The sequence below is a fragment of the Argiope bruennichi genome, chromosome 7 (genome assembly GCF_947563725.1).
Source record: "Argiope bruennichi chromosome 7, qqArgBrue1.1, whole genome shotgun sequence".
Classification (NCBI taxonomy): domain Eukaryota; kingdom Metazoa; phylum Arthropoda; class Arachnida; order Araneae; family Araneidae; genus Argiope; species Argiope bruennichi.
The window spans coordinates 116,522,670-116,594,758 of NC_079157.1; the positions used below are offsets into that span (position 1 = coordinate 116,522,670).

At 29.0% G+C, this 72,089-nt stretch overlaps 2 protein-coding genes across 6 annotated transcripts; both read left to right on the top strand.

The window, feature by feature from the left end:
- Nucleotides 1-5,453: 5,453 nt before the first annotated feature.
- On the top strand, nucleotides 5,454-44,998 carry LOC129976521 (fatty-acid amide hydrolase 2-like). 5 transcript variants are annotated; one of them, XM_056090127.1, is made up of 8 exons: nucleotides 5,454-5,742; nucleotides 32,328-32,533; nucleotides 34,877-35,096; nucleotides 37,743-37,952; nucleotides 40,879-40,998; nucleotides 41,644-41,801; nucleotides 43,447-43,545; nucleotides 44,024-44,998. In XM_056090127.1, the coding sequence occupies exons 2-8, from the start codon at nucleotides 32,363-32,365 to the stop codon at nucleotides 44,606-44,608; spliced, it is 1,563 nt and encodes a 520-aa protein (XP_055946102.1). In that variant the 5' UTR covers nucleotides 5,454-5,742; nucleotides 32,328-32,362; the 3' UTR covers nucleotides 44,609-44,998. The 5 variants fall into 5 exon arrangements, with proteins under 5 accessions (XP_055946102.1, XP_055946103.1, XP_055946105.1 ...); XM_056090128.1 differs by having other exon boundaries at nucleotides 5,454-5,738; XM_056090130.1 differs by lacking the exon at nucleotides 5,454-5,742 and adding an exon at nucleotides 25,137-25,223.
- Nucleotides 44,999-50,423: 5,425 nt separating this feature from the next.
- LOC129975548 (60S ribosomal protein L26-like) lies at nucleotides 50,424-50,861 on the top strand. Its single transcript, XM_056088609.1, has one exon. It carries the CDS (start codon nucleotides 50,424-50,426, stop codon nucleotides 50,859-50,861), a length of 438 nt encoding a protein of 145 aa, XP_055944584.1.
- Nucleotides 50,862-72,089: the final 21,228 nt, after the last annotated feature.

Genomic DNA, 72,089 nt, shown 5'->3' on the forward strand with positions numbered 1-72,089 from the left:
TATTTATGTCCTTGTGTTTTTGAGTTATTTGTGTTTATATATTTCTGAAGGTACCGTTCGACAGACTGTTAATCCCTTTGTCCGATTTTGCTCAAAATGTGACAAAAATCTACTCATTTGTTGAAAAAACCGTATACCAAATTTCAGCAGTCTTTTTCAAAATATTTTTGAGTTATATTTGTCACAGATGGACATATAGACGAACAGAGTTATTGACAGACATTTTTCAAAAACGCGTTTTAACGAACTCAGGGAGTCTGAAATGCAAAGATTCGTCAAAATCTAGAGTCCGAATTTTTTTGACGATTACAATACTTTGTTCTTCGTATATATGAAAGTAAAAAAAAAAATTGACATTTCTTTGAAAGGTAAGTCATAGATTGACTACTCCGACCCGCTGGAGGATACACGGGAAAACGGGACCGCCGCGACAGCAACAATGTCAGGAACTGTGGTTTATTCCTAAGAGCCATCACCGGCCACGGTACAACCCTTTCCTAAAGCCCCGTTCCAACGACCTATGCGCGCCTGGGGACAGGCACACTTTCCCCTCTCTTGTGGTTTTCCGGGGTTCTTTGATGTCTGTTCAGTTTACCGACCATTTGCGGGTAACTCCGGACAGACGTCCACAGGCGGAGATGGTCATATAATGAGTCAGCTGCCAGATTTATTACCATATCCATAAGGCCACAGGTCGTCGCAAAGCGGCTTAAGGACGTACGACCCGTCATCGATGGGAAGTAGCGATCCCTACCTTTTCGTCTTTTCACAAGGATGGCGAGAACCAACCACCATTCTTCTTTGAAAAATAAGTTAAAATCAAAAATTAATTTTTACTGAAATACGCTGAAGACTTGAGTAGGAACTTTCGAACATCGTCAGTTCTATTCGTCTTGTATACATAAAATAACCATTAATTTATATAATTTTGCGCAAGATATCTATATTCGTCAGAATCTAATAGTATCCGTTTCAGAGCTCTAAGTCTCCAGGTGAAATGCAGGTGAAAATGGCAATAAATGCATTTGTGGAGGAATCGTTACTGTTTACCACTATTTAAAGGAATGTATTGAAATCTCGGAGTTAAGAAAAAATCTGAAAATTATAAATAATGACTTAAGTACAGTACTGATGGTACCAGGTAATCTTAAAACTCTGAAGGACATGATGTCAAAAATTGTCAGCTTTTTACCAACTATTTGAGAGTTTGTAGATAAGGAAGAAGGACAGTAATTGACCACTTTGTGGCCAATTACCTCGAGGAGAATGTCAGTTTGACAAATCGGTCAATGCAAGGACGGACAATGCTCAAGATAGCAGTCGGCCACAACAAATCCTGTCGATACTGCTACGTTCAGTGGTGGCGGGGTGGTCGGCTGTACGCAAGAACAAGAAGGTGAAAATGGCATGTCGCTTACGTAGAGGGGGTCTTCTTAAAAAAAAATACCTACTTTTAAAATGAGTGACTATTCTTGCTGTTGCACGCAAGCAGTAAGAATGCGCATTTATTCCACAGCACAGTTTGAAATAAATATGGAACACAACTTGTGTAGTGAAACACGTGATGTTCAAAAAATCTTCCTTTTCCGAAATATTAATAATGGGGATTTAAATGTTGCGAAATTTTTTATTCGTTATCCTGAAATTTGAGTATGAATAAAAAATATGTATGATTAATGATACTTAAAAATTAGAAATATTGTAAGAAAAACGTGCTTTTTTTAATAATTATAAAAGTAAAATCCTTATATGTGTATTTGTTTTGCCCTTTTGCACTTGAATGTCAGAACCGTGCATCATTTTGACATTTTATTTATCTATTTTTAAATAATAATCGTTAATAATACCTATAGAATGGTAAAAAGATTAATATTTCGGGGGAAATCCAACTTAAAACAATATATATTTATTGTTTTAAGTCAATTATATATATTTATTTTTCGAAGCAATAAATAAATCCGGTGAAGAAATTAGATGAACAATTATGCATCGAATTACTTTTCCGAGTGCAAATCCCCCCAGGGGGCACCTCGAAATGAGGATGAGATGCTTCCGACATGGTGAATGGATCTCGCCACTCTGGAGGGTACACTAATAGGTGGGGGATCTGACTTCTCCCATCGATGACGGGACGTACTTCCTTCGGGGAGGGTTGTACCGTGGCCGGTGACGGCCCTTTGTACTCAACCACAGTTCCCGCCAATGTTGCTGTTGCGGCGGTCCGATCATTCAATTTTTATGGTTTAAATCCGTGTGCCTTCAAGGCGGGTCGGAGAGTTAGATGGCTGACTTTTCCGAGTGTAAAGGGTTACTATTATGCCTTCATATTTCTTTTTATTTAATCGCAACTGAGAAAATCTTTATAAATATAAGAATAAAAAAAGCAAAAAACAAAAAAAAGGAAGCAAAAAAGAAAGAAAGAAACTGAAAGCATTTATTTCTATCTTAATTTTTTTTAAAATTAAATATCTTTAAAAATTCATTATTGTTCAATTGAAAGCTCCTTTACTTTAAAGCTTATCGACTCTGCATAACTAACTACAACAATTAACTCATTTCATAACGGTAATAGTCATTAGTAAAAAATCTAATTATTATTTTTTAATTGACTAATAATTAAATTATTCGAAATTAATTAACCACTTTTAGCGATCGTATTGTTCGCATGGTTTATTGATTTTTAGGCGGTTTAAATCAATGTAGAATGCATGTTTGAAAGAAAAAAAAAAAAGAAGTCACCCTGTTATTTAAGATCGAAAAACATAAATTTAACTGAATAAATCAAAACAAATTATGACTCGTGCAAATTAAAAAGTGTATATACTACGAAATAAAAGCAGAAGTGAAAATCCTACATCGAAATTAATACACAAAGAATTTCTTTTTAAATCTTAATTTTAACATTGTCAAAAGCTCGAGACTGAATATTTTATTAGATGAGTTCGAAGTTCATCATAATATTAAAATTTAATTGTTACAAAATGTTTATTACACTTTAAAAATTTATTAAAAAATAAATTAAGATATGAAGTTGATAACATTGAAAAGGTACTTTTTATCAATAAAGCAAAAACCATTTTTGACAGATAATAGTTTTAAAAGATGTGGTTATCAATTTTCCAAGATAAGTCATGTGACAATGATTAAGCCTAATTTTGCTTTCGATTAATCTTCGTTTGATGCATATTTTTTTAAAAAAAATTTTCCACTTATTTTCTTTTAAGGAATAGTTTTTGCTGGGGTTTAACCAGAGCATTTCTAATAATATTTTTCAACTTTATTAATTAGCGAGTTGTTGAATTAAGTGCAGTTGTAAAATGTTCAGTAGAGCAGTCTCAATCGTTCGCATAGAGATTTGTATACATTCGACAATAAGTAATAAGAAAGATTTCTGTGCTATGTACATTAGCATTTTATGTATAATGATTTTTAAAAAGACAAATTTACGTTACGTCATCACTGCCCAAAGCATTATAGTTTACAATAATGGCTACAATGCATAATATAGAACTTAATAAAAAAAAAATTCTCATTAGAATTTGAATAAGTTTGGCTAAAAGAATTCAAATAAAGAAATTAAATTCTAATTCCATTAATAATTGAATGGAAATATAATTCTAATTCCATTATCTTATTTAAATGTAATAAATAAGATAATGGAATTAATATAAAATCAGAATTAAATGCTCCGGCAACTACTTAAACGAAAGAATTTGGATATCGTTCTTATATTGTATAAAAATAAAAAAAGTTTTAAGGTTTGCATTGATTGATGGTAATAATAAAATTAAAATGTGCCAATATTTAAATTAAAAGAAGTATCTGCTGTTTTTTCGTTAATCAGTTTAAAATTCTGGTAATGTGCAATACTAAAAAATAATGTTTTATTCAGAAAATTACTTTATTTTAAATTTCTTGCATATTCTTTGATGACAGTGTTATCCCAGTTTAGTTTAGTTACATTAACATTCGGTTTTAAAGCCACTAGAGCTATTTTGGGACGACCTCGTCATTTTGAACCGCGGTCAAATGCCGAGGAAGGCATCTGAGCTGGCACACCCCTCTCAAAGTTTCCGCACCACAACAGCTGGAGGTGTTATCCCAGAGAATGCCTTTCATGGCATTGGCGTATTGGAGATACGAAATATTAACCTTTCGCTAGAATTTTGCATTTTCATGAATCTATGATTCAATCCTCGACTTTACTTCTTTTTTTTCTTGTGTACGAAGTATAGAAAAATTCTAGTAATCACCAAAAAATTAGAATTCGAGATTTTAACGAATCTCCAAGTTTTAGACCGCACTGAGATCAAAAAACACATTTTTGGAAAATGTCCATCTGACTGCCTGTTACAAAGATAACTCAAAAACTCACTGTGCTAGATCGATGAAATTTTGTAAACAGGTTTTAAACCAAAATTGTAGATTTCTGTCAAACTTTGAGTAAAATCCGTTCAAAGGAAATTTGTCCGGGTGTTAGAATATAAGTTACAAAACGAAGAGAGCTAGATAGATAAAATTCGGAACATAGATTTAACGTCTTTAGTCTAGACGCCTACGAAATTTTGTGCGAAATCCATTTAGGGGTTGACTGTCCGTCTGTCTATATTTTCAGAAACATATATCTAAAAAAAGCAATGACTTAAATATATCAAATTTGATTCGTGATTTTGTGACTTAAAGCGTAGTTTTATATCAAAACTTTGTTTCAATCGGGTGGCAAGAAATTGATATTCGATTTCTGGATACTTTTGACCGCATTCCAGGGATTAATCGCCAAATAATTCGCCAAGGATGACACCGCAGATTCAGTAACAATGCTAAATTCACGCCAAAGGTAAATATTTCGTAACTACTGTACGTCAATGCATGCAAAGCGCCTCTGGGATAACACCTTTATTAGAGGGTATGTCAGAAAGTTTTAGGGATGGCTACTACCGCTGGCTATTATTATTATTATTATTTTGCTGTTTTTAGGAGAGATCTATTGTTAACCAATGGAGCAGAGAGTGTTTAGTTTGTTTCAATTGTGAATTGTCTAGAGTCGGCACTGTAGACTATTTATACAATATATTTGATTCAAATATTCTTTGATTTGCGTTGCTAATGCGGTTTTTCTCAACATGAGTCAAAGATGACGTAACAGACTCAGGTTCTCTGCAATTACCCAATATCCTTCCCTATCCTAGGCCACGGAAATTTTGTCTTCTCGATGGACCTTACCGAAAATTATCCATTAATTAATCATTCTTAATAGTTAACATTAATATTGTTTGTCATATTTTGCTTAAAACTTCATTTGATAGTAGAAACCATTAAAAATTTTGCGACAAAACTCACTGATAAAAATAATGCCAAATATGTCATTAAAAAAGCCAATATGGCAGACCTGTTGCTTATCGAAAACGCTGCAACAGCGACTTCTCGTGTGTTCCGATTGTTCATCACGGCTTTCCTTTTTCAAATGCAACTAGCTGATCGGAGGTCATCCGAAACGCGACCTTCACTTGGTTGGCTGCTAATTCAGAAACCTGGCGGCTACTTTAGAAAGTGGTTTTGGTTTCGTCACAAACACTCTGCTTCTTTTTCCTTCGCATTTCACTTTGTTCTGTTATTTACTACAGTAATAACCTGTTCAGAGGAACTGCTGAATAGTGTCATCGGGCAGAAAGCGGTCAACACTTCGCTGAACACAGCAGGATAGCTGACAAAGGATCACTGCAATTGCCCTCTTTTATGTAGGTAAATAGACTTTTTTTGTTTGTGAGAAAAAAGAATGGAGGGATATATATATATATATATATAAATACAATGACGTGTCTGCCTCTAGCATCGAATTATTATTATTTTTTTATTTTTAATTTGCAATTATGTGAAAATAATAATGAAATTTAAAATGCAAAATCACTTAAAAATGCATCATTGTCCCAAATGTCCTTATATTATTATAGGAATTAAATTAATAATAATTGTCCCAAATAGGACATGTCATCTAAGTAGGAAGTTAAGTAAATCCGTATGCCAAGTGGTGAATTTATATGAAATAGATTAAAAAGTTATTAATTGAACTTGAATATAAACGATGAGGGATATAGCGACAAAGGCTGTTATTTCCATAGGAGCAAAGCTATTAATTGAATGAAATGATTTTTAATAAATAAAGAAGTTATTGTTATTAATACGAGATGGTCTTGCGTTTCCATAAATTAAATTTTAGATAAAAGTTCAAATGTTCAGCGTTTTACCTTAAGTAACCAGATATTCTGAACGAGGCCGGGAATTTATATATATTGGGGGAAATGTTTTACCAGGACAAATTTATTTTTAAAAAAACTATTTCTACAATTATGCGTCTTCTCATTTTATAAGAGTGGTTCTTTCGTATGTTTTGCTGAGATTTTTATTTATTTTATTTTTGAGAACCACCACTACCAACCATTCCTTCATCCGCATATATTTTTTTATTAATAATATTTTAGGTTAACGAATCAAATGACTCGGATGAACTTAAAAATATTTGTAGATAATATTTTTGATTTTACGTCCAAATTATCATCATCATTATTATTATTATAATGATAATTCTGCATCCTAAGAAATGGAAGCAGCGTTGTAATAATTTCGCGTCAACTTACGAAGAAAACTAACAATTATTAATCCTGATAATCAACCATTCAAATTGAAGACAGTTTCAATACAATCTTTGAATTTGTCTTCATAAAACTGAGTTTTGTGGTCATATGTTCGGTCTGCACTTTCAGAAGTATTCAAACGTGATAAACATGCAAGCACTCAAATTAAAGCCAATCAAATCGTTATTTAAGTATTCAAATTTGGTATACGATTTTGTGACTACAAGTGTAATTCTGTGTCAAATGTTGATCGCAATCGGTTCGCAAAAAACTCATCTAAATCATTGGATCCAATAAGTTTGAGTAAAATAAGCTTTAATAAGGCGAAGATTTTTTTTTTTCTAAGCCAGAACTCTGGGAATTCCATCTAGATGCTGTAGATTGTGAGAAACTTTGAAATGCTGTCACCTGATGTTGATTTACAGCAGGAGTTTGAAAAAAAAATGTATAACATTATAAATTTTGTTCAGATATTTAAAATAATTTTGTTCCGATATTATAATTTTTTTAAATTTAATTCTAACTGGTTTTCTCCTTTTTATACTAATAAATTTGATCGTAAGTTTGAAGTGGGAGATGATCATTTATGCCTAAGTTCAATTCTATTGCACGTGCTATAAATGATATCAAGACAGATAAAATCCAATACACAGAATTAACCTTTATAGTGTAGATACCTTGAAAATTATGAGCCAAATGCAACAAGGGATTGACTGTCTGTAGGTCTATACTTTCAGAAACATATAAACACGATAATTCAAAGACGCAATGACTTAAATAGTATATCAAACGTGGTATGGAATTTTGTGACTACAATTGTAGGTCTGTGTCAAATTTTTTGTTTCAGTGGGTTGGGGAAAAATGCGTCTAAGACACAATTTCTATTTTCGGATACTATTAACCGCATGTCAGGGATTAATCGCCAAATAACTCGCCAAGGTTTACACGAACGATTCAGTAAAAATATCCAGTTTCAAGCCAAAAGTTAATATTTCGTATCTATTGTACGCAATGCCCTGCAAGGCATGCTCTGGAATAACATCTTTATTAGAAACTATGCAAAAAAAATGTTGTGGGGGACCATTCCCGCTGGTTTAAGAAGTCTTCTTCAATGAAAAACATGCCATTTGTGCAAGATATCTACCTGTGCTTTCAAATGCATGTAAACTCTATAACTTAAAAATATAATGATTTAAATATATCAAATTTGGGCTGTGATTTTGTGGCTGCAATTATAATTCTATGTTAAATTTATTTTCAATCGGCTAGGAAAGAACTCATTCTAAAACACAAATTTACATTTATGAGAGAGTATGCGAGACCGTTTTTTGTTGCATGTTTACTCCCGCATGTTTACTATGTAACAAGGTCACTGACATCGGCAAAAATACCTTGTACTCCATTTCATGCTCCGCACGTGTCATTCAGCAAACGCTAAATGACACGTGTGGAATTGGAAAGGTCGAATTACAAAAGACCGTTGTAATTATTTTTTAACAAAGTTTACAATATGTAGCTTCTGAGTCGATCGGTGCTATTTCTAATTGTTGTGAGTCACTGCTTTTAACGAGAAGCTTCGTAAAGGTTCGTAACGTTTGAAGATTTCTTATGGATGATATGACAATGCCATGATGTTGACTATGTTACGCCAAACAAAAGATAAAATGATATCTATGTAGCAATAACACTGTTGGTAAAAAAAAGGGAAATATAAAAAAGTATTCTGAAATATTAGTAAAATTTGAAGGCGTGGATAAAGCCTAATAGGTTTTTATTTTGTAAAAAGACGAACACGAGGTATTTTATCAAGTACAAAAGATAATGCAATGATAGGCTTTTGAAAAATTGCGAATGCCGGTCATTTGTGCATTTGAACAACACATGTCTCACAGGCATTTGAATATCACTTTGCGACCATAATGTTGGTTGTTCTTCTAGGAACGAGTGACCATGAATGAATTTGTTAAAACAAGTGCTTGAACGGGTTAAAACTATATTTGTTCTTCTGCTTTCTAATGAAAACCACGATTGCACAAGAAGTTTGACAACATGAAATTTGTAGTTTACAAGCCAATGTAGTAATGTAATTTCGACTAGGTGTTGAAGATGCATTGTATCTTCGTTATATGTGGTTATCAGATTTATTATGGAATATAAGAGTAATGAGTTAGTTTTGTAAGTTTTTAGCCATTAAGAAAATAATGGACTCTTCGATTTTTCAAAAACCGGATTTTATGAATAATTGTGGGCTAGAAGGAATGGTAAATCGAACGGAAGTTCCATTTTTAAGAGAAGATAAGTCTAAGAGATTATTTCGATTTTATGTTTCATTGTAACTATACTTGCCGTACTGGTTGCGCAGGATTCCAACTCTTCCTCTTTTTTCGGAGTTTAATTTCTATGGCTTTACCCATCATTAAGTTGCAATATCACGTGAAAATCACAAACCTAAAATAAAAGCTTGCTTAACTAGATTTCGATGAAAATTTCCTTTTGAAGGTATATAAGCTCTGGATGCTTTCTCATGCTCTCCGTTTCTGATTTTTGACTTGCTGAGGTGAAAGCATTACTGCCAGAACATAAATTTGACAAAACATTTTAATTGCTATTAATTTTTTTCCTTAATTGGGACAAAGAACGAATATTTTAAACCTGTTCCTTCTTTTTGAATATCTTTGTACTATAAAATTCAAATATCTCTGTACCCTGCACTACACTAGTAAATGTAATATACTAATAAAATAATTTTCGTTTATTATTTTTTTTTCATTGTACGTAGAGTACATATAGAGAAAATATTACATGCGTCAAAAACTTTGAACTCGAGATTTTGACAAATGCCTACATACCAGACAGACCATGCCTACATACCCCTTCCCCCGAGTCTGATAAAACTTTTTTTGAGAATTATATTTATATGCGAGCACGATATCGCGAAAGTGTATTGTGTGAAATGGGTTCAATTTTTATGTTTCTTGCATAGATACTTAGATTTCTTTTAATTTTTGAATGAGATCCATTCACAGAAAGTATGTCAAAGTATGTCTGTCTGAAGGCAAGCGAATCTGATAATTACAAAATTTAAAGAGATAAATAAAATTCAGAATACATTTTTAGCATCTCAAGTGTAGAATCGTATGAAAGTTTGAACTAAATTCGTGAACTGATTGTCAGCCTTTCTGTATATTTGCATACAAGTAAACATGATCATTCGAAAACGCAGCGAATTTATCATGGAAAATGAAATTTGATATGTGATCTTGTTGCTAATATTGAAGTTCAGAGTCAAATTTTGATCAACAAAAATCTGCCCAAAATGCATACTAAATTTCCATTAATTGTACTACAAAGCAAAAAAAAAAAAAAAAAAAAAAACACGCTCATATGCGAGACTGAAAAAAAAACCCTATACTCTCAGAACATCCACGGATTTGATCAAGGCGACAATTTTCATGCTGCGGTAGAAAGATAAGTTTTTTGAAAGAGTATTGAGGGCAGTGTAGGGCAGATCACCCCCTCTAGTTAGAATTTAATACATTTCATAATTCCTTATAATAATTGTCATGAAATCTTATGATGATTTTTTTTTCTCTAATTTGCCATGATATAGGGTTTGTCGTGTTGAGTTAAAGACAAAAAAAAATATTGAGCGATTTATTGATTATATGATTCCAAAATTATCAAAATAATATATCGTCATCAAAAACATGGAAGTTTACAAAATTTCAAAATTCCAGCTGTTTAGGAGGTGATTGAAAAACCGAGTGTCTGTTTTATAAAAGTGGACTAAATCATATTGAATTAAAAGTGTGATAAAATTGCACTTTTAAACAAGAATAAATTAAATTAAACCGGTGATAAAATTACATCTTTAAACATGAATAAATGAAATTAAAGGTGTGATGAAATTACGCTTTTAAACATGAATAAATCAAATGAAATGAAAGGTGTGATGAAATTGCACTTTTAAACAAAAATAAACCAAATTAAATTAAATTTATGATAAAATTACATCTTTAAACACGAATCAATCAAATGAAATTACAATTATGATAAAGTTACTCCTTTAAACAAAAATAAATCCATTGAAATTAAAGTTTGTGTTAACATTACTGCTTTAAATATTAATACATCAAATAAAATTTCAGTTATGATAAAATGACAATTTTAAACAAGAATAAATCAAATTTTAATTAAAGGTGTGATAAAATTACTCCTTTAAACAAGAATAAGTCAAATAAAATTAAAGGTGTGTTAAAATTTACTCTTAAGCAAGAATAAATCAAATGAAATTAAAGATGTGATGAAATTACAAACAAGAATAAATCAAATGAAATTGAAGGTGCGATAAAATTGCACCTTTAAATATGAATAAATCAAATGAAATTAAAGGTGTGATAAAATTATACCCTTAAGAAAGAATAAAATTAAATTAAAGGTATGATAAAATTACACCTTAAAATATCAATAAATCAATTTAATTAAAGATATGATAAAATTGAATAAATCATATCAAATCAAATTAAAAGTGTGATAAAATTGCACCTATAATAATGAATAAACCAAATAACATTAAATGTCTAAAATTTCTAAATTCTTTGAGTGAGTGACGAAATTAAGGCGAACAGTTTCAAATTCCAAAACGCTGAAGAGAGTAATGCCCTTTCGATAATGAAAACTGTAGCTACATTTTCAGACGATTTACAAAACTTCACGACATCGATTTGTATTTAAGCTGTTTGATACTTCAGAAAAAGAAGGTATTCATGTCAAATAATGGCCTTATCGCGTGACTGAAGAGCAGTATCGTTTTTAACATCTTCGTCGTAAATAATTTGAGAGAGAATCGATCCATAAAGTGCACGCAAGCTTTGGAATTCTAGAGTTTTGAACCACACAAGTGCGTGGGCGCTTTGTCACTGTAACGTTTGTCTATTGTCTTCTGTTTTTTGTTAATTCCGAGATATTTCTGAATTCATTTCTGTTTTGACCTTACAAATTTGTTTGAAGGATTATTTTTCCACAGATTTTCTTTTCAGTAGCTCGCATATGAAGCATTCAAAGAGAAAACACTTTAATCCTGGAAAAAAATCGACCTCGATTATGATAATGATAAATTTTCACCAGTCTAAAAAGCTCGTTTTTTAGAATTAAGTCTGTCGACCTGTAAACACAATAGCTACAATAATTCAAAAATGCAAATACATAAAAAGAAAAAAAAAGAATGGAATTCGGCACGTGTCTTTAACACCATTATTGTAGATTTCTTTTAAATTTTGAAAGAAATCTGTTTACGAGAAATCTTCTTTTTGCCAGCATGCATATAAATGCAACAATTCAAAAACAGAACGAACATAAATTTATCAACAGAATTGTAAACGGGTTGAAAAAAATAATAACCTTTACTTTGCTAATAGAGTGATGATGCAATAATAATAATTGAATGAATGTTGTTGTTGGATCTGCAAAATGAATTTAAAAACATATAAAATCATTTTTTCTATGTTTTTAAAATCTTTTCTATGTTTTTAAATTCTATAATATTTTAAAAATTAAATTAAATTAAATCGAATATAAGACTTAGAAATCAAATAACATAATTCAGAAGGGGGAAAAAATGGAAAAACCGGTGGAAGTGGTCATTCCAAAACTTCCTCGTATGTTTTCTAATAAAGATGTTAATAAAAATGGTGAACTTAGGGTAAGGCAGAGAACGTCTTGCACACTACTGTCATACAATAGTTACGAAATATAAACCTTTGATATGAATTCAGTATTTTTTTTTTACTGAATCCATCGTGTGATTTTTTGGGAATTTTTAACCAATTAATTCCTGACAAAGAATCCGAAAATCGAATTTATGTTTTAGATTTGTTTTTCCTTTGCCGATTGAAACAAAAATTTCACACAGAACTACAGATACAATCACAAAACCATATACCAAATTTGAGGTCATTGCATTTTTGAGTTCTTGTATTTACACGTTTCTGAAAGAACAGATCGACAGACGTTTCATCCTTTGTTGGATTTTGCTCAAAATTTAATTGATGTTAAATCTGCATACCAAATTTTTCTCTTCTGGTTCATTTTGTTTTGTAGTAATAGGGTTAACTTTTAATCGATCAGTCGGATAGACAGACTTCCTCTGAACAAATTTCCTCAAATTGTGAAAGAAATTTACAAATTTGGTAAAATTTTACAATTTTACAATTTTGGTAAAACCCAACCAAAAATTTACAATTTTGGTAAATACCATATATCAAATTTCATCCATCTAGCTCAAAGCGTTTTTAGTTATCTTTGTCTCTAATAAACAGTCAAACATTTTTCGAAAATGTGTTTTTTGAACCCAATTAAATCTTAAATGTGGAGATTCGTCAAAATCTCGAGTTAGCATTTTTTTACTTTTACAATACTTTCACTATACCTCTAATACGAGAAAGCAAAAAATTTGACCCCCATAAAGTTGTAGGCTCCTAGGTGGATGCCTATTTATACTATTTCATAATCGTGCCTACATCTACTCCCTGATAGTGTCACTATTTTTTACGACTTTGTTACCAGTATCCTCGTTTTCGTGTAGTCCATGATTAAAACATGCATTTACTTAAATGTAGTAATTAAATTTTTATCCTTCAAATATGTATACATCTCATTTATAATATAAAACAGAAAATCCGTACGTCTTTCTGTTTGTTTGTCTACCATAAGGACTCCTCCGAAATAATGATCTCTATCGATATGAAATCGATTCTGATATAGATTCTGGAGCCCATTTCTAGATGAAATGTGTCATTTTCAACTCGAAAATTCTTTATACATTTAATTTAATTGCAAAAACAAGGCAAATATTATTAGTATTTTTACTCAGTTACTCAATATTAACTTTTAAAATAATTATGACACGAAAATTATCTATGCACCATCTTAAAGAACAAGCAATTATCTTTTTAGTGATTCCAATTCAATTGTTTTTTTCCTTCTTAAAATTAAAAAAAAAATCATAAAAATTTAATTTAAATTATTTATGACAATACTTTTTGTTGTTGTAATTAAATTCAAACCAATTTGATTGCTTCATCAGATACTTTATACACATATTTTTGTCACTGCTAAAGTTACGATAAAAACTTATACTTATTTCTTTGGATATTAATCGAAATCAGAATTTTTACTATCCCTTTTACTTCATGACATGCACACTTTTTAATATCCAACCACAGCGTATTAAAACGTTAGTTTAATTACTAGCTGATAAGTTGATGTCAGCTTAGTTACCGTCCGATTTTTTGTTTAATTTTCACAGCTTCTAAAATGTTTGTTTTAAATTGTATCGTTTAATGATCCTAGTCTGTATTTAAAATCATTCAGGACTATTGAGTCTCATTCCTATTAAAAGAATAATTCTGCGGAGGAAATGGAGGGACACTATATACTGTTTTCCCAGTTAGACACAGGGGTCGCGGTGGCCTGGTGGTAAGGTCTCGGCTTCGGAACCGGAGGGTTTCAGGTTCGTAACCCGATTTCACCGAAGAACCGTCGTGTAAGAGGGTCATTTGCACGTTAAATCCATCATGACCAAACGTCCTCCCGCTGGTGTGGTGTGGCGTGGCGTGGAGAGGGGGGTGCCAGATCAGGTGTCGTCCTCGTCATCTGACCGCGGTTCAAATGAAATCCGTCCCAAAATAGCCCTAGTGTTGCTTTAAACGGGACGTTAATATAACCAAACCAAAACCAAACCCAGTTAGACACATAAATATTAATAAGAAGAGAATTGTACTTACAGGCATTACAATAAAATATATAATATGAAGGAACTTTTATAGTTAGGATAACAATGATAAAGAAGAAGAAATGAAATACGAATGTTTTCTAAAGTCGTACGAGATAGTTCAAAGTACGAGGATAAATATAAGAGAGCTCCTAGCTGATGGGTCAGACGACATGGAAGAGGGTGAATGACAGCCAGAAAAGAAATGCAGCTAAAATTGTTTAATTAAGTTAAAATTATAATGAGAATTCTTATTTAAGATATGTTTAAACAACTTATTACATTATGAATATCACGATAATATAAATAAATACTTGTAAAATGAAATGATTCTTATTGATTTTATTGATATCAAAGAATATTAAGTCGTTTTCTCAAAATAACTTTCTATTACGCACTTTTTATGACATAAAATGGTTTCCTTCTCAATCCTTTTGCTTTCGAGGATGAATTTATTCCTTCCTCTTTTTATTATGACGAAAAAAGGTGAAGGACAAAATATATGTATATAAGGTGAATAAATATTGATGGGAAAAAATGAGTACGAAATCACGATTCCATGAAAAAAGCATCTACACTGATTTACTACTGAATTTGGAATCTACGAGTATAAAGCCGATGATTCGTAATTCATTTCAATTTCAGATTTTTACTTTCTTCCGTGCTGTTCTTTGACATATATAACTAAGGCTCGTGGAAGAAACACCAGAAAGGTTTTAATGAGTTATAAGCACTACAGAATGAAGAAAATGAGATTTTATGTGTTTATTCATGAAATGGATGCTTGGACTGTAAAATCTCTTCATTACGTTTTTCGGGAAATTGCTTCAAGACCATGTACCAACGGAAGTGTTGTACTATCGAATCTTGGTTCAAAATGCGACCAACTGTTTACCATAACTATAAAATGAATCGGTATGGCTCTATTTATAGTAACATTTCCCACTTATTTTAACATATTTTGATACTTATAATTTTAGATTATATAAATAAAATATAGAATACTTAAACGATTCAGACCTTTTTAACTTTCACCCAACACGGGAATATGTTCCGTTTTATTGGAAATCGCTTTACACGAAATGAACATCGTCCGGATAAATTTATACAAATTCAAACATATTTCTGATTTGTAACAAATTAATGTTAGTTAATAACCAACTTTATTTTTCATTTATAAAGAAATGTAAATTTGCTGTTAAAAAAAATTATTAAATTTTCTTTCCACTGATATTCTGTGAGAACTCATCACAATCGTTTCGTCACGAAATATACAAATATACATACATATACAAATCACAAAATGTACAAAAAAAATACATATACAAATCACGAAATCTACAAATACAAGTCACGAAACATATAAGTACAAATCACTAAATATACATACATATACAAGTCACGAAACATAGATATACAAATCATGAAATATACATACATATACAAATCATGAAATTTACATATATATACAAATCATGAAATATACATACATATACAAATTATGGAATATACATACATATACAAATCACGATATATACAAATACAAATCACGAAATATTCATACATATACTAATCATAAAATATACAAATACACGTTGCACAAATACATACATAAATTACGAAATATACAAATATTCATACATATACTAATCATAAAATATACAAATACATACATAAATTACGAAATATACAAATATGCATACATATACAAATCACGAAATATACAAATAGACCACGATGTGCGAAAGTGTTTTTGCAATTGAAACTATACTTGGTCATAAATACTGAATGTTATTATTCTTGAGAATATTTACGCAGACGTTTCTTTCCTTTTGCATTTTTTTCCCTTGGGACCTGTAATAAAATGTAATTCTCACTATCTTAATATAAATTTTAAAAAATCTGTATAACTCTGTATGTGCATATGTATGTATGATCCACGTGTATGCACAGTTATTCTTCGGGACTAGAGAAAGGATACTGTCAACTTTTCAAAGTACAAAAGTTAATGAAATATTCAATGAATTAGAAATTAAATGAAATTTGGCCATTTTTTTGTAGTAACTTAGGAGAAAATTACTATACAAAAAATATTTTAGTGTCATCTTATAAATCAAAGTATTACATTTTCAATGGTACTAAATTACAAAGTTTTCTTTGTAATTTAAGTAATCTAAATAAATTACAAAGTTATCTTTAATCTTAAAATTTTAACACCACTGATTCCGAAATACATTAACAGTAAGACTCAGATTTACTCTACCTCTATTTTTAAAAATTTTTTGTTTCGTATATTTTAGATTTATTCTTGAAGTAATTATTTATTGCTGACTAAAAGAACTGAAAGAAAGATTTGACATACCTTTCAATTTCAAACCATTATAAGAGACCAAAGCCCAAAAGTAATCAATCAAGTAGTATTATGTATAGTAAAAGAATAATAAAAGTATTATGAAAAGAATTATGTGTATAATAATAATTTATATAAAATTAGTTTCTACATTAAAAATAATATACATCAAAGTATTTAAATTTCGTATAACGGCGGAGTCATCACCTGGTCATTTCGTAGTTTCTAAATGTTCACTTATTATATATAAATTTTGTATCATATCTTATTGATATTATTTGAAGTTACAAGATATGACGATTATAAAAGTCTCTACTGTATCTATCTGATTTGTTCTGTATATATCGGCTTTCGCGTGACTGTTTGTAATCTATCAGCATATCCGGTTTGGATTGGCCAGGTTTCTCTATCTTGGACTTGGGATATCAGCTAGTAGTAATATATTATCTTATGTTATTTTAGATCATTTTATTAGTATAGATTGAAATTAAAATCATTACTTTTACTGTAATAGTTCTTGAGTTATTATTATTATTATTAGAATAGTTTGCAAAGGAATGTTGACATATTAAGTTTTAAAAAAAACGGAATCACGTGGTTCTCTTGTCTGGCTGAGTTTTTATTTAACCATTGTGTTATTGAACATATGTCCTTGAAAAAAGTTCATATTTGTATGTGATGCACTTTCAATGTCTGTGATTTCTTTAACTTTTCGATGTGTGAAAATAAATCAGGATTTAGGGGCAGCGTCTTAGCGAAGAGCGATAATTAAAAGAGATGACGATAAAACGTTTTAAAGAAGCAGTTAACAGAAAGAAAAAAAGCAAGAACAAAAGAGGTTTCTCCGATACTTTCTCGTACATTCTTTAATAAAGTACTTCTTTCAAAAAAAAAAATCTTAGACAAGGTCTTAATGCTCAGAAATTTATTTTCAGAATTTCGCACATGGGTCGAATGCTTCATAATATAATAAAGAAAATCGATAATTGTGTATTATTAACTACATTACATTGAAGGGAAATAGTTACGAAATATCATATTGGCGATTAATGGCTGCGATGCGGTTAATACACAAATATCAGAAAATCGAAATTATATTTTGGACTTCTTTTGTCGATCGATTGAAATTCAAATTTGTCACAAAACTGTAATTGTAGTTATATGATCACATACAAAATGTCATTTACTTAAGATTTTACATTTTTGAATTGTCGCGTTTATATGTAAATGAAAACTACAAACCGATAGACGATAAATTCCTTGATTTATTTAAATCCAAATATCACACACATCTAAATTTTAGATGCCTGTATTAATTGTTATTTAACTTTTTTCGTTTTGTAGTTATCGTGTTAGGACCGATGATTCGTTAGTATCGTGTTTGTATCGGGCAGCCATATAGACAGACGTTAGTTGAATGCATTTCGTTCAAAATTTGACAGAAATCTACAAATTTGGTATAACGACCGTATACCAAATTCCATCCGTATATTTCAAAGCGTTATCAGGTTCACAGACAAACATAATTCCCAATATGTGTTTTTTGGATTGAAGAAATTCTCTAACGTGGAGATGTGTTGGAACTGCGATTTCGAATTTTTTTTTTTTTTTTTTTTTGAAGATTGCAGTACTTCCTTTTTGCATACTTCATATAGAAAAAAAGTATATAAATATAAAAAAAGACAGCGAAGTGCTCTTTCCATGATATTCTCATATATTTAAGGAATAATAAATCTGTATACCAAATTTCAACCATGTAGTTCCTTTCGGTTCTGAGGTATTGTGTTTATATGCAGACGGTCAGATAATCTTCTACTGGTTTTGCCCAAATTTTGATAAAAAAACACCAAGTTTAGATTTCGGACTACGTACTGAATTTCATAGCTCTGACTGATTCATTTTTGCGTTATTGCGTTCAAGCAGAAAAACAAACAAACAAGCAGATATAATTCCAAAAATGTTTTTTTTTGGGGGGGGGCGTGTTAAAGTTTGAAATGTGAAAATTCGTTGATGCCAAATGTTTTTGCCAATTACAATACTTTTCCCATTTTTATTATTTTTATATAAAATGGTAAAAAAGAAAAAAAAATTGACAACATAAATGCATATATAAGATTTTAAAGTGTTCATTTTTACTGTAAAGCACAAAAATTATTTTTTTATATATTAAATATCCAAAAAATGTGTCCAAATTACCGCAAAGAATATTGATAGTAGCAGTATTAAATCTAAAGTATTGAAATCATCTCTTGCATTGAATCCATCTGAATGTACCCTTCCTCAAAGAGTCTCGAATTACTTACAGATGGCGTATCCACGGCGAAAGCTTTTTATTTTATTTTGGTTAAAATTTCAACTGATTCATTTAAGAACCATTGGCTATCGTCCAGATTGATAGAAAGTAATAAAGAAAATTACATTTTATCCACTTTAAATTGGCCGCTGTGTTCCAGTTCCATTTGATTATTCTAGATTTACATCATGCAGCGATGTCTCGCCCCAAGTGAGGAAAATGATGGCTCAGTTTACGCCCATTTTCGATTTCCTCTTTTCAAATATGTTTTCGTATTTTACACGCAATTTCTATCTTTTAAGTGCGAAGAATAGAATTTTCTAATTTCTAAACAATATTGGTTACAATTTCCTTTATTTATTTTTTTTATCCTCAGTATTTGTTAGTTACGTACTCGTATACAAATAGAGACAAAGTATTCTAATAGTCGAAAAAGAAAGGGGGAAAAAAATCGAACACAAAGCCTTCTCCACGTTTTAGAACTCCCTGAGTTTGAAAAACACATTTTTGGTATTATACCTGTCTGTGACAAAGATAACTCAAAAACGCTTTGAGCTTGATGGATGAAATTTAGTATATGGTTTTGCGCCAAATTTGTAGATTTATATCAAATTTTGAACAAAATCCATCAGAACGTCTATCTATCCGCCCGATGGAAGTCCGTCAAATATAAGTTAACACAATAAATACAAAACATAAAAGCTAAATGGATAAAATTTGGTAAACAGATTTAACATCTTTATATTTAACTTATTATCTTAACATCTTTATATTATCTTATTTAACATCTTACCAAATTTTGAACCAAATCCAACGAGGGATTGAGCGTCCATCGGTTTGTATTTTCAGCAGCATGTAATACGATAATTCAAACACACAATGACATAAATATATCAAATTTGGCATGTCATTTTGTGACTACAAGAAAAGTTTTGTGTGAAATTTTTGCTCCAATCGGTTGAGAAAAACGCGTCAGAAACACAAATTTGATTTTCGAATATTATTAACAGCTTGCCAGAAATTAATCGGCCAAAGGATGCGCGAAGAATTACGTGATAGATTCAGTAAAAATTCTAAATTCACTCCAAAAGTTAATATTTCGTAATTATTGTTCGCCAATGCCTTGTAAAGCCTTCTCTGCCTTACCCAAGGTCCACAGTTTTTTGCCGAAAGTGAGGGTGTAACACTTTTATTAAAGATTATATGAGAAAGTCTCAGGGAAACTTTTCCCCTCCGGTTATCTTCAGTATTTGCTAGTTTTTGGTAATAACATTCATAAATATGTGAAAAATTAACTTTATTTCAATTTTATTTCTATAGAGATATTATTTGATTTTTGAAATATATCTGCTTTGGAGTATTTGGGGGGCGGGGATGATGCCTTGAGACCGGAATGTTATAATATAACTTCTCATTTTATTTTTTATTAATATTTGAATCCTCGAGACCATGAATACAAAAACTCAAAAACATGGTGTAAAGACCATTTACCAAATTTTATCCGTCAGGCTCAAAGCATTTTTGAATTATCTTTGTCATAGACATAGACAGGTGACATAATTCCAAAATTGTGTTTTTCTAACTCAGTGAGATCTGAAATGTGGGATTCGTCTATATCTGAATTTCGAATTTTTTGAAGACTACAATGTTTTCTCTGTACGTCCTATGCGAGAAAATAAAAACCCAGCGACTTAGAAAAAAATATTTTGGCATATTACATTGTAACCAGAATTGTGAATATCAAATAATATTTCCAAATATATAATAATATTCCCAAATTATATAATAATTCCCAAATTATCAAATAATATTAATTATTATATATAGACTACTTATCTTTATTCTTTAACTAGCTGACCCGGCAAACGTTGTTCTGCCTTATAAATTATTTCTATTGAATATTTTGGCTGTTAACGAATGCACTGTAAGAGTGTGGGGTTGGGATCTATGACAGAAAGAGGAATGGAGCGCTGTAGACGATGATCGCCGATAAAAAACAAAACACCAATCACCTGGCAACAACCGCTGTATTTAGAAGTTTAAATCGTCGACGTCCACATTTTTTGCTGCCAAAATGGCTCTTTCTGCCATCCACGCATAATTTATGTATTAAGTGCGTATATCAGGAAATATGCGGTCAATGAGAGCATTTTGCGAATCAACGATAGTGCAGAAGTTAGTGGGCAATTTTATGCATACAGTATTTTCATAGACAGCAACTCTTCCATCGCCGATATCTAACAATTGGTCCGAGAATGTGTCAGCAGATGGATCTTGTAGCATTTGGACACGCGTGTTTCTTTTTAGCTGGTCTTTTTCAACATTGCGTCACAGTGGCGATGATTTCAAGCAAGCGTTGATCTCCTCAGTGTACGGTGAACGTGGATAGGAACACCCGAATTACCAGCGTTATGAAATATACTTTACCTACAAATACCTTACCTCTCATACCTACAAAATACGCATAAAAAATTTCATGAAAATCGGTCGAGCCGTTTCGGAGGAGTTCGAACACAAACACCGTGACATGAGATTTTTATATTTTAGATTAATTTTTGATCCTGAAGCCTTAAGTACCTCATAACCATCAAAATATATATAACATACAGTGCGATTTGATGTATAGCAAATATATAATGATTTTATATATATCATTAACCATCGCGAGTCTTTACGTAGAGAGAAGGGAATACTTACTTGTATTGTCTTCCTTCTACAGTATACTCCCGATTATCCGCGGAATTGGGTGGCGCGGCCGCCGCGGATAATCCGAAAAAATCTAAAAACGGGTATAGCAAAAGAGAAAACAGTCATTCCAACTTTGAAAAATCGTTTTATGTACAATGAAACGTAAAATAAACAGCAGGAAATGTTTAACTAGCTCTTAATATTTTAGTATATCACTCAAAACTAACCTAAAATGCATTTTGTTCATGAAAACAGAAAAGTGCTATCTACTTACGAGAGGCCTCAAGGATACACAGAAAAATTAATACATATGTACTGTTTTAATACTGTAATGTATCATGTAATTACAAAAGCATAACTGTAAAACTACATCTTTTTGAAGAAATCAGTCATTTGTGTTTGCTTCTTGCTTTGGAAGCATTTTTCCTTTGCTTGGAAGCAAAAAAAAAAAAAAAAAAAAAAAAACTTAGTGCGGCAGGCGCGGATAATCCGCACCGCGGATAACCCGCCCGCGGATAATCGGGAGTCCACTGTATCAGCCTCAGTCATCGATTCCGAGTAAAAATAAAAACATGAGTACTTACAACGTTACTCACTAAGATACCTCACTCAAGATTCCCACTTTTATTTCATTGGAACTGTGTATAGAAAATTCTAAGAGAAACCATTCCCGTTACTTATTGTGCTGGTATGTTAAATCAAATTAAATATAGTCAGCATCTAGATTGTTTAAAATCAGGCTAAACTGTTACACTGAATAATAAAGTAAACAATATTTTAAAAAGTTACGGAATAAATTTTGTTCTTTGCTGGTCTGCCTTGACAGAATACAGGCGGGTGCTTGTGCACTGAAACTTGTGCCTGACGAAGATTTTATTTTTAATTTATCATTTTCATTTAATATCGATTGAATATTTATCAGGTGGAAAAAAAATTAAATTATCGCCGCAAAGATATGATTGAAAATTGTCATTTGTTTCTAGATACCGAAGTCATCCTATTTCATTTTGCGCTGCAATGTGTTAACAACTTAACTGATCTGATTGCATAAAATTTATGTTGTTTAATTTTTTAATTTAAAGTAAGTTATTTGTCGATTTTAAAAGTCTGCACAAATCACGTGTATCCCGTCTTAGGAAAGAATTTCTGGATCACGTATTAAAGTTCTTCAAAGTAAAGAATTCTTATAGCCTCTTAAAAATTCAAAGTCATGAAAGTATTCAAGAGAATCACAAAAATATTAATTTGATTATAGGATCCAAAACGTTAGTACGTAAGATTTTAGGAATATTAGTGAGTGTGTTGCAATTTTCTAATGAATTGCCCGGTTTTAAATACACTAGTTTTAATTTCCACAAACATAGCTACACTACAAAATGTACAAACACACATAGACAATTAGGTTAAAGTAAACAGTATGGTGGAGGGATTCCACCGTTTCCAGCCGAAAACATTCGGCGTTAGCGCAAGGGTTGCGCATAGGAAAAAGTCGACCTCAGGATGCAGGTCTCCCATTCAACTGCTTGTCTGTCTGTAAACACCACAAGAGGCTTCTGTAAAACGCCACAAGGGGGCGCTCTCTGCTCAAGGGGAAAAAGAGATGCTACAGTAGGGGATAACTTTTTTTGTAAATAACTTTAATAATTTTGCAAATTTTCTTTTGTAAGTCCAGTGTTTTCTCAAGCGTTAATCTAAAACTGCCTTTGATGTCTGAAAATAAAATTATTTAATTGGGTTGACAATTTTTATTTTCTCGTATACGTAGTGAAACTATTTTAATTGTCAAAAACTCTTAACTCGCAATTTCGACGAATATCCATGTTTCAAACCTCCCTCATTTCGACAAACATATTTTTGGAAAATGCCCATGTGCTCTCTTTGTCTGTGGCGAAGATCATTCAAAAATGCTTGAATTAGACGGGTGAAATTTGGTATGTAATCTTTACTCCAAATTTGTATATTTCTACCAAATTTTGAGTAAAATCTATCCAGCTGTTTCCAATATAAGTTAATGTGATGATTACAAAAAAATTATAGTAAAAAATACTTATTTCTCTTGGATTTCAAATAATAATATTTTACAGTATCAAATTTATTGTATTGATTCAATTAAAGAAAATACAAGAGGCCAAATGGAAATGAATTTTTATGAAATGTGTACTTAAATTTGTGACTGTTAAATTTGGAACTACAACCTTAAACTTGGCCAGTTAAGTTAGAAAATAAAAATGGGGAAATTGTACTTACTTATTACATTCTGTAATAATTATTTTCATATTTCTAAAAGTATTAAACTTTAAGGAATATTTCGTGTTTGTATTTTAGATGCTTAATAAAAAATATTAGAAGTGCATACTTAACTTTGGAATGTGACGTGACCTGGATATTTCACGTCACAGTATTGACATTCATATTGATAATGTGACGTATATGACCTGGATTTGTATGATGACCATTGTACAAATCCATATACAGCCTGGATATGTATATGGTGGATTTGTATAATGACCTGGATATTTCCAAAAGCGATATTCTTTCAGCAAATTGCTTAAGAATCTTCTTCGAACTTCACGTCATATTATTGACATTCATATGGATAATGTGACGTATATGGCATAGATTTGTATGATGACCATTACATAAATGCATACACTACCTGGATTTGTATAATGACCTGGACATTTCCAAAAGCAATATTCTTTCAGCAAATTGCTTAAGAATCTTTCTTCAGACTTCACGTCATATTATTGAATTCATATTCATCCAAAATCTCAGGATCAAATTTTTGACTAGTAGAATTTCAGTTGTTGAGATTAGTTAAAGAAACAAAATCAAAATGAATAATTGCCTTTTTAAAGGATCTTTTTAACCAGCAAAAAAGTTAAATTTAATTATAATGTATTAATTTACATGTCGTATATCATGCATTTATATTAAAATACCACTGCTTGAATATATCTACCAATTTCTTTTTGTAGTTTTTAGTCGTTGGAAAGATATTGTTAGTGCATTTTTTCCTCTACTCTAAGAAATTCGGATTGTTTATTTCATATACAGAAAAATAAATAAATAAAAATCTGATAAGAGCTATTTTTCAGCAGTTCCTTTTCCATTTTTTTAACCCCGATTTATACAACTCAACTCAATTGAATTCTGCAGTTTCTAGAACTAAAATCGCGCAATCTAATCATATTATCAATGCTTCCATTCTTAAATCCGAAATTCAAGAGCAAGAATAGCAAGGCGGCCGGTGGTTGATAAAATTCAGAGAGAACAAAGGTTAGGCAACACTGTTTGCATAGCCAAAGCCGAGGTCTATCGAAATCTATGTAGGCTCACGTGCGAGATACAATTTGTTGTCATAAAAGACAACCTTTGGACTGATTATCCGTGCCGGGTGACATCCCGGCAGTCAGTAACGGAATGACAGTTCGCAAATTCTTTGGACTGCATCGGTGCTTGTCTCTGTACAGTAAAAGAGAAGTGCAGGTAGGCAAATTGTATCATGTTTGTTTCTTATCCCTACAACGTTTGAGAATGAATACAAAACATTTCATAGCCCATCAGTTTTACGGATATTTAAAAAATATGTTCTTACTTTATTAAACAATTTTATTATTTGCTAATTCATAATAATAATAGCTTATAATTGGTAACACTTATTTTACCTATAACCGTTTATTAAAAGATCATTGCCAACTTGTTCTTCTGGCAACACTGTTTTTTTATTAAAGCACATTCTGAATGAATGTATGAATTTTAATCGTTTTAATAATATGCATCCTTATTTGATAGATTTCTTAGGAGACATTCCGGAAGCAAAAGTATTCTTGTTTCTTCATGGTATTGGTTTTAATCTTTGCATATGAAAAAAGAAATACTTTGATTAGATTTTTGTTAACAATTTTCTTTTGACTTTTATATGAAATATTATTTTAAAAATAATTAAATTCTAAAGTACCATAGGCTTCCCACAGAATGGCCACACCTCGCTTTTGCGCCATGAAAATCCAATCCAATCCTACTAAATACCTATTATATTGCGTTTGCTCTGAGTTTTAATTTCTTCATAGACATTCATTTATTTTATTCATACATGACATTATTTAATTTATTCATAGAATACACATCTAATTTACAAAAATATTGGCTAATTTTCTACATTGAATATAAATTTATTTTATATCTTTGTTTTGAATTTAAGATTTTACAGTTATCCTATTTCATACACTATAATAAGACATTTGAAACGAAAATACGATGAGTTTGAAGGAGAATATGTATATATGAACTTTCAAATGATGTACAAACCTTTACAATAAATATTCAAACAAGCAGCGACTGTATAGCGCAAGGTTGTAGCGAATTATGCTAATCCAGTCTTTGTTGTACAAGGTAATTTTCGTCTTCCCTATTCCTCGTGTGTGTGTGTGTGTGTGTGTGTGTGTGTGTGTGTGTGTGTGTGTGTGTGTGTGTGTGTGTGTGTGTGTGTGTGTGTGTGTGTGTGTGTGTGTGTGTGTGTGTGTGTGTGTGCTCGCGCGCGCGCGCTCGCGTGTGACACCTCATTTATTTACAATGCTCCTCAAATAATTGCGTGCTTGCATTAAATGCTTATTTTTTGCAAAATCTTTTTTACTTTTAAATTTTTAAGTGAAAGAAATTTTCGTTCACCTATATAAGCTAATAGTTTTTATAAATTTCTTTAAAAAATAATCTGAAATATCTCGGGCCGCGGTGGCTTGGTGGTAAGCCCTCGGCTACGAAAACGGAGTGTTTCAGGTTAGAGACCTAATTACGCCGAAGAACCATTATGTAAGGGATCAAGTGCATGTTAAATCCGTCGGGGCCAAACTTCCTCCCACTGATGTGGCGTGGAAGCTTGGAGACGGGGATGCCAGCTCAGGTGTCGTCCTTCTCATCTGACATTGGTTCAAAATTACTAGGTCCTTCCCAAAATAGCCCTAGTGCTGCTTTAAAATGGGACGTCATTATAACGGAAAAAAACCCCTGAAATATGTCAAAATGACGGTTTAGGAGTTTCTAGCGTTAAATCAAAATTTCGTATATCCTCGTGTTCAGCACCAGTGATATCTGTGCTTAATCTTATTAACCTCTTCGCATACAATGACTAGTTTTATTGTAGGTCACGGTCTTTCTCGAGAATCGAATTACTGAATTTTTAAATTGAGTAATTTAAAATGCAAAAATAAATTTAAAACGTTTCAATTTCTCCAATGCCCTTTTATTATTATTAAAGAAATTGAAATGATAATAAATGTCTCAAATAGAATGTGTTATCTAATTCGGAAATTAAGTAAATTCGTAAATCAAGAGGTTAAGCCGGCAACATGAGACTGCTTTTATTCGCTGTTTTTAGTTCAAGGTTTGCTCATAAGTCCAAATATTTCTGCAACGAGGCGAATTCCTGTTTACATGAAACGCTATTATATCATGCACAGATATATTATAATGTAATTAAGAAACTACCAACCAAAAAATAAAGCAGTTAAAGGAAAACAAAATAAATCCTAGTTATCGTTATTCACATAAAAATGTTTCTTTTGATACAATATTCTTTTAAATTTTACGAGAATCTTTTATTAAGATTAGAATGCAAGACGCAATGAAAGGTAAAATGTATATCGTGCAGCTACCACGTTTTTACAACATAAAAACAAGTTCATGAACTGATGACTCAGTTTTCTTACCAATTACTTTATGGAGCATGTTATATGTTCATGGGTATATAGCGTAGATCTTTGATAAAGAAATGCACATTTTGTCAAAGAAAAGTGATAATCTTTTAGATACTATGTTCAAAGCCCGAATACTTACTTTTTACTTCATCGTATACGAAAAATAGAGAAAGTATTATAATCGTCAAAAAATTCAAACTCCAGATTCTTTGATGATTTTTGACGAGCCTACTCGTTTCAGATCTCTGTGATTTCCAAAAACACATTTCTCGAAAATGTCTGTGACACAGATAATCTAAAAACGCTTTGAGCGAGATGAATGAAATTTGGTATATGGACTTCTCACCAAATTTCTAAATTTTTATCAAATTGTGAGCAAATTTTGTTCAGTCTGTCTGACTGTTCGAAGGCAAGTTAATACGATAGCTACAAAACGAAAAGAGCTAGATGGATACAATTCTGTAAGCAGATTTAATATCTATAGTGTAAACAGCTATCAATACACAAAATCACAATGAATTAAATAGTGTTTGAATCATAAGTTTTGTATCAATATTTTGTATGTTTGGTTCAAAAGGTTTGGAAAAACGCGTCTAAAATAAAAACACGATTTTTAGTTTAGATGCCCTGGATTAGTCGCCAAAAAACTCGCCAAAGATCTCAAGATAAATTCAGTAAGAATATTAAATTCACGCTAAGGATTAATATTTCGTAACTATTGTACGTCAAAGCATTTTCTGGAATAACAACCTTTATTAGACAATATGCGAGAAAGCTCTGAACAGGTCACTCCCGCTGTTTTTTTTTTTTTCCTCCTTTCTTTTCTTTTCTTTTTTTCTTTTTGAGGGGGGGGGGAAATGATTTTTCAAGGAAAATAACAATTTAGTTCAACATGACATCACTTTATCGATAATGCAATAATAACTTTCCAGAAGCTCCATCCTTTTTTTTAGGAAACTCTATTGTATAAAAAATCCTTTTTAATCACTTTTATTTAGCTTTCTTCGCGTTTTTACAGATTTAATATTGTAATTTAGTTTTAACACTTACATTTTCCTGTATTGGAGTTCTAATATTTTTCACACATATTCATTGCCGACGACATATTTTGAGATTTGTCATTAAATCGATTGATTTTAGTTAATTTTTGATTCTATATGAATCTAGTAGTTAATTTTAAAAGGAAATTTATTACTATGAAATATATTACAGAACAAAACAGTTAAAAATATAAAAAATATTTTTTAAAAAATAACCCTTTTTTTTAATATAGATACCCTCAGTTTATCTGTTGCTGGTAAATGGAGTGACCCTTTTCATTTCTTTCTTCCAACTTTTTTTTATGCACTCCACTTATATATATAAATTCATTACTTGTTTAATTTTTCATTCAATAAAACTAATAATGCCCTATACAGAAGAAAAATATTCACAAAACTGGAAATGATCTAATACATAACTAAAGCCATTATTATGCTATCCGTCAAGCGAACTTTTCTGTCCAAATGACTTCGTTTACGGCTTTCGCTATAGAAACGTTTTACCATATTTCATTTTGAGAGGTAGAAATTCATAAAAATTTCTTATATTGACACATTTAGCACCAAACTGGCTATATAAGTGATCATTGATTTTTAATTTTTGGAAACTATTTCAAAAAATAATTCATTGAGCTTAAAATTATTTGAATACTCAGAATCTTGAAAATATCTGATATTCCTGTCGTATGTGTATAAAGAATAACCCAAAACTGAGTAATTATTAGTATGTCTAATAATTGCAAAATGAAGAGTGAAAAAATCAATTTAAAAAAATCTAAAATAGAAGCAATTCATGGCAAAAAAATTAATCGTTTTCATTTTATTTATGTTAAATTTTTGTAAGTATTTAATATCGAATTCTCCGGAGCAAACATAGGCTACTTTATTTCATTTAATATAAAAACGATAGTATAATTAATAGTAATTATTTCATATTTTCAATAAAAGCTTATTTATATTCTAATATAAAGTAAAATATTTATTCTTAAATATGCTTAATTAATTATTAATACGCTTAATAATTTTTATTTATTTAATTATTCTGAAGTATATACTTCCCAATAACAAAATTAATAATTATCAACTTATAAACAATTTTTAGATTCCTTTTATCTTATTTTTATTTGTAAATTAATTTCAGTGTGTATAAACTTACTAAACTAAAATTAACTTCACAAAGTTAATATGCAAAAATATTCGGATTTTAAAAATAATTCAAGTGTGCATTCAGGTGCCTGTCAGAGACACTGGACTTCATGAAAAACTCATATAAGACCTTTAAAAAATATCTGAACATCACTTTACATTATGTGAAGGATATAAAAGTTTATTTCAGGTGGTATTCCAAATGACAGATTCATTTTCCCAGACTTCAAACCCAGTTATTTTAAAGAAAATATTTTCTCACGAACTATAAATTTGAATAGTGGTATGAAAAATGAGTTTTTCTTTTCAATGATATGTCTGTAGTCATTAGCAGTGTATCTACAGAGAACATTTGTTCCCCTGTATTCATTTGACCATTTCGCAGATAAAAATCCTTCATTACCAATGTTCCTTAGTTTCTCCTTTACATTTTCGTTCTAAGCTGTTCTGTATCGTTTGAGATTACTCATCAGCTTTGTAAAATCACCATTTTATCGCGACAGTCAGAGCATATAAATAGAAGAAATCTCATTAAATAATTAAATATTCTAAACTTCTAGATCACATTATTGTAGAAAAATTTTTAGTAAGAAAGAAAAGAAGTAAAGAAGAAGTAAAGCTATTCAAACCATTGGAAAACGAAGAAACAATCCGAACCATTTTTTTTTTTCAACTTTATTTCCTTTAAAAAAAAAAAAAAAAAAAAAAAAAAAAAAAAAAAATTACGTGCTTTGCATAAGGTAATGTTCTTCATATCATTATCGTATTGGATAATATTTGGCAATAAATATTTAATGAAATTACTTTTCTACAATTGTATAAGCTCATTAGATTCTAGAAAAGAAATAAAATAGCCCAAACTTTTGATATAGTGTAATGTTTCATTATTTTTATTTACTTTCAAAGTAATTTCTTTTTCTTTTAAATTCATGAGTTTAGTAAAAAAAATTTATTTTTAGTATAACAAGCAAAAGTTTAAATCAGTGTTCTTTTCTCATTTTTTTAAATCTTGGCAATGTTTGGAGATAACTGAATTATTAAATAATGAAATGCAATTAATTTTAATTAGAAAAAAGTTTAATAAAATTTAAAAGAACTAAACTAAAAGTATTTAAAGATACGTGAAACTGCTGTTAAAGCGAGAAGATGAATGATCAAGAGCATTTTTTTATCACCACAAATTGACGCCAAGAATAAATTAAACTCCAGACACCAGATGGATTTTTTTTATTCCAAATGGATTTTCTATATCAAAACTTGTTTCTATAGAGATCGTCGTAAGCCAAGACACTTGGAAGGGAAGAGCTCTCTTGACAGTACATCATAAATTAATCATAACAAGAACCAATAAATCACGGGTAAAAGCTGGTAGTTTGGATTAGCGAACGTATAACGCCGTTTGGTCTGACTTTGATAGAACTAACTAGTAAATACACAATGCGTTTCAAACTTTCAATATCTATAAATGTTCGATAACAGATGACCAGTTATACATAATAAAGTGTTATCTCATATGTTATAATTCATAGAGTTTATATTTGTTTAATGAAATTATTCTGCAACTTGGCTAATGATTTTTTAATTATTGCCCAATCGGAAATTCGCCATCACTTCTATGATGCTTCTAGTATAATTCTATCTCTTATCCCTCCTCTGACTTTGAACGAACAACATCAACCCAATAATGTTCTTTTTCACTATCCGTGGCCGTAACTGTGAAGCGTCGTCCGCTAATATTTAGTTCGTTTCGAAATGTCTTCTTGTACGGTTCGTATTTTTAAATAGAATAAGAAAGGAAGGAAAAAGGAACTCAGTAAAGAAGGTAATTATATAAAAAATAGTTGTTTACTTAATTTCTTTACATGTTCCCGTGCGAAATTAATTCTTTTGATGTTGCGATATTACATTAGTTAAATTTGGGTGCGCCTGCCGGCATGTGTTAATACGGAAGCAAAAATCTGAAAGTATACAGAAGCAGAAATCTTTTTTTATTCTTAAACATTTGTCCATCATCATTTCAGTTACTTTACTATATTCATTTGTGCATGTAAAGTACAATTTTAGTTCATTACTTGAAATAATAAATTTTCTTATCGCACGAAAACTTTCGTAACAAAAGAAATTATTCCTGTTAAATGCCAATTGTTTACATTACTTTGTAAATAGAAGAAATTGTTCTAGGAAATATTGGTACATTTTATGTGGTAACTTCATACCATTAGCGAACTTTTATTACGAAAATGCCTATTATCGGGCGATCTTTAACGATTAATCCCTTGCAGACGGTTAATACACGGTTTTTTAAAACTTTTTTGCAAACAAGTAATTATGATTAATGTCTAACTATGTAATTGTCACCATATAAACTATAAGGAAACCTATATTTTGTTCTTATATTGGAATTTTTGTTTATTTATTCCACTATTTAGTTTTTAAAGTTCTCATCCCATTAAGTGTCTATTGAATTGCAAATTCTTAAAAGAATATCTCATATGGAATTTTCATTTTTATTGTATTGATTGTTTGTAATGCATATATATAGTTTTGAATTTGCTAAATTGTTATAAGAAACATATTAACTAAATCTTTTGCATTGTAATACTATCCAAGAATTAAAAATTGAGTAAATAATTACTCAATTTTTAATTTTTGTAATTGAATTATTAGATTATTAAAAAATTTGGTTTCCTTATGAATAAATATATTTTCAGGTTTCAATGCTATGAAATTTATATAAACAAGAAAGATGAAATTATTCTGGAAAGCATTTAGTGTATTTCATCGACTTTTTGATATTGTTGTGCATTTTTTGTTCAAAATCACATATTTTGGAAAGAGGGATGAATTGCCTCCAATCAATAATCTACTGCTTCTTGAACCAGCTACTAATTTAGCCACAAAAATCAGAAGAAAGAAGGTAACTTTTTTTATGGAGAAATCTTTATTTTGTATTGCATAAAAAGAATTAGTAGAGATTTTATTGACCCTCTTAATAAATTCAGTTACAAAGAAAAATTGCATATTTCTCAGCAAACTTGTACATATTTTGACAACTACTGTTTTAACAAAACAATATATTTCACTTTAACAATTATATAGACAATAATTTCTATTAAAACAAAGAAAAATGCAGAAACTATTGATTATTATTAGATTAAATTATTATTAATTATTAGATGAAATCTGTTTTTTAATATATATATATATATATATTCAAAATTATATATATATTCAAAGAATTGTTACAGTTTAAATAATAATTGCAATAGTGTTAAATAATTTAAATTATAGATTTTAAAATGAAAATTTTTCTCTAATGTATATCTAGAATATGTTATATTGGTAATAATATGTATGATACTTGCATATTAATCACATGCTATTAGCAAACTTAGTAGTAACTGCATGCCATTGGAATGTGGTCAGTATATAAATATATTCATGCTGAAAGCAGATAGAAAAAATTAATTGATTGCATATTTAGTGAAGGATGCTGCAAGTCTTTTCATATATAGTTACTTGGGTTCAATTCGATTTTAACAGCAACTAAAAATTGCCGATAAAATTTTTTTTTGCCAAATAATAAAAATATACTCAAGTGCATTATTATTTATGATGACAAATTTTGTGAGTGCAATTCACATGCTGTATAGTTTGACAATTGAGACAATTGAAATCACCATATTAGTAAAAAAATTTCTTGATCGCTGTTACACCAACAGGTTTCATTACTTGCATTTGCATTGATTAATTGATAGATGTTATACAAACAAGTTTATTGACTATGTTTGTCGGTGACATGCAATTCCACCTGATGGAAAGTTACAAAATGAGTTTCATGAATTTAAACAACTTCTAAGTTAAATATAGATTCTTATTGTACATTATATTAATATTTAACATTATATGTTCATCAATTACTTTTTTAAACATTAGGATCTGTTTGATTCTTTAATTAGGTACAGTAATAATATGTGAAACAAAATATGATATATAAGAAAAAATTGTGATATATTATAAATTTGTTTTGTCACTGACCCATATTGTAAGTTTGAGTTCTCATTAATTATAAATGATAAGTTTGAGTTTTCACATCAATTTATAAAATATATTTGGAGTAAATTTTAAATAAATGTTAGCTCTTTTAACAGAGTCTTGCAATGCTTGTAAAATTTGTTTTTTATTGAACATTCTGATATGTCATTCCAGTAATGAATGTTTCTAAGTTTTTGAATATAATTTCATTCTAAGATTGATTATAAGTGTTTTCTTTTTTTAATAAAATATTTTGTTTCAATAGTAAATACAAGGGAATTTGAATGTGAAATTTCTTATTCTTTTACTTCTTGTATTTTATTGATTTGCATTCTCTGCTTATTTTTGAAAATAAGAGAAAATAAATAAAAGAAATATTTTTCTTTAATTTATGTAAATTCTTTTAATAGATGCAAAAGTTTTATCTTGGAGTATTGAGGAATTGTTTTAAAACCAAGGGAAGTTAATTAAAAAAAAAAAATTCCTTTGTCACATACATTTAAATATTGTGGCTGAAAGCTTTATTTCAAAAATAAAATCCAAATTGGAAACAGTGGAAAAGGCAATAGCATATCTGCAGGAAATAAACTGATGTTATTTTGTTAGACTCAATATCTTTACATAACAACATTTTCTTAAAGTATTACATTTGTTTGTTGATTTTAGCCATCAAAACTTCTTTATTGTATCATTTGTACAGAATGAAATGTATATTTTTTAATCAAGTTAATATGATGTAAAAAATTATAAGCAACCACTTTTTTGGGAATGACATAACTTTATTGAGTAGCAAAATTTCAAGTGTCTGCAATATTAAGGAGACACTGAGCTAAGGAGTCACAATTGATTGCATAAATATTTGGCGAGATCCTCTCATTGCCCTCAATCCACGTTTATATAAACCATAAATTATAGATGAAACTCTTTGTTATTTAAAAAAATCATTTTAAATCTAGATTTTTACTATACAGGATCTTGATTGCTTGTGATTGAAACTAAATCTTACTTGAATACATAACTTATTTTTCCAGCTCTTTAATAAGGTATGATGATGCATCACATAGATTTATTTACTCTATCTATGTGAGTAGTCAATGCCTGTAATAATATCCTTCTGGGGTTTTTCTTCTATTAATAAGGGTGACCAAAGTTATAATATCTTATTTATGTTTATTACCATGTCTACAAGATATTTATTAATTAATCATGCTTTTTCCCCTTATAGCTTAAGAGTGTTGATCTAGTCAATCTATACATTTCACGTATTCAAGAAGTCAATCCAAGCATCAATGCTGCTGTTAATTTCCGATTTGATAAAGCTTTAGAAGAAGCGGAGCTCATTGATGAATTCATTGCTAGTGATCAAAGGACAGAAGAAGAGCTGGAACGAGAAATGCCTTTTCTTGGAGTGCCATTGTCAGTGAAAGAACTTATTGCAGTAGAAGGTAAGAAGAATGGACTTTTTCTGCTTGTCAAGAAAGAGAAAGAAATTGATCCAGAATAATTTTATCATTATTCAATAAAAAAAGTTCTAATTTAATATTAATTCCTTACAATTGTTATTATTATAATTTATCTACTAATTGTACTTTATTTCAATTATAATTTTTATTTATTATAAATTTTACTAAATATAGTAAAAAATTTCAAAATTAATTTCTAAAACTAATTGATTCAGTAATTTATAGTTTTTACTGATTAGAGAAAGTTCGTTTTAATTTATTCAAAGGATGAAAAAAAAATTATCAAAATGCATGGATTATTGTATAAACACCCTGCATTAATACTTTAATTTTTGTCTCTTGATAATTAATAATAGCTCATATCTCAACATCCCACTGTTTTAAAAATCTGAAGTATTTAATCTTTTTCAACTGTATAAATGTTTTAAAATCATTTATTTTATTCGAATTTTATGGATAAACATAAAAAATACAATTAGGATTTTAAATTCCAACTAGATTTTGTTGGATAATTTAGAAAACACATAGAATGTATACCAAAAAAGAAATTTGTCATGTTTATTGACATTCATAACATATATTACACATTATTGTGAAGATATTTGAAAGATGTGTATAATAAGAATTTATATTAATATGACCACGGAATGCAGAGTATTAGGCCATTAAGCATTATTAAAAATAATTTGTTCATTGTAAAATAGTCTTTAACAAAGAAAATACCAATGCTTTAAAAGAGTGATTTATTTTAGTGGCCAGGTTGTGGTATGTTTAGTGTTCAGATGAATTCTTTGATTCACAATTATGTCACTGGTATGTTTATTGAATTTTTAGTATTCAGGTTTGTAACTTTATGAAAATATTAAGTGGTTTGAAATGCAAAAATCACTTGGAAACACTTCAAAATCTCAGGTGTTCTTTAGGTTGTTAGAGAGATTGAAATGGCAGAAATAGTTCCAAATAGAATATGCCATATAATTAAGAGATTACATAAATTTGTAATCCAATGAGTTAATAAACAGAGGACTCAATATAAATTCTTTTATTTTAAAAAAATAACCCTTCACATAGTGGTATACTCTGAATGGAACCTACTATTTTTGTATAAAATAATTTTTCTACACTACTTTTCGTATGCGCTTTATGAAGTTTTGGAAAATTGTTCAATGTATTTACATCCAAAACATTGACTGAATGACTTTTATTGTATGTAGAAAATTATATTTAATTGCTGTTTTCAAACTATTTAAGACATACATTAACATTTATATAACAAAAGGATAGATTGTAGAATGGTATAAAGACAGTATAAAATAGTTGCTGCTTTTGTTTCATTATAATGGAATTTGCTGAATAATGGAGTTTTCCACCTTCTAATGTGCTATTTACAAATGTATCAAAATAATAATTGGTCCATTCTTATTGTTTTTGAATTTTGTTCACTTCACTTCAATTATTTTTAAAACATAAAAATATTATCGTTTTGCTTTAAGATGGATTTCTTTTCAAAATTGTGCTTTTTAATATAAGGGAATTGTACAAACGTTTCATGCAGCAGTTGATTTGAACATATTTTTTTTATCTTAATTGATCATATTTAAGGTTATAATTGTTTTTCTTTTAAATAAAATGCATTCTCATTGGCAGAATATGGTTGTTCAATTTCAGCTGACTGTATTATTTATCACTTTACACTCATGAGTCCTGATCAAAATATTTTTAAATATTGAATTGTAACAGACAATAAATCTGTATTATAATAGTCTTATACCTTTTCTGTTTATTATGTCCTTGAAATCAAGTTCCATGCATATCATATTACTATTAAAAACCATCTTCTAATTGCATGTTGTTTTTCATGTAGTTCCAATTTTTTTTTATGTAACCTACATTGATAATAAGAACATTTCCTTTTTTGTCTTTCAACAGTGAAAGAAAGTACTTTATGAAATAAAATGGACTAATTTAATTGTAACAATAAAAAATGTTGTTAAAAGTTATGAAAAAAAAAATTGAAATTTAAGGGGGAAAAAAATGTATGACAATTAACTAAATGCAGTTCTAAAAGACAGTTTTTAAAATTCTGTAATAGTATGAAAATAATTTTTGTATAACATTTTTAGACACTATTATGAAAAAATATGTAAATCTTTCTTGATTTTTAATCATTCAAATTCTAACTAAAATATCAAGGAATCATTTATCATGAACATTTCAAATTGCATTTGCGCTGAATTTGCTTATTTTGGGCAATAGAGCATCAGACATTTCTGTGTTATCAGTAGAGAGAATTGTGTGTCAAATAGTGCTAAAGACATAAAAGAGATTCAGAATGCTCACTTTTCAGTGTGACCGTCTAATAAAATTATATTCGAAATGTATATATGGTTCTACAATCTATCTACATTTTTGCTTTTAGAGTAAAAAATTCTTTCTTTTGAAATACTGTGCAATAAGTTTTTACTTTATCTTGTAGCAGGAATAATCCTACAATTGTGTCTACATTTTAAATTAATGAAAATGGCCTCTTCATATCGGATATTGTTCGCACTTTATTTCTTAATTTATATAACTAGCTTTCTTTAACATTTTCAGATATATTATTTTGCTTTTATATTTATCTTTCAGGAATGCCCTTTACTGCAGGACTTGTAGCTCGAAAGAATATTAAAGCACCTTGCAATGCTGAAACAGTAAAACTAATGAAAGCAGCTGGTGCTATTCCATTGGTAACAACAAATATCAGTGAACTGGGCATGTGGTATGAATCTTACAACCGTGTCTATGGACGAACCTGTAACCCTTATGATACAAATCGCAGTCCAGGTGGTAGTAGCGGTATGTATTAATAATATATTTTCATAACTTTTCAATGACACAAGTTTGATTTGAAATATTGCTGATGAATTTTCTTATAACTTTTATTTGATAGTTTTTTTGCAATTTAGTTATATTTTTAGTTTCAAGGAAAATCTGTGAAACATTGATAAGGTTTAAAACATTTAATTCTTTTGCTGATTCTTTTATGTCAAAGCAAAACATTGCCACATTGTGTAGCATTATGAAATGTACTTAAATTTGAAAACCATTTTTAAGAGCACCTTAAAAGTATTTAATTTTGAAAAAAGGTCCTTAAAAGTGCTTAATTTTCTCTAGAAGTGTAAAAAGAAACTTTCATTTGTTTTGTTTTCCCAGGCGTTGTATACAATAAATCAAAAGGTGGTCATAAAAGTTTGTTTACTGGTTTTATCAAGAAAGAAAGAATTTGAAGAAGGAATTCAAGGTGAAATAGTTCCAGGGTATCCAACACATATTAAAGATAATAATGACTTGTTTTCCCTATTACCATTTTCTTCAACCTTGTGTTTTGCCATTTATTAAAAATGGTGGGAAAGTTTCAGTCATCATTCTCATTAGTTTGTCATTTTTGAGCAATTGCTTGAATGATTTATTAAAGGGATTTTACTATACTATATTGAATTCATCGGGATGTGTAATAACGTTAGGAGATTTCATAAAATCCAGTATGACGGAATTTCAACTTAAAGCTATAAATTTGCAATAATCGTGATTTTTTTCCACTTTTTTTTTTTTTTTGAATGCCTATTTATTTGAAAATCATTATTTTTTAAACAAATCTCATCAAATTTCAGTTTTTATATAAAAAAAACAAACTGTTAGATCTAGTACTTAAAACTTTGAAAAAAATGACAGTTTTTAGAAACTTTTTTTTTTTTTCAGAGTTTAAGTTCTATCATTTTTTAACAATTTTTGCTTTTATTCTTTTTGTAATTCATATATATTTTTTTGCTTTTGTTTCCCATTGAAATATATATATATATATATAAGTTTGTCGTGGTTGACAGTTCAACAAACCATTGAAGTTAGGAGTATGAAATTTGGCAGGAAGTTGCTTGTTGGATACCAGAGACTTATTAAAAACATATTTTTCAAAAGTTTAGTTAGAAATTTAATTAAAAAAAATAAAGCATATTTTTAATGTGTTTTCACCTTAAAATCAAAGCACACATTACACACTAAATATTTTTACACTTTTTTAAAGGTTTAAAAAAGTGATTTTTTATTATATCAGTTTAGTTTGAATGAATGCATTTTCTTCTCTTTAATTTTAGTATTTTTAAAAAGTTAGTTTTGTAATTTGATTTTCATAGTATTGAAATTCAAAACAATATAATTGCTTCATCAAATCGCTGAGTCATGTAAAACTTGTTAGCATTATGACTCTGTTAAGTTGGGGATAAAAAAAATACTTTCTCTGCTGTAATTTAAAATTAAAAACTTTAAAGCACTTTACTGAATGAGATATTTCACTTGATAAGTGTGTTAAATTCTGGCACAGTAACATATATTGTCTCGCGCTGGCATAAAAAAATACTTTTTAAAAATGTATGAATTGACATTTTTTTTATTTTCATTTTATTTCTAACTATAGCACTGGCATCTTTTAAACTTGAATGATTCTAAACATGAGTTTTTTCCCATTATTTTTAAAAACTAGAAATTCTAAAATCATTATCATTTTTTTTTTTCATAAAATATATAATCAGGTTTTTCTGTTACCTTTTATAAAGCTAAAGAAAAAATATTATTTTTGCATAATATTTAAAAAGCAGGTTTTTATTAAATTCCAAAATTTGAAAAGTTTGAAAATCCCTTTATTAAACTTTAGAAGTAAGAAGCGATAAGAATTTTTTTGTTTGTCCATTTTGAAATACTGCTTTTCTTTTCCATTAAAAACATTTTTTTTTTTAATTTAGTTGGAACATGCCATTGTACTATTGTCAATTTCATGGCAGTTTTGTCAATCTTATGTTGCTAGCCATCCTAGAATAATTTAGCTCTTAGCTTTATAATACACAAATAAAATGTTAAAAATTGCTAAATATGATTAGCTATCATTGAAGGAAATTTGCACTTTCCATCCTAGCCATGTTAAATTTTATTTATTAATTGCATATTTAAAAATCAAATCTTTTTTTTTTTTATGTTTCTACATCAATGTTGACATTTTCAGAAAAGGTTTATCCATCAAAATTAACTGATAATTTGTTAATTTTAAAAAATGCTGAGAGAGATCTCGGGTCTATATTATAATCTTAAAAAAAAAGCTGACTTAATTTTTTTTTGAATGATAGTATTCCCCTCCCCCTTTTCATTTTTATGTTTATATGAAAACCTTAAAGACATAATTTTCTTTTTTTTACAATAGAAGATGTTGTGTCTCTGCAGTGCTGTAAAATAAACACTTAAAATTAATTTTAAGAAATTTCAATAAAAATAATACATTGTTTTTATTAAAAATTTTTTATAAAAATTTATATTAAGAAATTTCAATATAAAGTAGAAAACATCATATGCTTAGGAAACATGATTACTGATGCATTAATTATAAAAAGAGCTTAATTTTTGCAGCAATTTCTCACATTACACCTTAATTGCTAAAAAAAATTATCCTTGAAAGATTTAAAGTTTTATTTAAAAATATATAATGTATTTTTGGTTCTATTCTGTTGACAGAAATCCTATTGATATTAAGCTCAAGAATTGCTTCTTGCAATCCAATATCTTCGAGATGTATGAGAGTTATCATTAAGAATGGATAAGTTATTTGTTTGGGGCCACATGAGTGGAACTGTAGCATATTTTCAAATTGAAGAAAAAGAAATACTACTTTGTACAATTATCTATAATGCAAAGCATTTAATAATCCAAGTAAATTTTTGAATTATTTGATTTTTAATAGGAGGTGAAGGTGCTCTTATTGGAAGTGCAGGTTCAGTTATAGGAATTGGTTCTGATATTGGTGGAAGTATTCGGATACCAGCATTATTTAATGGTGTCTTTGGTCACAAACCTACTCCTGGTTAGTATAATATTTAATTTATTGTATTTCTTTTTCTTTCAGTAAACTTATTTTAAAAAATATACTGTTGCTGACTTAACAACTGTTGTAAAATTTTTCAATAATCTGTATGTTTTTAACTATTTTTAAATAGGTTTTAGTATATGTTTAATTTGTTTAAAAAATAAATGCTGTAGAAATAAGGTGTAATAGTATGATTTCTGTGCATACTTGTATGTTTATAAATAACATTATACAGTACACTCCCGAGCATCCAGCCTAATGTGGCGGAAGGACTGGTCGGATAACAATAAAGCCGGTTAGGCCAGAGTTCTATGAACTCATTACTTTGCCCACCAATAACAGAAGACAGTTTTTATACCAAAACTCACTGTTATAATTTGTGCAATTTGTTTGTTTTATTTTGTAGTCTGTCTATAATTAATTTGTATATGAGTTTATATGTTAAATTATTAATTCATTAATACTGAAACAACTATGTATTTTGTGAAATAACCAAATTCTATATCTTAATGGTATTTCCTGTACTGCAATTGCATGAAAATAATTCAAATTCTTTCTTTTAAATTAGTGATAAGCAATAGTTTCTTTAGTCATGTTTGTGAATGAATAGAATTCTAATTTTTGTTTATCTTTTCTATTTAGAAGTTGTATCAAATTATGGCTCATATCCACCATCTGGGGAAAGAGAGTTTGTTCCCTGTCTGAGTGTTGGCCCTCTTTGCAGATATGCTACAGATTTGACTCCCATGATGAAAGTTATGGCAGGAAAAAATGCAGCTCTTTTACATTTAGAATTGCCTGTAAGTCTTTCTAGAATTTTTGAAAATAATACAAATTAATTATAATTTATTTATGTAAACTTTATTTCTGTATTATTTCTTTGCCAAAAACTTTATTTTTTAGAAAGCAGAATAAGAATACAAAATTTTTGTTTCATAAATTTTTTATTATATTTCAATTTTATATTTATTTTTTTATATATCTAGTCTTTTAAATAATATGAAAAGTCTTTTTCTTAATTGAAAGCTAAATTTTATTGAGCATATCAATTGTTTATTGTTTTTTTTATTTTATTTTTTTCAGTTTCTCTTGCATTTTTTAAAGTTTAGTAAAGTTTTAAAAATAAAAATTTTCACAAACCTTAATTACTTACTGTAAATTGTTTCAAGAACCAGATAAGATGGTTTTATAATGCATTTACTGACAGAAACTTTTTTTTTCTTCCTAAGATTGAATTTGAATGTCTAACTATATAACACTAATATGGGAAAAATCAAACATATGTTCGACTATCCATATAATTTATTTACATAATTATTGTGAACCATAGCAATGTTTTTTGATTGGGAGTAGCGAATGCTTCTTTTTGGAAACTAAAACAAGAAATATACATCAATATATTGAGATTTGCTTAAAGGATAGCATGAATAAATTGTTGACAACATTTTTTTGATTTTTCCACAAATTTGTAGAATAAAACAAAACCATAGTCATTTAAATATTATAACTTGTTGAAATGCCTGTGTAGTACCGTAATTTCGCGCGTATAGTCCGCGGACTATCTGTGTTTAAAATGCGAATGTTTGAAGCCGCAGACACCAGTGCGGATAATACGCTGGTTGTTCACGGTTAAAATTGTTGAAATTTAAAAAACACGCTGTCGTGAACTGCCGATGATCAAATATAAAAAAAGTGCGAGATTCCAAGAAAACATTCGTATGTATCGTATCGATAGTAAACCATAGAGCATAGTGCAGAACGAATGAGTAGTAGCAAGTAGAGCTCCTAAAATCCAGGCTCAACCATCCGATCGGGATTTATAAAAGCCGGGATTGTTAGTGAAAGCGAGGAAATCACTGACAGTGAAGATCGTGATGCTGAAAATGAACTTTCGAACACTCTTCCCGAAAATATATTAGAACTGTTTAATTCTGATACCGATGAATCGGACTTTGAAGGTTTTCGTTAATGTGTGAGAATGTGTGATTAATTAATATATGATTAATTAGTAAGCACTGTTTTTATTTGTATTTAGCGTTTTATTTCTGAAAGTATATTAGTAAGTAAGTACTTTTTTTCTATTTATACTTAGTTCTTTGTTTCTAAAATACATTAATATTGCCATATTAAAATAACGTAATTTCGGACGTATAGTCCGCGGACTATCTGACGATTTTTGAAATTCTTTTTATATAAAATCGTGTCTGCGGACTATACGATGGTGCGGACTATACGTGCGAAATTACGGTAAATTATGGATTTTTAAAAATTCTTTTTGTAGGTTTTATTGTTCATTCTTTTAAAAAGGAACTTCTTATACTAATCATTATACTAAAATGTGTTTTAGTTAAATTTCAATCAACATGTGTGTATATATATATATATATATATATATATATATATATATATATATATATATATATAATTTTTGTCTTTTATTTTCAGGTCAAATTGAAAGAGCTGAAAATATACTATGTTGAAGATGTAGGAAATCATGTAATGTTCACAAAGGTTGAGCCTGATATGCTAAATGCATTGCATAAGGTAATGTAAATTTTTCTGTCTTAAAAAGTTTGGTTTTATAAAATTCTTTTTAAAAAATACAATGATTTTTTTTAATTATTAAGTTTCATGAATAATGTTGCTTTAGAATGTTTCAATATACTTGTGATTTGGTCTGAATAACTCCAAAACATGCATTTTCAGATGTTGCTGTTTTTGTAAAGCATTTAATTCTGCTTTTCACAAAATTTAAATTTTGTTTTATAATTATTTTGATTTGCAGCAGAGTAAAATTGGTCGGTTTTACATTAGAAATTGTATACAGAATTCAGTTTACAATAATGAATTCGAAATTCTTACTATAATTTCTGATTACCTAACTGTGACTAACATAGCATTATAGTGCAAATAAATTTACTGAAAAGTACTTTTCAAAATGTACGCATAGTTGTTATATGTATATTATAACATTGTTAATGTTGACTTCAGATATTTAAAAAATTTTCTCCATTTATTTCAGGTTCTCAATCACTTTAACAATGCCTATAAAATAGTGCCTAAGAAGCTTGAGTTACCCACTCTAAAATACATGTATCTTATGTGGGCATCTTTCCTGTCTAATTGCAAAGCTCCGACATTTTCTGATGAACTAGCTGAAAGGAAAGGCACAATTCACTTTAAACTGGAATTTCTTCAGTGGATATTAGGACAATCCAGATTCACATTCCCTGCCATAATGCTTGGCATGACTGAAAAAACTGTGATCGAAGGAAGTCACAAATATTTGAGGATGCTTGAAGATCTTAAAAGAGAACTGATAAAAACTATTGGTGATGATGGGATATTATTATTCCCGACTCATCCCACAGTTGCTCCTCATCACAATGAAGCCATCGTTAGGCCTTTCAATTTTTCATACACAGGCATCTTCAATGTACTTGGTTTCCCAGTCACACACTGCCCACTTGGTTTAGGAAAAGAAAACTTGCCAGTTGGAGTGCAAGTAGTTGCAACTCCTTACAATGATCGGATAACATTAGCTGTTGCTGTGGAATTGGAGAAAGTATTTGGTGGGTGGATCTCTCCATCAAAAATTGTAGAATGAATTTTGTGTAATCTAGTTACAAATTTTGTTAAAAGTACAAAATTCTTATTTTTTTTTGTTTTGTTTTGTTTTGCTCCCTGCATCTCTGAATGTTTTTATTATCTGGAGTTTGTGAGAGTTTTATTTTTTAAAAATAAATATGCAGGAATTTCATAATTGGGTTGAAAATAGAAAATACAGTGTTTAAAAATATTTCATTCCGATTGAATTACAAGAATTCTTATTTAAAATGAGAAAAGAATATGAATGAAAATAAATACTTAATTTTAATGTGTAATGAATTTTATGCAAATTTATCTCTGATTTTGTAATCGATATTTTATTCCTGTATTGATAAATTTGAACTTATATAAAATTCCAATTTCGATTATTGGAAAATACTTTCTTGGGAAATAATAACAAATATATATATTTTTTAATCTCAAAATATTAGAAAAAAACTTTTTTCCTTATTTATAGAGTTTAAATTATTATTCTTTATATGTGCAAATAGAAATTGTATAAAATTAAAATTGAGTTAAATGATAAATTAGTATTCCAATTCAGTATTGGGAAATTATACGAGTGTATTAACATATTTTTTTTTGTTGTAATTAACAAAACTTTTGAATCTTATTTTTTATGACAAATTGTTGTTTTGAATTTTAAAAAAATTCAGAATTCCTGAGGAATTGTATTAATGAAATTTAGCTGAGCTAAGTTTCTGTATATAAGGATATTTCTGAAGATGTAACATTTATTATTATTATTCATGTGAACATTTTGTTAAACTTAAATGTAGAAACCATGTGTTACTTAGAAACTCCTTAATTTTATTATGATATTGAAAATATTTCATTGAATTATAATATTGGTTTCTTTCAGTTACAAATTTGTTGTATATTTTAGGCTTTTGATTAGTTTTTGTTGTATCACAAATAAATTGAAGCATCCAATCTTTTTAATAATATCCTTGTGAGATATTACATGATTTCAAAAAAGTTATCTTAAACTTTTTTTTTTGTATTTATTGAATTGTAAGGTTGAATATTTTGAATATTTAACATTTTAAACTGTTAAGTTATAAGGATGAAATTCAAATTTCGTATTTGTAATTTTTCTTTTCAGTCTCAAATGTAAAAACTCCATTTTTCCAAAAGGAAATTAAATTTTTCATTGCAGTTCTCATTAAGGGGTAATTTTTGTAGTATGATGTATTTAGCTATATTGTTGTAAATTGGATGATTCAAAATGACCATTTTCAAAATGGCTTAAAAATTACTTTATAATATATTAATATGAATGTATGTGTATATGTATAGTTAGAATGGTAACTCTTTTGTGAAATATTATAATTCTCATAATCTTTATTAGTTTTAAATTGCTTATGCTAGAACAAAACACCTTAACCTTTCTGTGAATTTTTTTTTTAATGCAAAATGATATAGATATAAAATTTCTTTTAATGTATCAGATTTTAAAGAAATTTGTCAAATTAATATCTATATTTTTTTATTGATTTTGATTAATATTAAAAAGCACTTCGCAGATCAGCTGCTGTTATACATGTAATCAGAAACCATGCTTTAAGAAATCCTGAGCTAAATTAAGCCTATGAAACAATTTAAATGCCATGAATATTAATTATTCTTGTGAATAGTTTTCATGCCAATGCTCTTTTATTTCTGAGGTAAAAACTTAGTTGAAGTAAGTAGCCACTTCCTCTTTGCCCATATAATACAGGATATAAAATGAATCCAATAATTGCTTAATTACTGCAAAATATGGAAGTATTTGTACTAAGAAGGTAATAAAAAAATGTATCATTGTATTAGAACAGATCTCTTTCACACTTTGCATGTAAGTTGAAGTTATTTTTATGCCATAGTATGAAGATGAACTTTTTTGTTAAAATGGGTCTGCGACTTGAGAGCTTCAATAGAAAGCATTTTAAAATATTTTTACTGACTGCAAGTCTACAGAAATTTAATTTTTATACAATATCTGAAATGTGGCTTTTGATCACTGTGAATTTAATTTTAATGTTCCTTGTTATTACTCTATGTGAATTAAACTATTTATTATATTATATGTTATTCTGTTTTCTTAACAAATGAGGTTTTGTTAATGCCATAAGCTTCCTTTCAGTACAGATTGAGCATATAGCATTATCTTTTGCTGATTCATAAACAATTGTTGTTTTTTGTAAAATATTTTTTACCCAACAGTATTTATTTTATAAAATAAATTTATTAATATTGTTAATGAATCTTAAAAATATGCATTTTTTTGCTAGTCATATGCTGTTCTATGATTTCCATATTTTTGATGAATAAATGTTTCTATATAAGTGTGAATTGTTTGATTTTATCTCTGTTATATAGTTCAAAAATAAAAACATGCTAGATTTTTTTTTTTTTTTTTTAAATCCTTGACTTTTCAATGTATGTCATCAAGTAATTCTAATATCTATGTGTAGTTTGCAATGACATTTATGTTAAAAAAATAATTAAAAGAAAACTACTATTTATTGCTTGAAAAGATTTTTCTACAATGCTATATTTAATTATGAAAGAATTTGATGCATTTTTATCATGATGTTTGTTGTAATAAAAATTGTCTCTTCATTAAAAGATTTTTTTTTTTTTTTTTTTTAGAATAGTGATTATTTGCAACAACTTGCTTCATTAAAATTTTCATTTATTTCCTTATTTTTTTTTTCTGATTAAATGCTCTGTACTTGTAAATATTGCATTTTTGTTATTGAAAGAATTTATTCCAAAGATTTTGCTTATTAATTGGCATAGTGCTTTTATTTTCCTTGAAATTAAATAAAATAAATGTGCAATTAAAATAAATGCACAATATTTTCTATCTCCTTTTATTTTTCTCATTGTTACATATATTATTACTGGAAGATCTTTGTAAATTCAAGCCATTTATTCTAATCAGATAGAAATGGTCTAATTCTTAAACTATTAGTATACTTGGCATAATTATTTTAAACAATAATTATACTTCTGAAAAAAATTATATCTAAACTTTTATACAATATCTTGTCTTATTTAGTAAAATATTCTTTGCATATTTACATTTTAACAACAAAATTTTGCTACAAAACTCATTGAGTTACATAGCTTTTATTAATTCATGCCAATCAATAGCAGCCCAAAGAAAAAATGTGCATTATTTGTCCGATTTTCAAGGTGACCATTGAAATTCAAATTTTCATAACTCGGGAGTCTTAATCATTAAAAAATGAAGCGTTTTAATAATGCTAACATATCAAATTTAAATTAAGTAGTAATAAAAAAAATTTCAGTAACGTTCATTAATTTATAAGCATTAATATTTTATTTACACATTTACTAATACATAATATATGCGAGGGTGTCTCATCCTTGGGCAAGCTATAAATGTGAAGTCACTGGGTAAGTAAATAGGTTTGATTTCTTAATAAGAAACTTACCCTGTCCATCATTTTATGAATAAACTATAAAGCTAAGAGAAATGGAAATGAAATAGTGGGAGAATATTAATCAAAGCAACTTTTCATTTGATTTCTTGTAATAATTATTCCAGAGAATGCATCGCTTCTAAAGAGTTTTATATCTATCTTACATTTATGCAGGGTATCGGAAAATATTTCATTTCTGCATTTGGGTAATATTGTTTTAATAAAAAATATTTTGAATTAATTCTCCAATGCATCAGGAAGAAAAAAATTCAATTTTTATAAAAAAAAAAATTATATTAAATATTTTATTTTTACTCCCTACCAATGTAAAGATTTAAAATCTTTATCTCCAGTATTTAATAACCATATATGTGTTAATTTTAATTAAAATGCAGTGTTTGTATTAAATCATTAAATATTTTTATCTATATTCTTGTTGGATTTTCAGTTTAGTTTACAAATTCTCAGTATGTACTTGAATTAAAAGATTTAACCTATACCTTTTAACTAATTTTTGTTATCCATTTAATGCAGAGGCAAGCAAACAGTAAAATATTCTGCCATGAATTAATTTCTCTAAAATAATTACAGACCTATGGAATTTCGTTTTTGGACCTGTTATTCTGTCGAAAGAAGAACTTTTATTTTCACTGAAAGAAATGCTTGCATATACCGAAACCTTTTTGAAGCGCAAAAATAATGAAATAAATGCACTGACACGATAACTTTTATGTTCTCTCAGTAATGTGGCATGGAAAATATAGATAAACAAGATGTCGGCGCAGATGCGCCTGAAAACTCGTAACTTCTCCTAGTTAAGAGATTCTAATTTCTCTTATAGTTCCAAAAGGTTCTAAATAAACCGAGGAGATCAAATATGATTTTGAGATCAATCTTTGAGAAGTAATCTCAAATAAGAAAGGTTTTCAAGAACTTTGATGGTATGGTATAACGACCAGAATCCATGGGGAGTATACATGCCCCGGAAGCCCATCATTGGAGGCGCCATGGAGACTAAAAGTGATTACACCAATTTTTAAAATTAAATACGACGAGAGGCGGATAAATATGCATGGGTGTCATTTATTTTCTAAAGGCCACTGTTTGTTGATTTAGAAAGTGCCAGAATCAATAAGAAAATCAAATTATTTTTTGCATTATGAGTGTTTCATTTAAAACTAATCGCCTTTAGCAACCAGCTGGTTGGCCGGGGTTCTTGGTTATATTTAAATTCAATTAAATTGTCTAAATATAATTTCATGTCTTGAAATCGCTCAAAATTATCCGTTATTAAAGTCGTTACTATTTTAACTGTTTTTCATGCATTCTGGACATGAACTTTTCCGATAGACTAGTCCCATGATATCATAGAGCTGTTATTAAGAATGCAAATGTGCAGTTCATCTATCTTTTAAATTTCGCGGGATTCACCTTTTTATTTGCTTTGTAAACTACACAGATACAAAATAGAACCTTCTTTAGTTTCAGTAATGTACTTAAATCACACTATCATATCTTTGATCAAGCAAAGAAAGCGGTTTGAAAATTAGGGGAAAAAAGGAGATCTGCCAAAAATCAGAAAAAAAATTACACACCTATTAACTTAATATCAATAAAAAAGATTAAAACTTTTGAAACGGTATGAAATTATTTTTTTTTACTGTAACATTTTCAGAAATTATCATGAAAAAACCAAAGAAATTTGATTACTTAATTAACATTTTAAAAATCCTTCCGAGAAAAAAATCCCCATTCCCACCATCCAAATTTATGTGTCTAAATTTGGTAGGAGTAGGTTAAAGATTTTGTCTGTAGACCATCAACACACACACGCACACACACACCTTTATTATTAATAGAGAGACTGCCCCGATATTTTAAAACTTGAATATTTTCACTCTGTCATAGAACTGGACTATTCAACGACAGACCAGAGGCGTCACCGGAGGAAAAGGGGAATATTGATATTCCATAGATCGTTATTAACGCGTTTATTCCATTTTTTTTTATGTGAAATATGATTTAGAGGTGAAAAAATAATGCCTCTGGCGCCATCAGTATTTGCTTACCATTGATGGAGACAGGTGGGCGGGACACCAGTTACCCTATTACTCTATCCCTGTTACTCTATTACAACCGAAGTATGTTCTTTTAAAATATTGTTGATTAAAATTCTGTTTAATATCTTAGGAAAGTTATAAATTTTTCGAGAGTGATAAATTTTACAAGCCAGCTACTTTGGTTTACAATTTTTTCTTATTTATTGAAATGGCAACAACAAATTGTTGACAACGAGGGTAACATCTTGCGTCAGCAGTGGTGACACGCTGCTTTTAATTTTTTTTTTCTTTGAGTATTTGATTGAAATTTATTTTAAAAATGAAACTTAATAAATTAGTAACAGCATCCAGACGGAAACAGCGTAAGCGTCATTTCAATGCACCTTCTCATCAACGACGAATTATTATGAGTTCTCCTTTATCAAAAGAACTTAGGCAGAAATATGGAGTTCGTACTCTTCCAATCCGAAAAGATGATGAAGTTCAAGTTGTCCGTGGTCATTATAAAGGTCAGCAAGTAGGCAAAGTTATCCAAGTATATAGAAAGAAATATTCTATCTTTATCGAAAGAATTCAGCGGGAAAAGGCTAATGGAGCTTCTGTACACGTGGGTATCCATCCATCAAAAGTAGTAATAGTAAAATTGAAAATTGATCGAGACAGGAAGCAATTGCTTGAAAGGCGTGCGAAAGGCAAACAATTGGCTGAAAAGGGAAAAGGAAAACATACAGAGGAATCAGTAGCTATGGAAGCATAAATCCAGGTATCTGAACCCTGTTATGATAATTTTTTAAGCCTAAATGAATATCTTGATATGGTATAGTAGATATTTTATACTGGCAGGAATCTGTATATCGATCTCATCGTTGTTTATATCGAAAGTTTACTGAAATATTGCCTAAGCATGACTATAAAAACGGAGCTTGTCTTTCCATTAATAAGTAGCTGCATGAATTAGTGATTTTCAATAAATACAAATACTTGTGCCGTCAGTAAATTATATGACTAGTTATTGAAAGAAGGGCTTCATAATGTGTTGTATTTTGAGCTACAAATTGTCTATATAATATACAGTGTGTCAAAAAAGTATTGGGACACACTACAAGTTCACAGATTTTTATCATAATATTTTATTTAAATATACAAATGAAATCAAAACAAAGAATTAAGTATAATTTTGATATATACAAATCATAATAATTCAATCAAAACTCAAATTAATGTAATTATAGTTATAATTAAAAATGAAAGAAATAAAACAAGAAAACATATTCATAAAAGTATTGGGACACTTCCCAATAAATTAAGGGGAAAAAAAAGGAAGACTCAAAAGTTAATTTCTTGTTTTGCCATCTTTGTTTTCTTTGACCTCTCATATTCTATTTGGCATAGATTGACCAATTTTTTACAAAATTATCACATTTTTTTAATCGAGTGCGACTCATTCTTCGACGAAATCCTGCTTGTAAAAAATTTGATGTTCACATAGTTTTTGCTGCAAATAATCCCATACATGTTCAATGAGATTAAGTTCTGGACTTTGTACAGGAGTCTAAATAAAACTAGGACAGTAGTAGAGGACTCGTAACTTGCAAATATTAGCAATATGTTTCGAGACATTATCGTTGTGCAATTTAAAATTCTTGAGATTTCCAGCCTGCTAGCATTTTCCTTTAAATCTTGTTTGAGAATGTCAAGATAAACATATTTATTCATTGTGCCATCAATAAATTTAAATTCCCAACATCAATGCTTGATATACAACCCCACATTATTTGATTGCCATCTCCATATTTAACAGTAGGCTGTAAATTTTTGACATACATTGCTATATTTAGTTTCTGCCAAACTTTTTTGCTTGCTATCTGATCTAAAAATGTTATGTTAGCTTTCATCAACAAAAATTACATTTTTCCAAAATACTTTTGGCTGCTTTACATACATTTTAGCAAATGCTAGCCTAGCTTATCGATTTGGTATGCTAATGTAGGGCTTTCTTTCAGGTACTCTGTTATGATACCTATGTATTCTTAAAACATTTTTAATAGTTTTAGGATTTACAGATTTTCCTAACTTACTTTTTACATTGCAGAGCCAATTTTACTGCACTAATTTTTGGAATTAAATTAAACTTATTTCATAATCCCTTGTTTCACATTCATTAACTGTCCTTGGATACCCTGATCTTTGTTTGTTTTCAACATTATATGTTTTCTTGAACCTGTGAATAATGTCAAAAACAGTAAACTCACTAAATTTAAAGTATGATCTGAACAGCAAACCGATTTTTCCATTTTTCTAATGATTTTTTTACAAGTTTTCAAACATCTATATAAATTTTTTATATTAAAAATCTATATAAATTTTTCACAATTTTTCTGTAAATAATATTACTTGTTGAAATTTTTTTGCTTTAAAATTCAATTCTATTGATGTGCTGTATATTTGTTGAATATCTCATTTCAAAAGTGACCAACACTTTTTTTTACCCAGTTTACCTTTGTATTTGAAAAGCTAGATAAAATTTTCATTCTGAAATACCAGTAAAATTTTCTTTACAAGCTGTACACCAAGATTTTTTGATTCATTTTGTTTTTATTTTATATGATAAATAGTTTTATAAATAGCTATATAGTTATTCATGCCAAGTGTCCCAATACTTTTTTGAGTGACTTTATATAGACATATTTAATAGATTTTAACAATCTCATTCTCTAAAGTTCAACTAAAAACTGATGACTGAGTATTTGAATCATGCGACATACTCCTGATTTTCTATGGGATTAGATCCACAAATAGTTGCAAAAATGATTAAAAAAAAAAAGACAAGCATCAAAAAGATTTTGAATTTTTTTTAAAATTTATTTTAGGAGGCCTATATATATTATATATATATTTAGCTTTAATATAGAGATTTTTGTATTAACTGAGTGTTGATTTATTTTTTAAAAAAAACATTTGCTTTTTTAGTACTAAACAGTCTTGTTTATTTGTTATAAACTATTAGGATATAACTTCTTGTTCATGATTCCGCCAAATTGTTTGACATAAAAACTGTATTTTAATTGCATTGCTAGTTCTACTTATCTTGTACATGAACTTTCTAATGTAGATAGTCCAATAATATGAAGAGCTATTAGAGCTAACTGCCTGTATCATCTAATTTTTAAAATTTTGCAGTGTTCTAACTTCACTTATTTTCTTCTAAATTATGCAGATATTAAACTGAATCCTTCTACTTTAGTTTTGAACAATAGAAAACCACATAATCAGATAGTTGATAAAACAAGATGGTTTAAACTTTAGGGCAGTAATATAGTTTGTTATTGGAAATTTGAGAAAAAAATATGTCTAATTTCAGGAAAAAATCACATGACTATTCAATTGGTATAATTAAAATGACAATTTTGAAAAAGCAAATTCATACTAAAAGGCAGTTTTGCAATTTGTGCAATATCTTTCAAACCTGAAAGGCTTATTTCAGAATAACTACTTTCTTCCTATATGAGGTTAAATATATTTCTTTGTTTTATTTTCTATTTTGCATCAAAAAATGAATTTATATATATTTTAAAAGTATATATACATTGTTTGCTTTTTTGTAAATGTTTCCATAATTTTACTTACAAATTTAATAATTTGAAAATTGCCTGATATAAATAGGAATTGTAAATATTTTGTTAGTTTCCCCATCTAGTTAAAACAATTTATTATATGAGCTCTCTATACCAGATGTTAAATTCAATAAAATTCACGATGTTCAAGTTAAAGAAATATATATAATAATAATTTTGGTCTATCTTATAAAAAAGTTGATTAAGATTAAAATTAATTAAGTTTTAGTAAATTACTTCCTTCCAGGACAATATTTTTTTAGTCTTTGGATCTAAAAATCATCATCATTATATATGGGATTTCTTTTAACTGTTCAGAAGTATATTTATGTTTTTATGAGTCAATTTAACATTGTTTACCTTCATAAAAAAATCTTAGAGAAAATGAAATAATTCAAACATGCAAATAAAATAATAAGCTTAATGTAATATTAAGTTTGACATTAACTTTTATAACAATATAATCAGTTTGAAGTTTCTAAGACAGCCAATACTGATGAATGAAAAAAACAATTATTTATCTAATAATAATGAGTATTGCAGAATATATTTTATGATTTTTTAATCAATTCAGAATCATTTAAAACAATGTCAGATAACATTTTTGAATGAATCTGTCAGAAATTTATTTTAGCTGTTTTGTTTGTAACATATAACGAGAGGTATTTTCATACTGCATAAATATTGTTAAAGTACCACTTTGGTGCATACTTAAATATCAGTTTTTTTTACAAAAGATATTATAAATGTTTCATAAACATGATTGTTTCTAATTAGTCTTATTTTAGAATAAAGATTTTAGTGATGTTTATAACTGTTTGAAGATGCTTTTCAATTTATACACAGTATATGCCAAAATATACAGTACCGAAACTTGTGCATCTCGAACACGTGGTTGCGTTTGATGTTGAGGCATAGCTCCAACTACATGTGTTTGCAGTAGTGAAAAGGCAGTTGTTGTTGAAAATGGGTCCCTCGATGGAGGAAAAAGTATTTATAGTTGAGTATTATTTCCACCATACAAAAGCAGTCATGAAGGTGGACCGAGTTTGAAAAAGGTGGCAGAACAATTCCAAGAGAAGTTTAATAAGTGATCGAGCCATTTCTTCAGGATTTGAGAAGGTTCTGTCATGCAAGGAACATTAAGATGAATAAGCAATGGTATTAACAGTTTGATCATCTCTGGCTATGCTGCAGGAAAACTTTCCAAGACAAATCATTTCATGTGGTACTGACTTCCTATTCCCCCAATCTTACACCACCTGATTCCTGCGTGTGGAGAATGTTAAAGATGAGTGTTCAACGGTGGAGATCCACCAAGAACTGTGCCTGCATTATGTGAGAAAATCCTCTCTTTTCACCGGAGTCTGCAGCAACCTTTGTTTCAGGATATGTTAGAGAATATATGTGAACGATATGAACACTGTCTGCAGCGAGGCAGTGCACATTTTGAACAATTACATTGCACATACCCTGGTAAATCAACACACTAATAGTGCATATGCATGTTAATTTCTTTTGAGGGGAAATAAACTTGCGGATGACGATAATGTAATTTGTAATTTTATTCATCTTTTCATTTCAGTTCTGTTTATTTTGATGCATACTGTATAATTGGAAAAACTACTTTTTACAAACCTTAAAATGCATAAATGTATTGTGTAGAGCTTATAAAATTCAACTTTAAAAATGTGTTCTTGTAGTTTTAAAGTATAGAATGAAAATAATAACATTTATTAAGCCGATTCCCTTCAAAACAGTGTTTTCTCCTTGCTTTATATTACTAAATAGAGAGGTCCTATGTACGATATTTTTAAACATTTTAGCCATCTGTGTAAGTATTTTAACAATACATGGTAAATAACCCAATAGAAAAAGAGTGAAAATTGCTGATTTAAAAAAAAATCAATTTGAGTACTAATGCTAATGCAGATGTTTTATTCCTATCAAATTTTTAGGTCTTATGAACAGCATAACAACCATTTACCTAATATCGTGAAAACTATGGAGAACTGTTATCGGTTAAATTAGAATGCTAGATAACTAAATCTACAGAATTTGAAGGTTAATTACAATATCTATCAAGAAATCGTATTAAATTTTCATTAATAATATGAAGGAAGATATAATTCAGTATCTTGTAAACATGATTAAAGTTAAGTAAATTAAATTAATAATAAATGATTTTTTGATTATGATGGATTTTTGTACAAATTTAAAAAATAAGTAAGGTATTAAAAATCTTAAAAGAGGCTGCTTTTTTTTATTATCAAAAGGATCTCTTTGAACCCAATTCTGTTTTTTTAGTTAGGTCACTCATATTCATTTTGGTAATATTTTATATAAAATTAGCACATGTTATTTATTTTGAATTAACAGATTTTCGTTAAATTACTAATCTGTTAATTCGATTTAATTTTTTAAATGATTTTTTATACTACATTTTGATTTTTGTATATATGATATATGAATCATTATATTGCATTTGCCTCCTAAATATTTAAGAAATGTTTACTTTTCTAATTTGTTTATTTATGTTTTAATTTTTCTTTTTTCTTTTTTTTTTTTCAGATTTGTACTTCATGCGAGATGCTCAATACCAAACATCTTTGTTCACAAGGAGATAACTGGAGCTTCTTTTTTTACCATGAATAAAGCTAAATTCTTTAATGTTACCTTTAGAATATTTTATTTTGTCATTTTAAAAACCATACATATTTATTACATATTCATATTTATATCATGGATTCATAGAACATTTAAAGTTTTATTTATATGTAAATTCATATCTTGAATGACAAAGTAATTTTATTCTAAATTCTAAAATATGTATGCTTTATATTATAACACAATGGATAAAATTAGTAGTTACTAATTCTTTATAACTAAATAGATAATGTTGTAAGACGACTTGTTCAAAAAACCTTCCAGTAAAATTAATTACAATTTATGTGAAATGCTACACTAGCGTCTATCTTTGAACTTTGGCCAAACATAATTATATAGAAAGATTTTTGTGGAAGTAAATTATTAATACCTTTTGACTGACAGGCAATCAGCAAATTAATTGCATTAGGCACAGTTAATGGACCTTTGGACCTAACTATTTATTTAGTTTTTAGGCAGTATGATTCCTTTAGGATTTTTTGAGATTCTAATCAAAATTAATAGAAATTTTGACATTTTTTTAAATGGTTTTCTCACATATTATTGCACAAAACATTAAAAATAAATTCACTATTCAGTGTCACCAATTTTATTTCTTTACAATTTTTCTAAAATTTTCAAAGTTAGTTTTGAATTTTATTATAATTCTTTTATATAATTGCATGTGACAAAATCATATCACTCACAATGCAATAGTGGATGCAGAAAAAGCTGAAACTTTATCATGTTACAGTATATAGATGTAAGACTGGAGGGTTCTTTTTTTTTTTGTGATTAAAATTTGATTAATATAAATTTATGATGCATGGTTTTTAAACTTATCTTTTTATCTGGGGTTACATTTCACAGTTTTAAAATAGTAACTTTTTAATAGCATCACGTCCATCCACCTTTAGCAGCCAGTAGTTTTACTGAGATTAGTAGTTGCTAAAAAAGCCCAATTAAATATTTTGTGTAATGGCTATTTGAACAAAAAGTTTTTAATAAACAGCTTTCTGTTCATTGTGTTACACATCTCCTTGATTTTGCCATTTGATTTTCATCATCTCCCCGAAATCTGAACTTTAATATGAAGTCGAAGTAGATAAAGTTCAACTAGGGATTGCAATACCGAATACCGGTATTTTGAGCCATTTGTACAGTTTTATAATACCGGTATTTACAAGATTAAATACCGATTTTTCGGTATTCAATAGAAATTTTTAAAATTGTCTTGTAATTTTTTAAATTGTTCAGGGATTGCCAACATAGCAAAATAGTATACGTTTTTGTTTTTATGTCTCCCTAACGGGCGAAATTAATTAGACTGGAATACAAAGTTGCATGGTACAATCAAGAGAAGTGATAAAATACTGAATGACAATGGATTGTTAAAGCCTCCACCTTTTGCGCACAACTTTGCGTTTACTTTGACAAAATAGGAGTGAGAGGAAAGATGAAAGGAGATGTTTAGGAGGAGATTCAAAACACGTTGGAGCAGTTTACTCCTGATGATGGAACGATTTTTGAAACTGAGATATCCAATCCAAAAAGCAATAATCGACTTAAACCAGCAAATGAATTTTTCAGATAGTGAATTCGACTTAATAGCCAGAATAGGTTGTTATAACTTAATATAAACTTAATATTAAAACTGGCTGTTGAGGCATTATGTCGGAGAGAGTCTAATTTATTAACAGCGAATGCAACAATAAATTTCATCTTACAGTCACTGAAAGAACAGCACACATCACTATCTGAAGAATTATATATTACATTGAAAAATCGCACAGAAGAAAGGCATACCGAAATAGAAAATGTCTTACGGTATTTACATAATTATTTTAAAAATGAAAAAGAAGAAAAGAGACTAACCAGTTGAAATCTGATCAAGTTTATAGTAAATTGTCTTAAACATTTTTTACCCACAAACCTATCCACATTCAGAAGAATTCGGTACAGTTATCGGAGATTATCATGGCACAAATGTCGATAGTGAAAAGGAATTGTCCCTTGAACAAAAATTAGAATTAGCGATAAATAAAAAATATTCAACAAACCAAAATACAATACAGAAATCAGCTATATCCAAAACCATTCGACGAGAAATCGATTTATTTGAAGATGAGGTATTTAGAAGTAAATATTTGGAAAAAGTATATCACAAATTGCTAACAGTACCACCAACTATCGTAGATGCCGAAAGACAGCTGATAATTTTTGCCCAAAATTACATTCCAGGCTTAATGACAGTACAATTGATGCATTATGTTTTTAAGATCACATTTCAAAAATTTGTAATAGTACCACAGACTGAATAGTGATGTTAACACTTTTTCGTTTATCTAAACATTATTATTGCCAGGTTCTCTGCTGAACACACTATACATTTTCAGTGGGTCCCCTCACATGTTGGTTTAAATTGTAATGAGATAGCGGATAATTTAGCTAAGACTGACTAAGCAGACATATTTCATGATGCAACACTCACTTATTCTGAAATCTCCTCTATCAAAAAGATGGAGTCGAGTGCACTTTGGAGAGTCCCACCTGCTCACCCTTGGTACTTTGGTAAAAGTCCCGATTGGTGTCACCGTCTGAATATCTAGAAAACAGCAAACGGCTCTCTCTCGTTTTTTAAGTGGACACACCAAATCCCTCATCTTCCAACACGGACGGAGGATCTTTGTTGAATGTCCTTGGTGCAAGGCAGATCAAGCCTCCCAATCATATTCTTAAATGTTTAAATTTTACGATTTTTGATATTTGAAGGGATCTGCTATTGTTTTTGGACTTTTTAGAGATATTTGGTATCATGGAGGTGTTATAGTGCAGCTATGCCACTTTGGATCAGAAACAACAACAGCATTTTTTTGTGATAGAAATAAAAAAGATGTTCCTTTACTTTGTGATTCCTTATAAGCCGTTATAATTTATATGCTACAAATTATTTTTGTGATATTTACATTATCTAATAAAACTGGTAAATAAAACAAACACCCGTGTTTTCTTTCTTTTCCTAAAATTTCTAATACCGGTATCCCGGTATTAAGATCTAAAAAATACCGGTATTGTACTTTTGGTTCGGTATTGCAATCCCTAAGTTCAACTAATCAACCGATTTTCTTTCTCAAATTAAGCATTTTTAATAATAGAAAGTAGACTAGATCAGATTCAGAACAAATTTTCTTTGTAATTTGGAGTATGTCGAATAAACTACATAATTTCAGATGATTATTCAATAAAAAAAATATAATTTAATTAGAAAGCAACTTATAACCTAAACAAAGCAATATTTTATCATTGTACATCTGTTTATGTTACAGGAAAGAACAACAAGGTTAAAAAAAAAGGGCAAGATTTTCAGTTTTTTTGAGAATGCAAGAAAATAACAGCATAAATATTTATAGCTACAATAATGAGATTTATTATTGCAAAATATGCTTAAAATATTAAAAAAATTTTTTTTTAATTACAAAAAACTATTGTACACTTTAAATTGGTATCATTAGAAAAATGTTGCAAACAAAGAGGAGGGATGAATTTTTTTTCTAAAATGTATCTGCAAATCATGCTAGATTTAGGATTAATGGTCTATTCTGTTGAATGCCCAACACATGCATGTTCATTTTTTATTTTAGTAGCGATGTTCTAATGTAATATTAAATGTGAACTGTACTAATTTACCATTTTCAGATCTCTTAATATGGCTTTCCTGCAGATATTTGAAAATTTAATTAAGTTTCAATATCCAATACAAGATCTTTATTTTTCATTTCTACCTTAACTCCTAGAACAAACAAAAGATGTCTTCTGTGATGTAGATATCATCTCAAAAAAATCTGTTTGTAAAATGAAATATTTCTTTAATGGAATTTATAAAGTTATTTGTATACAAATATGACCCTTTTATATTTTTCAAGCCACTAGAGGATTCATGTTGTAAACAATGAAAAAATGCAAATCACTAGAAAACCACACAGGTAAAACTGCTCTGGAATTCTGAGATAATTAACAAAAGTATAAACTGTGCAAAAACGAAGGCATCGAAATATTGCACTTGTTAAATTGTTTCATATACTGATTAATAATTATTCAAAAGGAAATCTTTGAAGTTTAGAGGTTAAATTAATATCAAATTCTTTACCTTTTATCATTTTTCATTGTTTAAATTTTTATTTCATTTTGTTCTGCAAATAAAATTTCTCATAATAGGCAAATGAATTATTTTAACGTGGAAAATACGATGTTTTAATTATTAATACTTATTTCATTGAATTTCCTCTTAAAATGAGTGCTTTGTTAAAAGCATTCCTTTTGAAATGTATGTCAGGGATGGAAATAATCGTTCATATTATGAAGCAATTTTAAAAATTTTGGGTCCGAGTTCAATGCTTCTGTATCTAGCCTAATCAATAAAAATCTTGAAGGGGAAAAATTAGTGTATAATCGAATTTTACACCAATGATATACCACTATTCGAGAGCAGTCCCCAAAGATCTCCAGCCTCTCACAAATGTCCAAAATAAATGCCACTACTATTTACGAAGCAGCCATTGTATTTGTAACTAACGTTCAGATCAAGTTGATTTTTTTTTTTTTTTTTTTTTTTTGCTATTAAAAGACCTACAAGAATGATTCTATTCTTTTTCACATAAATAAAAAAAATAGTTATTTATATATAAAGTTTGAGTAAGTGTAAAAAAAGTGGCCCTTTTGTTTTTAAATTATTGATTTTTTCAGCTATGTTTTATATACCCATATTATGTAAAAAACATACCTGTAAGAATTATAATTTGCACTTTGTAAAATCTATTGATTTCCTTTTTATTTATTTATGTACGATGCTAACGGAGGGGATCAGCTGAGTCAATAAATCTTAAGAGTACTATTCAATCACGTATTCGAAAATATTCTGGGCTTTAGCGCATGAGTCAGGATGCGTTTATTTAAAATAGGGGTGACAGGAAAGATAAAAGGTAGAGATGTTGACATCTGCCAATAGGGTGAACTCGGATTATCCGCGGACCTGGGAGACGTAAAAAGTGTAGATAGCTTGTAATACTGGGAAAAGCATTAATTCATAATAAAATGTTTTTGAGCAATTTTTCTTGAGTGTATGAATAAATGAAAGATTAAATTTTTGTTTTTGCAAAATAATTGTAATTTATTATGTTCAAACACTTTTATTGCCAACCGAAATTTTAGATAAAATTTTGATATTAATGACAGTAGATAATCTCGATCACATTCTGATATTAAATCAGATATTTTTCGTGCCACTTCTTGTCATGGTGGCAATTCATATTCTAGGTATAGTGGTTCTAGATATAATGGTTCTTCGGCAAATAGTGGCATTCCGGACCTTTTCAAGGGGGGGGGTCGATAAGGATTTTTGGGGACTTGGTAAAAATGCTTTCCCAATAGTGACCTATAATTAAGGTAAAATTGAGCTTTGCACTAATTATTTCAGAAGTTTGATATTTAGAGGTTTTGACTGGTCTGATTAGAGCATTATTGGTTGATGCACGTCATAACACACTGGCAATATAAATAATATTCGATGGAAAAGAAAAAAAAAAAAATTAGTGCTTAAACCTCCGTTAGTCGCAATATCTTAGATAACACTATGGTATGGTATAATTTTTTTCTAGCGTAAATTCATCAAATATAGCATTCACAAAATTTTAATTGAAAAACCTACAAAACGAGTTTGCGTGCTGTTTTGTAGGTTTTTGTAACGAGTTTGCGTGCGTTTTCTCAACCCAAATTTAGTTTCCGCCGCTATTGAAGATGGCATCTGTTTGGCGAGCATTTTTCCTACTGGCAAATGCTTGGGGACGAGACCGTACCGCAACTTAAATCTGATTGATGATTGCGATTAATAGAGGTTTAAGTACTTGTGTATAACAAATAAGAAACAGAAATGAATTATTATGACTTTTAATTATCAAAAAATAAATAGATAATCAGCCAACGAAGAGAAACAGCACGCAAACTTGCATCCAAGGGGGGGGGGGATCGAATTTTGTTGGCGATCTGCAACGATGCAAAGGATAAATAATTAATAATAATAGACTCGCGCGAACAAATTCCAAACTACTTTTTAAATTTCTATTGATAATGATGCCGAACTCTGCCAATGGAAGGAGATAATTCTTCCAAAGATCAAATAAATATAAAAGCCATAAAATACAGTATATTTATTTCAAATGTTAAATTCGAACATTGCATTTAAAACAGCAACAGGAATTCATAGTGATTTTTAGCAAATAAGATTGCTGAAAAAGTTATAGAAGTCATAGAAATAAGAGATTTTTTTAATAATTATGATTGCATAAATTTTATCCACAATACCGAATAGATGACTATTTATTGAAGCCAACCTCTATTAGCACAAAATGCCCCAAAATATCGTTACGATATCTTCGCGATATTCAGAATATCTTGCGCCAATAGGAGCAAAATTGTTTAACCTTGACTTTATAGTATACTAATGCAATTTGGCGAGCATTAGTATGCAAGTATTATATTAGCAGAATAGTATATCCCTATTAATGCAAAATGTTCAACGATATTTCATCCATATTCTGCGTGTAATACAAAATTGTAAAGTTAAAATTGGGCATTTTTTGTGCTACTGGAATGAGCTTCATCGCACATACAATGAAGAAAACCTGGTATGAATTTCTGGTACTTTTTTTCTTCACCAAGTGGGTACAAATTTGGCAAAAAGATCGGATGCCAAATTCAACTAAGTTGTGTTATTTACAAGTCATATTTACATAGTCACGACTATACCTACTGTTACGGAGAAGTTAAAGAGTCTAATAGACTCAATAATTTATAAAGACACTTTATTCCATACGAAATCACAGTACTAAAACAGAAAAAACATACATAAAACAGCATTTTCTATAACAGCATTTGCTATTTGCAGTTCGCAAGCAGTAAATAGAAACCATAACAGTGCTCAGAAACCACTAATTCAACTACTCGCATGAGCTCAACTCGTATGCTCTGTCTTTCTGTTTTTTACGGTTTCCGTGATAGGGCAAATAAGCATCTTGAAAGATGTCGTTCTTTGCTCCTAATTGAAATATTGCCGAAATTCATGAATATTCTGGGGCTTTCATATTTATTACTAAATTGTCACCAAGGCGATGGTCAATGAAACGCATCCATTGGAATTATCTTAAAAATTTTTTGCCTTACTATGAAAATGATCGTGCAGGGAAGAAATGTTACTCATTCGTAACAATGCAGACAGTTAATCCTTTCAAAGATTAAGTTCAAAATCTAATCTAATCTACAATTATGATGATAAAATTGTATAATCAATTTAATATCATTCATCCAGCTTCATCAGAATTTTGATAAACCGCTTCTGTCAACCAAACCATTACCAGAAAATCGACCTGTGTTTTTAATTTTCTTCAGTTTAATTTTCAAAAAAAGACTTCAAAAGTAACTTTGGAGCTGTATGCCGCCGATTTTGACAATGTAAAGTTCAATTATCGAGAGATGATTTTTTATAAATTGCTTTTGGTAAGGTGAAAACAGATAAAAAAAAAACATAGTTTTTCATTTTAGAGTATTTCAGTGGTGATAAGTGCAGACTATATATTTCATGGGGGGGGGGGGGGAGGCAGTGTTATTATTTTAGAAGGCGGTCCGCTGTTAAGTTGAAGAAAAAAATTTTCCTGAGAATAAACTAATTAATTAATTATCGGAAAACGGATGGAAACATCGAAAATCAATAAATTTCGCAAATTCTGCTTTATGTGATTGATCTTATAACCTTTCTCATGGAGGACTGATTTTTTGACTACCCTCTTTCTAAATCATATATAATTTCTCCTACATTTTAATTCCAAGAAAGAAATGCTTAGACAATGCACAAATTCCTTTCCCTGCAATATATCCTCTAAATGTATTCTTTTCAGTTCTAATGATACTCTCTAAATGTTATCCTTTATTTTTTTTTAAAAATTAATATTTCAGAAATGCATAGAAGAAGTTTGATAACACTTGTGGACTTTTATAATTTCAAATAAACGATTTGTAAATTCTTGTCGAAAGAAAAAATGTAATGTTTAAAATTTAGTCTCTCAAACCAAGTTTTTCGATTATACTAGGTGATTACGGTTCCACTCTATAATGCTTGGAATATTGAGATTCTACTGCATTTGCAATTTTGTGTTATCGTGTTCACAAGAATATGTATGTAGTGGCAAATTTCCAATTAGGCAGCTGCCTTGGCCTAATGGAATATGGCACTGGCAGGTTAATAAAAAATGTATTAGCCTGGTTGCTGAATTTGTAAGAAATAAAAATAATAAAACATCATGATAATTTAAACATTTTGTTCAATATAATTGTTCAGGCTTTTATTTATTTCAATATCGTCATTTTGTTATGTTGCATTCATAATCAAATTTGTGTCTGCTTAAATAGTATTATGAGCAAATGTGGATGTTGCGCAATCATAAGGCACAATAAATAAACAATATTGGTTTTCACAAGATTATTCCATTAAAAATATAAAATATAAAAATAAAACGTCATGATAATTTAAACATTCTGTTAAATATAATTGGTCAGGTTCTTATTTGTTTCATTGTTGTCACTTTGTTATGTTCCATTCATAAACAAATGGGTGTCTGCTTAAATAGTATTATGAGCAAATGTGGATGTTGCGCAATCATAAGGCACAATAAATAAACAATATTGGTTTTCACAAGATTATTCCATTAAAAATATAAAATATAAAAATAAAACGTCATGATAATTTAAACATTCTGTTAAATATAATTGGTCAGGTTCTTATTTGTTTCATTATTGTCACTTTGTTATGTTGCATTCATAAACGAACGTGTGTCTGTTTAAATAGTATTATGTACAAATGTGGATGTTTTGCAAACTTGGATGTTGAGCAATGATGTCTTAATAAATAAATAATAACATACATTCTCACAAAATTATGTCATTAAAAATTAATCTTAATTAATATTAATAATGTCTGATTGAATTTAAATCAAACCATACAATTAGGGATTGCAATACCGGACCAAAATTTCAATACTGGTATTCGGTATTTTTTAAATCTTAATACCGGGATACCGGTTTTAATACCGGTATTAGAAATTTTGGAAAAAGAAAGAAAACATAGGTGTTTTTTTTTATTTGCCAGTTTTGTAAGAGAGTGTAAAGATCACAAAAAATAATTTGTAACTTATAAATTATAACAGTATATAATCACAAAAAAGTAAAGAAACATCTTATTTATTTAAATCACAAAAAAAGTGTAAATATCACTATTCAGTTTGTGGTACTATTACAAATTTTTGAAATGTGATCTTAAAAAACATAATGCATCAATTTTACTGTCATTAAGCCAGAAAAATAATTTTGTGTAAAAATTACCAGCTGTCGAAAACGCTCTTTCGGCATCTATGCTAGTTGGTGGTGGTTTTTCCAAGTATTTACCTCTAAATCCCTCATCTTCAAATAAATCGATTTCTCGTCGGATGGTTTTGGATATAGCTAAATTTGTATTGTATTTTGGTTCGTTGATTTTTTTTTATTTATTTATCGCTAATTCTAATTTTTGTTCAAGAGACAATTCCTTTTCATTATCGATAGTAGTGACATCATAATCTTCGATAATTGAACCGAATTCTGAATGTGGATAGGTTTGTGGAAAAAGTTTTTTAATAAACTTTAACTTAATCAGATTTGAATTGGTTATTTTCTTTTCTTCTTTTCATTTTCATTTTTAAAATCATTAAAATTATGTAAATACCATAAGACATTTTCTATTTCGGTATGCCTTCCTTCTGTGCGATTTTTCAATGTAATATATAATTCTTCATATACTAATGTGTGCTGTTCTTCAGCAACATGAAATTTATTGTTGCATTAGCTGATAATAAATTAGAATCTCTCCGACATAATGCCTCAATAGACAGTTTTATTGGAAGTAGAGCTGATATAGTTCTGGATATTAAGTCGAATCCACTATCTGAAAAATTAATTTACAGGTTTAAGTCGATTATTGCTTTTTGGATTGGATTTCTCAGCTTCAAAAATCGTTCCATCATTAGGAGTAAACTGTTCCAACGTGTTTTAGAATCTAATATTAACATATATTCTGTTTTATTTTCAGTTAGTATATATTTTAGTAAAATATCCTTTTTATAGGGGAACGTTTAAATATCTTAACAATTTTTCGAACTTTATAAACTATAGAAAGCAATTCTTGATAGGTTAATATTTCATTCTCATTATCAATATCTTCTTCAACAATTACATTGTCATTATCTTCATTGTCAATATCACTCTCACTCTTACTCTCTTCAAAGTTGGAATCCGAATTTTCTATATCCACAGTATTTGGATTCTTCTGTTCTTTATATTTTTGATATAATAAATATATTACTCCTAATTGAATTCCATGTGCATAGCACAACTGCTGATTTGCACCAATCAACTTTCCAACTTTTTTTTATAACTGCTGCCCCCTCAGTCATTATGGATACAGTATCGTCTTTCAGGGACAATCCATGTTTCGCTAATTTAGATTTAAGCAATTAATTAAGCCGTTAATTAGCTAATTAATTTCGCCCGTTAGGGAGACATAAAAACAAAAACGCATACTATTTTGCTATGTTGGCGATCCCTGAACATGTAGTGGAGACAATTTAAAAAAATTCTAGTAAATACCGAAAAACCGGTATTTAAACTTGTGAATACCGGTATTACAAAATTGTACAAATGGCTCAAAATACCGGTATTCGGTATACCGGTATTGCAATCCCTACATACAATGGCTTGTTTATTAAGCGCATTACTGTACACTGCTTATATCTCATTATGCACACTAGCGAGAGCCACAAACTGTCTGAATTCATCTTTGTGCGGATGAATGGATAAACAGCTTCTAATTTCATCTAATATTTCATACAGACATACAATTTGCAAGCAAAGACCGCAATATTTCATCCATCCAATGCTCACAGACAAAATAACAAAAATAATTCTGCATAAGGGTTTTCATGTTTTAGATCTTCTGAAACGTAGAGACACGTCATAAATGTTACGGTAACGAATTATTTTACGATTACAATATTATATCTTTATGCACTTTAAGTAGGAAAGAGTAACCAGTGGGAGTGTTTCCATCAAAAACTCTCGCTTATTATTTAATAAATGAATCAGCCCAGAGAATGCCTTTATGGCATTGGCGTACAATAGTTATGAAATATTAACCTTTGGCGCGAATTTAGCATTTTTACTGAATCTATCGTGCGATCCTTGGCGAGTGTTTTAGCGATTAATCTCCGGCTTATCGGCAATGAATACATTCATTGAAATTGAATGATATATAAAGGAGAAGTACAAATAATATTCATTCTATTTTCTTTTACTTTATTATTCAAGTGCCTTAGGGTAGACAATATTTTTGGTTTTTTAGTCTTCAGTAAAAATAAATAAATTTCTTGGCCGCCCGACTCGTAAGCATCCAGCATACAACCGGCCATGTGAAAAACATGGATTTTCTAGGTTCAATCCGTACACAAGAAGTGATTGATTGACCTTGCGCCTTGTTGATGATCATCGGAATGGGGAGCTGCAGTCGTTTGAAATCAAAAGGCATGTCGGTGGGAATAATGAGAATGCGTGGAATGAGAACATCTTCTCCAATTGATTTTCCATTAAGAATAGTTGCTTTGCTTTTTGCTGTATCAATCATAATAATTTTATTTTGTTTGATATATATGTACGATTAACTCCGAATAACATGTACCGTTTGCTATTTCTGTTTTGTCAGTTGTCAATTTTAAAATATAAGCGTCACGCAAGGGCAAGTAATAAGTTGGCAAAATTTCATTGGAATCGGTTGAACGGTACTGCAGCGCATAAGATATGAAAAAACAAAAATTTATTTTTACATATTAGATGTGAAAATTGAACTAAGCCTATAACCTTCGCGCAGGGGCAAGCAATAAGTTGACCAGGTTTCATCGTAGTCGGTTGAATAGTACGGCAGCTCATAAGGTATGAACAAAAAAAAAGTTTCAAACAAACATTTTTACATATTAGATTAGTGTCTCAAAAATATTTTGCTGAACGCGATTTATAGAGCATGTAAAAGTCTATGTAAAAAATTAAAACTCGTAATTCATTAGAACATTTATTCACTCACGTTAAATATAATTAATTCATTTAGGTTATTTTCTTAACACGTTATATACTATATACACGTAATACACGTTTTGTTAACACGTTATGTCTATTATTAATGGTTTACAAATTAACTGTTATGCCCTGATTAGAGTAGATATCCTGGATATATTAAACTATGTTTTCCCTCAAATAAAACTGATTTATTGAATTAATTATATAGACATTGTAAAAGATCACAGAAAACTCTTTCTTGCATTTATTTTTTAGATATTATATTTCTTATTTATTTCATTTCATACAGACGCGTGCTAAAAATTACATTTTTATATGTTTAATTTGCGATAATAGTTGATTTATTTTTTAGTTTTAACTTTTGTCAATACTATGGCAACATGTTATAAAAGCTAATTTTTTTTTCCTACTGGTTCATAACGTGCTCATGCAAGTTAAATTTTATTTTGTGCGAAATAAATTGCTAAAAAATAGGATTAAATTATATTTTAAAAAATTCATTAAAAATAGTAACTTAATTTATAGGATAAAACATTAGTATTACTGAAAAGATTATTCTTTGAACTTCGATATGATGTGAAAATCAATTTTGTGCTGTAATATTTTCGGAAGTTATAGCGGAAAAAAACCAAAATTTCGCTTAATTTTTAATTAAAATTCTAATTAAAAATTTAAAAAAAAATCGCTCCGAGGTGCACATTACTGACCTCTAAGGTATACGTGTGCCAAATTTGGTAGCTGTAGTCTGGCCTGTTGAGCGCCAACACACACACACTGAATTTTATTATGAGTATAGATATTTACATATCTGATATATTTAAGTCACTGTGTTTTTGGATTATCGCGTTTACATGTTACCGACAGATGAACAACCCTTGTTGGATTGGCTCAAAATTAAAGAGATATCTGCACTATAGATGTTAAATCTGTGTATTGAATTTTTTTTCTATCTAGCTCTCTTCGTTTTTTAGTTATCGTCTTAACATATATTCAAACAGCCGGACAGACAGAGTCCTCCTGAACAGATTTTGCTCAAAATTTGATAGAAATCTACAAATCTGGCGTAAAGACCGTATACCAAATTTCATCAAGTTTGCTCAAAGCGCTTTTGAATTATCTTTTTCACAGACAGACGGACAGATATTTTCCAGAAATGTGTTTTTCGAACTCGGGAGGTTTACAACGTGGATATTCGATAAAATTTCGATTTCGAATTTTTTTTTTAAGATTGCAATACTCTCTCTATACACAAGAAACTAAAAATCAAATAATTTTTCATTTCTTTCATGATTCCCAATCCTTTTTAAAAATTATTCAAATGCTTTATTATGGAAAACAGAATATCATTTATTGATTTAAACAGCAGTGAAATTCGAAAAATTATGAAAAATGATCTAGTGAAATATTAATTTTAAAACTGAAGGCCATGTTTTATTCTAACGTTTGACGCTCAAAAAATATAAACACATATAATATATTAAAGAAGCGAATGAGCATTTATATAATGTTGAATTTATAGATTACAAATTTCGCCTTTTTTTTTGTGCGATCTGTTTAAGACAGTGGACTCTATTACACACTTTTGGTATTATTCCGTTTAAGAAAATTTTTGTTCCAAATTTCTTTAAAATCGTTTTAAAACAAAATGTATTAATTTTTTAAAAAATTTCAAAATTTCAAAATATTCCAGGCGACTTAATTTTTAATTTTTTTAATTTTTTTCTATGTAAACTTATTTGGAACAAAACTACGTATAGTTTTGTAATTTTAATCAAATGCTAATTTTTAAAAAAATATTTTTATGCACACTTAGACTTTTTATAGGAATTTTAATGTTTTCCTGAACTAAAATTGACTTTTTAAGAGCTAAAAAAACTCAAAATGCATACCCCATTTCCTTTTAATGTCTGACTGAAATCTTGGTTATCAATTTCATTTAATTTCTTCAAAAATTAAGACACTTTGAAATATCTCTGAAATGTTCCATCTAATTAAAATATCATTTTGAGAAAAGTCATGAAGATGTGCATTTTCCCTTTTTTTTAACCCTTCAAATATTTATTTTGTTGAACAATACATTTTATAACTCTATTTTAGTTTAATATATAATTTAGTGATAAAACAATTAAAATAAAATTGCACGTTTTCGTCCATTTTTTGTTTATTTCAAAGTCCACTGCCCCCTTAAAATCTTTCATAATCAAATTAATCCTTTCAAAAATTATCATTTACTTTTCTTTTAAAATCTTCTGAAGCTTCCTTGGCGAGTAAACAACTCTAAAAGAGTGAAAAGCAATATTTTATTTAAATAATGGCAATATTTCAGAATTCTAGAAAGCGATAATTGGCTTAACGAAATTTGAAGCTTGTGATTTTTTTTATTTTTTTTTTATTTGCTGTTTCAGTTCCATATGACAGCCCATCGCCTGAGGGTTTCGTGGTTTCGTTTCAGTGAGTTCTGAAAAGCGTCTTTTTATAAAATCGCTAAATGGGAACATGCGACTATCTTTGGATGTTACTGACACTCAAGAAACGAATGATTATTTGAAGAAGAGAACGCCATTCATTCCTTGTCCTGCTGCTTGTGCATCTAATGCCGCTCTGTTTAAGAGAAATATGACTCTGTAAGACAAAAAAGGATAACGGATATTACTTAAAATAATCATTGGCATAGAATTCGGTGAGTTATTTGTTTTTTTTAAAGAATTTATATTTAATATTCTATTATTATTTATATAACAAAAACTCTTTTTTTTTTGAGAATAATTATAAGAAATTTTTGTATGATAATGTATTTATATGTATGATAATGATTACTTCACCTGAACAGTTATCTGAATCAAACTTCTAAAATAACTTCATGTTGATCGTTTTTATATTTATATTTCATTTTTAGTTGGTGAGAAATTGCATTATATGAGAAAAATAGATCAGTTCCAATCTATATAATTTGGAAAAATAAGTATAAATAAGTTAAATGGAAAATAAATAATCGAAACGTTGATGGAAAAACACATTTTTTAGCTTTAAGATTTTTTAAAAAAGAAATATTGCTTAGAAATTTGCTATAGCAGATATAATATGTTAAAATTTTGTATTAATTATGAAGCCTAAACGCATTTCTCGATGATGTCATGATTTCGAACACAATTAATAGACGTGTTTTGATAATCCAAGGCAAGTTTTGCAAGCTAAGTTTTTCTTCTTTTTCTTTCTCTTTCTTTCTTTTTTTTTTTTTTTTTTTTTAATTCAACTTGCCAACTTTTTTTTTGAAAACTGACCATTATGATGTTGTTTGAATTCAGTAAAGTAATACTTTTTGATTAGAGTTACTTTTTTGTCCATGAATTCAGATAGAAAAGTACTTATAGGCATTTTTGGTGACCCGGTGTTGGGGATCTACATGCCAGACCGTTCGATTTATAGTTACCAAATTTGGCACGTATATATTATGAGGGCCGGGAATGTGCACTTCGGAGCGATTTTATTGAATTTTAAATTAGAATTTTAATTAATTAAAAATT

Excerpts from the sequence above, each read along its gene's own strand:
- LOC129976521 (XM_056090127.1), top strand. The coding sequence starts at position 32,363 with ATGAAATTATTCTGGAAAGCATTTAGTGTATTTCATCGACTTTTTGAT. Across the intron at positions 35,097-37,742 it reads AGAACTTATTGCAGTAGAAG|GAATGCCCTTTACTGCAGGA; the intron begins GTAAGAAGAATG and ends TTTATCTTTCAG. Across the intron at positions 40,999-41,643 it reads TGGTCACAAACCTACTCCTG|AAGTTGTATCAAATTATGGC; the intron begins GTTAGTATAATA and ends TTTTCTATTTAG.
- LOC129975548 (XM_056088609.1), top strand. The coding sequence starts at position 50,424 with ATGAAACTTAATAAATTAGTAACAGCATCCAGACGGAAACAGCGTAAG.